This window comes from Varroa destructor, unplaced genomic scaffold (genome assembly GCF_002443255.2).
Source record: "Varroa destructor unplaced genomic scaffold, Vdes_3.0 BEIS01000005.1, whole genome shotgun sequence".
NCBI lineage: Eukaryota > Metazoa > Arthropoda > Arachnida > Mesostigmata > Varroidae > Varroa > Varroa destructor.
The window spans coordinates 30,465,319-30,535,705 of NW_019211458.1; the positions used below are offsets into that span (position 1 = coordinate 30,465,319).

A 70,387-nucleotide genomic window follows, 5' to 3' on the forward strand; every position below is an offset into this window, starting at 1 on the left:
ATATATACATGTAATTCATGACTTAACAAACATCTTTTGCTATGTTTTAGATTATACACAGTAGAAGGTAGGATTTTCGTGATGATGTTTAATATACGAAACGACCCTGATAGTTATGCTAATGGTGACGATAATCGTGATGGTAAACGAAACGAATGTGCAATCTCATATCTTAAGAGTTCATACGTGTCTTCTCTCTTAAGTCACCCTATTTTTGGCACTGTCATTCAACAAAGAAGCGAGACGATTGTGCAGACGACGGCTTCCTGAACCGTCTACGTTTGGCCTGTTTCGAGTACTTTCTAATCTTTATTTCATACCTCTAATCCTCGTTATCGGATTGACCATACATGTGCCAGAGGGTGAAATGGTAGTCAGAGAGCCAAAAACTCTTCCTTTATCTGTTCTCGTTTTTTGCTGTCGTACGATGCGACGCTCTATGCGACACACGAATATTATTAGAGTGATATGATGATCTAGACTGCAATTTGTTAACAAAATATGCTACTGAATAGCAAATTAACTTATCCTTTATTTTTATCATTCGAGTATCTAATTTACGTGAATGTCAACCTTAGTGATATCAGCATCAAACCAAAGTAAAAGTCACAAGCCAGAGTAATATAAAAACGATAATAAACACTTTAATTGTATACAATAAACACACTATGTTCATGTATGTATATATACATAGTATGCAAGTGTATGTAAAATGATGAAATAAAAGTCGTATAAAAACTATGGACCATATGTTTTAAGTGAAGTGCATAAATATTATAGATTTTCGAAGCAGCGCTTCGTCCTATTTTAAATCAAAGCAGCGTACGCTCAATAAATTGACAAATAGAACCGAAGTGACAGAATCCATTTTCGCTACCTAACTAACCAAAGTTGTCTTCTTTCAGAAGCAGTTTCTTTCTACAGCTGTGTTCTAGTAAAACGATGTCAACGTAGAAGGATCCTGTATCGCATGGACAATTAGATTGAATCTGTGGTTTCACTTGGATCGCTGGCTTGGGTCCCCCAGCTCCACATATATCCGATACATTTTGATTATATTCCGTCTCCAGTTATTTGCTAATAAATGCTTGCCATTTTTTCATCCGCTGTATTCTATTCGGTTCGCCGCTTTTTTCATTTCTCATTATTTTTTTCATTTAGCAATTGTCATTTTGTGTATTCCCTCTCCTATATATATACTGTATATAAAATTTTTCTTATTTTTATTTTTGGTTTATTACCGGGTCTATTTTAGATTTTGTTAATGCGTTATTCATGTATGTGTTAAGTTACTGTGTATTTTATTTTTGTCTCGTTTGTTCAACTTGCGACTTCCGTGTTCAATTCCAGTGTCCTCGTCCTCGTCGAATCTTGGTTTTTTCCGCCTTGGTGACGAGAGTCCGCCTGAACGGTCGCGAAAATCATCCAATCGAAAATATGAACTTTCACCACATTTCCGCGTTGTCGACGAAGAGTCAGTCGATTCGATTCTCCCGTCGTTTGAGGACGCCGACCACTACTCGTACGACCCTGTTAATAGGATGCACTCGTGCAAATACTGTCCGTACACGAGTCCCCAACGAGGACATATGACTTGCCACGTACGGACACATACTGGGGAAAAGCCCTTTAAGTGTACCCTTTGCGGCAAATCCTTTTCGCAGAAAAGCATTCTCACACGCCATTTGAAGCTCACTCACAAGATGCCTGTGAGCGCCGATACGCCGGCGCTTCTTTGGTATAATTAAATAGCTTCGATGAGATGCGTCCGTCCTTTTCTCACTGTACCTTCCGTAGGGAGAACTAGCCAGACCTACACGGCCAAAAAAAGGTTTAGCAATTTGCAACTACACATACTGTGATGTCGTCATAGCAACAGCCACGGGCCTATAGACCGACTATTACTATTATTGTTGTTATTACTATTATTATTATTATTGATTTCCTATCCTGGTAAATTTTCTGATCTTGAATAGAACAACGGTGACAAAGGGACGCCTTGTTTTTTATGCTCGTTTTCATATTGTCACTACGATTTTCATTGGTACATAAGGAAGGAAGGAAGTCTTTTAATTCGCAAAGCGTAAATGTATAAATTTGAAAATTTTCTTCATACTGCTTCTTTTGCTTTTTAGATATTTGTTGGTGCAAAAGGGCCTTTGAACATTCGTGGACAGGGTTTTCGGATAGGGCGGGGGTTATGATTTTTTAATATGTTTGCACGCTGAACATCTACCGAAATGAGATGTCATCAACGAATTGCAACGGAAGGATTTCGACAATACACGAACAAGACAAAATTCGTGAAAGGTGGCTCGTAGCGTACATTATTAACTGTATGATTACAAATATTCATTTATTAACAGGAACAATAGACTACACTGTATTTACAACGCGCCGAGCTAACGCTGGCCAATATCTGCAATGGTACGAGTAGGTAAATTAAGACAACGATTAAGATAAGCTTATCTTACCAAAAGTGAAAATAACGTTATTGATAGTGTTATTATGGCGGGTTCGATAGAACTGAATGTATGAAATCGATTAGCCGACTGCTGGCCTAGGTTGTGTTGTAATAGGTGTCACAGGTTCGGTCCAAGCAGTGGAGGACCGCGACACCTTACTTACGCAAAAATGATATAGCAATATTCTTTAGGTAATCTAGAAAATGATTGATCACTTAACCAATGACGACGCAATGGTGAACGAGATAAGGTAGAGTGACTTATCAATGAGCAATCAACGATGGTGAATCAGGGTGCGGGTGCGAGAGCTATTTTCGCGGCTTTGCTAAGAGTACTATTTTGCAATACACAAGATATTTGCTTTGATCGTATTGGCGCGAAGCAAAACAACGAATAATTTGACTAGCAGAAGAAATCGAGAGAAACATGTAGGATATGGACGGGAAGCACCAGTCAGATGGGTTTAATTATCTACCTGTACCAGATGAAATTATGCGACAACGAGAATTCAGACAGGAAAATGTCCTCTGGTACGGGCGTAGTAACACGAGAGACAAATTACCTAGACTGCAGTACAAGGAATAAATGAAGAGACATACCCAGACGATGGGTTACGATGCGGAGGAGACGAGACGCAATCCAGATAAACGACTTGGTGAACATATGTACATATAAATATTATACATACATATATATATATATATATGTACATATATATATATATGTATATATATATATATATATATATATTGACAAAGTTGAATACACAACAATGTTACTAAAGATGGAGATGGTCTCAAACAAACTTGTGTGCATTAATATCTCTTTGAGTATAGTATTATGACTGCAGTGCTATTGATTGTATTATTTTACGCTGACCAATGACTATTATTAATTATAGATAGGCGGTTTGTCGTCAGTGAATGTTTGTGAAAGTCGTTGCTTTCAAGGAAGGGCTCACTCGGTAAAGAAGGGAGAACGAATCACGACGGCTTTCGCGTAGAGTGTCTCTTTCTTTTTCGAGTGTATTCGTTGTTATCGGGTGGATGGATCAGCAGAGGTCGTAAGTGCATGTCGGTGTGGAGTTAATGGTTGTCGAGGAAAGGAATAGTAGGAACTTGCCAGGACAATGCTTATCTAAGGTTATATTCATGGTGTGTATGTTTATCCTTTCTGCTTTTTAAAGTCTTTTAGGGGTTGTATGCGTTCGTTATTTCTTCTATATCTAGTATTTTTTGCATTCCGTTCATTGGGAGTTGCTCTAAGTTTTGATATGGGTCGGAACTTGTTGGCGAGATGGAAGAGGAACGCGGCAAAGGTTTGCGAATCGATGCTTGATTATGTATCGCGCCTAGTAATAGGCTAGACATGTCGACGCACGCTATTCTACAAATTGGCTAACAGATTTACCGTTAGCTACTAGCTTCTGCTAAACTTCGAACCAGTCTGACAGTCAGTCTATATGGGACGCGAGTAAGTGACAACGGAGGACGTGACTTGAAGGGGATAACCGTAGAGTAGATTCAATGCGGCTTCTTGTTCGATGACGTTATAGAGCATCATACTGATGAGCGCACTTCGTATTTAAGAGATTTTATCTATTTTCGTTTCAGAAGGTCGTCATAAACAAAATTACCGCAACTACTATTTTTGATTCTTCCGAACGTTACGGCGCAAGCAGTCCAATTTTCGGGGGGCGCGACTCAGCAGAGTACTTCATCGGGAAGTCACTTGTCTGCCTTTATGACACTATTGCTATGACAGATTTCTTGAGTGAAGCCCTTCCGTTGGTGATTTATGAAACTATTAAAAAATGACAACAACTAGAAAGTATTAATTTAAATAGTATTACCATTATAGCTCTTGTGCAATAATAGCGAAGGCGAAATGATATTGTATTATCACGACGATATATTAATCACTGAATGGTATATAATGAAAGTGTTGCAATAATAACGTAGAGCAACGGCTAGGTGAATCATGTCACTGAGTGAAATATTCAATTCATGTTGATTCTACATGCTGCTTACAAGAACGTTCTTGTAGTGATGGTGCATTGGGTTAGAACGATTTGACAACAGCTGTCGTGGTGGTGGTGGTGGGACGATATTAAAAAATGAATGAATCGAAAAATTTCTTATAAAAAAAAAAAAAGAAAAACACTACAGTATGCCAGAAAGGTTTGGCAGCCGAAAACGGTGTACCGAGCTAGTAATGTCTAAACGAACGGTTGACAAATACGAATCGAAAACTATAGTCGATCATACGCCATCAGATCAGCCGGTCGCTTACAACATGTTGATTCTATGACGATTCCTCTTTGCTGATCGCAGCATAGCTGCGCGTGGCGGAGGCTTTGGACGACAGGATCGCAAGGGGCGAGCCCACCACGTCAAGGGGGCACATCTGCGTGCCCGGGGGCAAATAGTCTTTCATCGCTCGAGTCCTGTACCAATGAAGTCGAAGTGCAGTCCCATATGTAGTGTTGGCATGGTCGGTGAACCATGCGTGGCTACGTGTAGCAGGACATGTTCGATGGAAAAGATTGCTTTTAAAAAAAGTTAACTGACGTTAAACAGAGTGAGAGAAAGAGGGCTGCGTAGGGGTGTTTGCTGAAGTTCGAGTTTGCCTTTGCTGAAGTCGATCGTACACGTAGGCGTCCCTACCGCTTTGGTGCCTATGAATCGCGGACGGGGACTGTTCGTTCGCTAAACGAGCCCGGTCGATTTCCGATTGTCTGTAGCTCGCTATTTCCTATTGTACGAAAGATGAGACTCACAGCGAGTGTTTGGGAAACTGCTTGATCTTAGATAGACGGTAATTAGAACGGAACACCTTGAGCCGGCTGTCTCCAAGTGTATGTTATTCATGGAAATTAGATAGAGGAAGTGGAATAAGTAAAGTAATGCTGTTACTAGATACCATTACGAACTGAAAGGAAGAATCGTCATAATGGCGTATGGACTATTTTGCTGAATCAAAAAAATCTTCCCATATTATAGATAATAGATTTGTAAGATTAGATCCATATATAAATATTGGCATATGATAGAACTGATATTATCGACAAACCGATGGTAGTGTTTTCACTTGAGTATTAGATATATGAGCTGTGACATTGTAAATCACAGTGGATTATGGAACTTGCTTATTTCTGTACGTACTATGACGAAAAAAATGACACACAGCCACGCACGCCCACACTCACACACACACACACACGACACACACACACACACACACACGACAGACACACACACACACGCATATATGAAAGCGAGACAAAAAGTATGTCGCCCATTTACGTAGCGAGATATAGCTGACACCGCCATCTATGTCGGGGATGGGCCAGGATTTTTTGTAATGATTTTCTCATATGATGATCGTTGTTATTCTTACGATTCTTAATTTTAATGATGCTACCATTACTCGCGATCAAACTCGTGCAGATTCGCCTGACTCAATCTAGAAACACAGATATGAACTGATAGAACGATGTGCTCTACAATACGAAGGGTATGAATGACAGCAGACAAAAAGGAAAATTTCTGTGCATCCCAATTATCTAGGCTAGCGATTACAAAATACTATTATTATTATTACAGATAATATACTGACACTATTCAAATAAAACAAGTATTTTACACAAATATAGTATTGTCATATTTTTAATCCTTTGCTTGGTAATGATTTATGGTCTTAAATCATCGTCATGAAAGAATCGCTAATAGATCCGAGGCCGTCGTTGGTCTTCAGGAAGTTGTACGTCAATAAATATCGACAAACAAGAAACCGTTCCTGAGTATTTGTTATTGAAGCTTATCTGTGTTCGTGTGCCACATAAAAATGGCTTGCGTGTAATTATTATTCTGAACCCATCAAAAAAATTCTGTTTAAAAATGTTTTAATGATGAAACTAGTTATTTTAAGGATCACAGAGTGTTCGCAGTTTGGAAACGTGTCGCCGACTGAAACTGAGCAGGATATGATAAATCCCCCCGTTTATATTTATGAACAGCGCAATTAATAGCGTATTTGAGCTTAATTTCATTAAAAATCATCCTTTTATTTCTGGCCGTTGTTTATTGTTTCCTACCACTAAGAACAACAGCTAGTCAGCTAGCTAGATTTGCTCGTTGTCAGACTCCTTCGGGATTACGGAGGTGAAGACCATAGGTGAAAATCTTCGGTAGTGTGTGGGACCGTATAGATCCTTTTGCTTCAGGCCGTCTTGTGTCGAGATTGTGGCTAGACCGCTAAAGCTTGATGCTTCACAATCGCCTATTAACCTGTCGGCTCGATTCTTTAACCTTTAACTTTGACCGAGTTTCTAAGTTTAGAATTGGTGATCATACTTCACGTCGATCATTGTTGGTCGGTCGAATAGACTGCTTGCTGCTGTTACAGCATAGATTATCAGTATATAACACTGTCCGGTGACGATCATTTTCCATAGACATTGTAGAAACCCCTGCGATAATATTTATGATATGCGTCAAACGAACTCGAACTAATTGTTGTGTGACCGTTACAGATTCGGCAGTCTCGGTCACCGGGAACGACGGCGACAACTTAGCATGTTGATATTAGGGTATCCGTTCAGAAGATGTGCTCCAAGCGATTATTGAATAACATATTTGGTGATAGTATCAATCAAATGAATAGTACCTGTTCAACTAGACGCTGTGCTTCGAATTACGCCGATCGACGAATAAAATTTAAGACACCGTAAGCTTCGATGCTACCCAGCCTGTCGACCTTCAAATAGGAGTCAAGTCGAGCATCGATTTTAGAAACTTGTTTCCAACATTATATGTATCGCTAGATCTATAGATGTATACAAATCTGCCGAGATTTTCAAACGTATAAAAAGTAAATATACGTATAGAAGGGAAAGGACGGATATATACCGCTACTCTGTAAGATAATTCTATCTGTTATGGTCTTGACAAAGTTGTTCCGGGAGCGATTCTCTTACAGCTTCCTTGTACATGTCACACTGTTGCATGTAACTTCAAAGAATATATTGCTTCAGCTGTTATTTTTATCTAAAGTGTTTTCCGTGTACAGAATAAATAGCGCCGTAAATTGATGAGTCTTGCTAATTGTTCATAGAGATCAGCAGCTTCTCAATTAATGTTTACGTCCATCGTGTCTTTGCTCTCTACTACGCAGAGCGCTAAAAGCGGACCCAAGAATGGTTATTGCAGGAAGATCCAATAGAACTTAAGTGGGAACCCAAGTTTCACCCGTTTGCAGATAGATAGTTTCAATAAAAACAGAATACGCTCAGCTTTTCCGTATGCGTAAGTGGAGCGCGTATGAACGTCGTGTTTGGTGGCATGGACGGGAAAAATCCGCTAGTTTACGTCGCCGACTATGAATGCATGCATTGGGGGTAACGGTATGCATTAACGACTGCTATGGCGTATATCTGTGCGAAACGTTGACGCGCTCGTAACGATCTGAAAAAGGCTGAAACGACATAGTTCTGTGTATATGTCGCATTGATTCTGACTAACCTTTGTCTGCTCTCATTAAATATGGTACGCACTACAGTTGTTCAACACGAGCCAAAAAGCACCACCAGATAAAGAGCTTCTGCATTTGTTGACCGTCAGGATAGGGAACACCTTCGTGAACTATACCTAGTGCAAGCTACTTGTCTTTTATGTTTTCATTTATTAAATTGTACCTTGATACTTGAATCGGTCTTATCGGCACCAACGGTAAACGATATATCCTAACTATCAATCATAAACATTTGATGCTTCGTTTTTTTTTTTGCTTAATAAAAAAAAATCGAAAAAAGTTACTAAAATCGAAATTCTAATTTATATCGTCAGCTACTTTTTAGGACATGACGGCTCGAAGCGCTCCTACGCTGAGCCTTGATTTAATTGTTTGATCTCATTGTTGATTTATTTCTTCCAACAGTGGAAACGACCGCCGTGACATCGACATTTCTCGAATCTGTAGCATCTCTTGAATCTGTGGTCAGCAACGTTCCCCCGGAAGCCTCTTCGTGCAGCTGGTCGGCTTCGCCCGAAGAGGAACTATTCTATCGAGTTGGCGCCCAGTTTCGTTGTTTTCTCTGCATGTACGTGTCAAAGAAGCGGCTGCACATGACTGACCACGTACGCACCCATACTGGAGCTAAACCCTTTGGCTGTGTGATGTGTGGTAAGAATTTCCGCACGAAAAGCATGTTGACCTGGCACATCCGTAATGTTCACCGACTACACTGCCTAAAGTTGCAGCCCGAAACGCGAAGTTCGAGAAAATGAAGCCTCAAGTAAATGTCAACTGACACAAGCTGAGATGGTAGGAGAGTCCGATCAGCTTCCAGAGTGAGCGTCAGAAAGCAATAAGCCTACATTTTGAATTCGACCTGCTGCGACGTCGATTTCTTCAAGTAGCGCAATGACAGGCGCAAATCTTGTTGTACCTAGATAGGACCGTTTGTAAAATGCCCTTCATAGCCGTCCTCGTCTTCAACGCGAAGATCTGCCGAGGCTTCGGAGGTTAAACAAACATATTTGTGTTTTGAGACCAAGTAACAGTGGCTTATCAAACTGCTGGCATTAATCTGTAGCCGAAACTAATTCCCATATCGGTAAAACCAGATTATAAAAGAAAATACACTTGGAAAAGACTAAAATTAAAATCTTTTTTTTTTTTTTGAAAAGTTAAAAGGTTCGCCCGATGCGGACGTTCAGCAACAGTACATTTCACTTTATTAAAGGCAAAATATAATCTATCTCAGAAGATGGTTTCTATGTAGGGGCAATGCGTTTATTGGACCCGTTTTAGTCTCTAATTGGAAACAGCCGCAAGGAGAACTTCAACAATTACCGATGCCATACATCAAAAAGCTGGGCGTATTCTTGAGAATAGTCCAGCGACGAGCGGTATCCTTCTTACTAGAACACCTTTTGCCATGGTCTCTTATTGTTTTGGATTGTTTGTGTATAGAGTTGTACATGCATGCGTGCACTAATTGTTGTATTCCAGCCACAGGACAGCTGCAAACGAGTCCGGCAGACCGATTTTCGGCATGTCGTCGTTGTCGTACTCGAGCATCTATTGCCGATGTATAAAGTCCTCAGTATTGGGGTACTATTAGTAGCAAAGAACAGTGCAATGAAAATCATAGGTCAGACCCACAACACATCTTTCATTCGATACTACATACTAACCTATTGTAGCCATGCCTTAGAATCAAACCTGTGTGGCAACTGGGGTTCGCAAATAGAAAAACAAAAAAAAGCAAGCAATTTGTCGATTATATTGCATCTTTGTACAAACGTTTTTCGTTGTATACAATAGAATTACAACTATATGAAATTTACCGTATGCACTAATGTATACAGATAAGCATGTACGATATTAAATGAACATAATAAATCCGGCCCGTTACAGGGCGCATTGTAATATAGAAGAGAGCGAAATATATATCTATATTGGACCTGGTTGATTTTGAAAGTTTGGCGTATTCACTTTTGAGCTATTCCAATTTGAATTTACTTCCAATCAACACTCCATATGATAGATAAGCTTTTCTTATCAATCAACTAATAATAAACTATGCTTTCAGGCAGACGAATTTCGCAGATGGTGCACGGCAACCCATCGTTCATCGCGACGTACATAAATAAGATCATGCATTGGCACGAAGGTTTTCTAAGTTTCATACAAGTTTATTTTAAACATTCTATTGTGTGTATGGGTTCTCTAAGATGAAATACATTCAATTTTAGTTAAGCTTCGTTAAGTTACTACCGCTGCGTGTGTAGCTTAGGTATCACGCAGTCCGCCAAATGATTTGTCGTTACCCCGCCAATGAATTGCTAATCACTCATCTATCTTACTAATTTCTGCATTTTATCTAATTATAGCTTTATTTTCATTAACAATCATAATTCTATTCTAAATTCAGCTAGGGTGATTAGTATTCTTCTATATATATTATATGCTTCTCGCTTCTTTTTTGTGAACTACATTTGTTTGTGATCAAATATTTGTTATAAAATATAGTCAAAATTGAAGCTATTACAATTTTCAGACCCCTATTTATTCTACGCTGTCACCGGCAGCGGTCTACACCCAACGTTAAACGGTTTTATCGATTACGTGGCTGGCAATCGTTCTGAAGCCGAGGAACCGCTGTTCTTTCGAGGAGAGTCCGAATACCGTTGTGGTATACCCCCGTGCACTTACGGAAGTCGGAACCGACAACATATGGTTGACCACGTACGAATCCACACTGGAGCTCGACCATTTCCTTGTCCCCACTGTGGCTATTCATTTCGGCAAATGAGTAAACTTCAGAGACACGTCCGCACCGTACATAAGACTAGTCTGGTTCGCATCACTTGACCGCGCCGCGTCAATGTCTTATGAATCTACGAACAGTTCGCATAGGTGTTCAGGTGCAATAACCACAAAGCTACAGGCTACGGAATATGGCAAAATCAGTAATGCATTGTAGGCTATTATTCAGTGTTATTACATTACCCGTTTTCCTAATATGTAGCTAACCTAGGCCAAGCGGAACTTTAAATTAGCTAGCGAGCGAACGAGCGTATGAAAGATGCCAAAGTCCCACACATGTTAAAACAACCTGTGCCATTGATTTTGCTTGTCAGCTAAACACCAAAAATAAAGCTATTTGTATAAGTATTTGTCTACGTAACATGATTTGCTCTAGCCGGACAGATTTTACGGTCCCTTTCAGTGTTCTGAAACGTACGCATCTCCGGCTCTTATCTAATGAGCTCTGTATAAGGAGCTGTTTAAAAAGCGAACAATTTAAAAATGTCTGAAACTACTGGTGAGGCTAGAGCTTCACCATTTTCAGGGTCAGAGATTGGGTGTCCCGGTTCGGTGAAACAGGTCTTTGACTAGCCAAAGTATATATATATATATATATGAAATCAATACGATACCCATTTTTGGACTGAAAAAGAAACTGGTTAATTTCTATTCAAGGAAATGAAATGTTTAGAATGTTTGCAATGATACGCAGGCTAGCAAGGATGTATACGTAACCTTGGAACAAATAAAATCGGCAAAAAGTAAAGAACCTTTATTTTAAAAGAACGTTCTCGTGTCCTTTTACAGTGCAATACCCATTTCATCACAGTTTAACATGAAAGTGTTACGTTGCCAAATTAAACACAAGATATATGGCAACTATCGCTTTATCTGTGCGTTCTTTTAGAGCAAGGTTTCTTAACTTTTATTTTTTTAACAGTAGGTTTTTACAGTAGATCTAATGTAGTGCGAACATTGCAGAATAACTATAGCTATAAGCTTCCACAAAGATTTCAAACTTTCGTATCTAGTCGAGATATCAAGGGCAATCCTGTAAATATCGGTAGCGTCATCTATGAAAAATTATGCGCCATTGTATGTTTTGATATGTAGAATGGTTGCATCTATCTGCTCGCAGTGGCGATATCCTGAAGCTGCAGGAAAACGGATTTGCTCAACGTCATCCAAAATACAGGAGTAGCCAGTTACCGTTTTACATATTACATATAGCCATACGAAGCCAAGATTGATTTGCTTTCGGAGAGCCGCTCGGGGGCCTTCACGTTACTTGTGTTACAGCATCTGGTATTACCCGCCGGGCCTCATTCTGGTATAATTAAACACTTGCCTTGAAACTATTATACACAGTTTAAAATTTTTCTGTTTCAAAAAACCTATGGTCATGCGTCGTACTGACTTGAGGCGACTGAAAAATAGTCGCGGAGTTCAAAGGCTTACATATCCTGTAAATGTGTATTCGAGTTAATTCCTATGATACATTATATTACTATCTATCTGCACAGTACAGGAAGGATTTATAAAATCAAAATATTTAATTGTTTACATATAATAACCACTAAAACATGTCTTTATTGCTAACCCAATAGTTTTAGCTAACGCGTTTTGACAAGAAAATAGCCTTGTAATTAGTGTATACCCAATGTAGTTAAGTTTTGCTAAACCAAATAAAATCTCTTTTTTTTTTTCGTATAAAAACATTGCTGTTTCTTTACAACATGGTCATGTCATTATCATTACAGCACTATGCCCTTTATTAATGAAAACAAAGACGATATACATTAAATTTATTTGTATTTGATCTATGATGCAAACTAAATTCGTATCTTATCAAAAGCATCGTTCGTGTGACAAGCTCGACTGATTTCAGCGAGTCCTCGCTTGCACATTTCGTTCACGGCCTCCAAGAGCAAAAAGCGATCTCCAGTACCTAAATATTTAACCCGTGCTGATATAGTACTTTTGGCAAACATTTGCAGAATCAGATAGATCCGGTTTACTTATCGACTTAACTTTGTCATGAACTATCTACTGAAGATTTGATCCGCGTAGTATTACCTTTCATCACCGGCCCTCACTTATTGGCTATGGCGATGCGCGTTTATTTCCTAGATTCGAATCTCTCGGCTTAATCGTCATTTCAGATGACGCTGTGGAGAATTTAATGAGAGGCAGTATTACGCCATTCAGGATTCTTTCACAATAAACAGGGGGGACCACCTAGAGCAAGGGATTAGCTGGTAGCCAAGAGTTCCAAGGACACCGATGCGATGCCTGCTTTCTTCGTACGTGACGTCACGTCAGATAAGCGCTATGGTGATGAACTTCATTTGAGTGGGAGATCAAATTGCGCGACAATGCCAAACATTGGCAAATACCGATAACATGTATCCGCAAAGAAACGTTTTCGTCTTGGAAAGCACGGGGACTTCTGGTGGTAAATTAAATTGCCATCATATTTCTTCTTATAGAGAATGAATTAAAGCTTGCTTCCTATTGTCTTCACTAATTCAGGCCAGTTCCTCGATGTAGGTGAGCCTATAGCACGGCACATCTGTGTTCACACTGGAAAACGGCCTTTTGCCTGCAGCTTCTGCGGGCGGCGATTCGCAGAGAAATGACCCGTGACTCGCGTCACACGGGTGAAAAACCATTTAGATGCATACTGTGCCGCTATCGATCAGCTACCCACTCCAGCCTGCATCGGCATGGGAAGGTACACCATCCTGGAGCGGCGAGTTTTCCCCCAAATCGGACCATTCGATTAATGCTGGACGACAAGGGATGCCTGTTGACACCGGCAGGCAGGTTAACAGTGATACAACCGAAAGAGAACTGTTTCATGGTTTTCATTCATTTCAAAGGGAGGGAACTTCCATCTATAGAATGTGAGATATAAGCAAGGGAAGTATCTGCTGTTGAATGGCCTGAACGTGTTTAAAATATAAGGTTTTTTTTTGAGGTAAAAATAAGAGTAGTCAGCCATTGTTCAAGTACATGATAGTGCTCTAGGCTGCACAGTATCGCTATAATACTATGTAAAATCTAAATTTATGCTACAAGTATCGAACTAGTAAGAGCATTTCATGCTAATTATGGCGGAACTTACGTATGAAGAAATCATCCCGTCTATACGTTATTATAAGCACCACCACGGCAGACCTACCCGTGCACTACATACATAACAATCGCACACAGGTGTTCCAATGTGTTATTTAGGAAATAGCTGAACTGTACCCGTTAAGAGAGAACAAACGATATATAGAAATATACACAGTTTGGGGTAAAGTTTCTTGATAATTCTAGAGCCTCTGCTTTACATCTCTTAAAGTAGTAGCAGATGCTACTACTACTATTATTATTATTGAAATAAAATTGAATTTGGCTGCGCAACATACTTGTAATAGGGTTATGCTACAAGCATGTTGTAGCGTATTGCAGTGGTATTTGTCGGGGAAGAGTTAACCAGCGTTCAGCTCTGTTATCTAACTAACCTACGACTTTTTATTGAAGCGTGTTATTCCCTTATTAGTCAGTAAAATCGTTCGAACAATCATGTAGTTATTATGTTCGAAATATATACAAATGCTATGGTATTATAATATGGAATTGTAAAAATTTTCAAAACGGTATCGGATTGTCTCTATTGCACAGCTAAATACGCTTGTAATTAGCGTATTACTTGTTCTTTTAACAGGTATACAATAAAAAACCTGTTTACATTAAATGCAAGATTTAATAGGGGACCATTTTCTTAACTTAGTACGCAGCCTATAAGACAGGTATTTGTTAAAAAGCCGTAAATTCTGTGGGTAGAGCATTCTAGCGTGGCATCACTGAACAGTGACTAATTCTGACCTGCTTCGTTAGAGTCAACAGTGTTTTACGCCTGAACTATATGACTAGCTTCCCTTTTCCTCTGTGAGATTTTGGCCACGGTGTCTTCTTCGCCTGAGTGTGCAAGATGTCGATTTGGGGATACGTAAATGCTGTTAGTATCGTAAACGGCAAATTTGCATAAACGTTGAAGCTATCTTGCCAAAGCATTTGATTTTTATCTGTACATACAACGAACGGATAGATATTATATAGCTATGTAAATAATCACACGTGTACAACATAAAAGAAAATAAACTATTTTCTTATTTAAAATGTTTTCGCGCGTCACCCACTACTATGTACACAGTAATTCTAGGCAAGATGTCAACAGATCTACGTTCATCGTAACTTGCTATGTTCGTTCAACGGTGTTGCGCGCTGTTACGAGGACGTCTAGTGCCACGAATCAATACACAGACCTTATAAAGACCTTAAAATCTCAGATGTTGTATCCTTTTAGAAACCTATTAGAAGCTACGACGAGCTTCATTACAACTGCAAAAAGGAATTCACTTAAAAACACTGTTTTGTAGATTGATCATTCCTGTACATATAACATTTTAACAAAATCAAAAACCCGAAGTAAATCTAGCAACGATTTTGACATGTGTATTTCATTACAGGTGGATTTGGCTACAGAGGCCTATACGAAATGGAAGGAAAATTCCGATTGTCCCAGTAGTAGCTGAAGCATAATTATATTTACTGTTCAGGTTACCCAGAATAGGAACAGGCTTAACTTAATTTATTGCTTGAACTTTTAGTACATCGTGTGTGAGCATCTTTTGTTGGTCATAGTCGACCATATAACGCAATCATGTATTGCTGATGACGGATAGAAACATTGAGTGTATTCTATACCTTCAGCTTTGAATAAAGTAGGATACCTAAATATTAACCATTGTTTCTTGATTAGTTCTAATAGGTAGAACGCATGCTTCTCTTTTGGAAGAGCTCACCGTAGAGCTAGCCACCCGGGGTGATTCTAATTTTAACTTCAAACGTTATGTCAAAGTTGATGCCAGTATCACTACGACTGCTATTAGATAGAGTGGTGTTCCAGATATGCTCACTCAACTAACCTCATAAACTCGTTAGTAAAGTATTTCTCATAGTTTTACAATACAAACAATAAGGAGAATAGAATCTGCTAATAAAGTATAATTAAAACCTATTCATTTCAACATATACTGACATGCTGTCTTGCTTTCAGACTGGATTCGTAGCGACGCGGCTGGAAGAGCTGTTAGCCCTTTCCAGATGCCCCATCCAGCGAATGGCAAGGGGCCAAACGTTTCGATTACCAGGACTACGGTTGCCTTATCGGGTATAACAACGAGTGCGGGAACCACAGACGACAACATAGGCAGCAATAGAATATCAACATCGCCACATCCATCGGGCCTTGCGAGTAGTATTCGACCGATGAAATCAATCATCGATCATCACCGGTTTGACCATGAATGTCTGGGGGTAGCAGCGAACGGACAATCGCTTAGTGAATTAACACACAAATGTTTTATTGCGCAAAGAATGGACCTCGACGTTGTAGAGTACAATGTCGCTTCGAATGCAGCGGCCCTTGAAGCAATCGAGTGGGACCTCAGTGGAACGGGCAGGTCTGAAGTGTGGCGCTATTTCGTGCGCTCCGTTTGCCGATCCCATGCGAAGTGCGCAATGTGTGGCCATGTGCTAAAAACACCCCACGCGATGACTACCTCCCTTAAATATCACCTAAGACGGACGCACGCTGTCGTCATCTAAGTCAACCGATCTCATTAGTGATTTAGCTCGTTCGCGAACACATATGCCAGTAAATATGTGTACATTTATTAAATTAATTTTTCAACTTCCACGCTCGGTACTGCCATCACATAATCGATCAGCATCTAACGTTGTTCGTGTAATAATAACTGTACCTCTAATGCTTACCAGTGAAGTTTTATGTGAATGTTTACCGGGCCTTTTTCGTGTATCTGGACTAAAGGACAGTATAGAAAAGCCGGGAAATATTCTACCTGAGATATACGCTGGATGCGCAATGAGAGCGATCCATGCTGTTATCACAGGATGCTGAAGTAGCCGAAACTAGAGTGATCTTATTGCATGCGTCACTCACGAACCTATCTCAATCCGATGAGTTATACGGAAAATAAATCTGTATGTAAAAGAATTCAGTATATTTAAGATGTGGTTATACATACTGTAAGTTCGTATAGGGTCTTAGACAGATCTTTAATTTTACAAATTTTTAATGATCAGACCGACTTCAAGATTATTGTACACAGCGGCATCTTGCCGCGTCCTTAAATCGAACGAATTGATTGAATGTATATACAAGGATAAGGATGCATCATATGCAGCTATAAAGTCATTGCGAATATAGCCCAGAATTTACACGCTGACGTTATCCGCAGCATTGTATATGTACATAGGAAAAGCAATTAATCACGTGAAACGCTAGTTACATATAGATTTTGTTACGTGAATAAAGGCGGCGTACCCTAAAAAGAACACGACGTGTCCTACTGTGTTTTGTGAGAATGTAGTGCGACCTAATATCTCAAAAATGAGCTATTTTGCTAGTAGCACTGTTATGTGTCTGCTGCGACGAGCTGAAGTAATAGGTCTTCAGATAACCCATAAAAAGGCCGAAACCACGATATGCCATATTAAATACGAGACATTGATATTCAGCTAGTTTCTACTGGGCATGTCTATAGTGCGCGGCGTTCTAAAATACAGCGCCAACGTATCGAAAGCCTTCGTGCGCATGTAGACATTACGAGGCCTATTTTAGCCCCAACCTATATACTGTACTACATGGCGAGGTTTACCTCTTTTTTTAATAAGCACTAAGTTTACATTTTGAACATGTTCGTCACTGGCCATGTGTATGTTCTTACAGATCACCGAGACTCGGCTGCCGTCCCGCCAAAGCACGAACCAGTGGATTCACCGGCAGAATTTGTCGTTGAGCATCCCATCTTGACTTGTTCTTCGTCGCACAATGCTTATCGCCACAATGGCTCGACTACAGCCCAGGAAGATTCCTTGAATATTCATGACAGAAACTACTCTTCTTTGACCAAACCACCGAGTGGAGTGTGGAAGGTCTTTACCAAATCGGCTTGTCGAACGAAGGCCCAGTGCACGATCTGTGGTCATGTGTACCACACCTGTATCACGTCGCCGCTTATCTATCACGTGAAGTCCAAGCATCCTGAATACTTTTAGTTCCTTTTCGATGTTGCCTTCGGATAATAGCGTATGTGGTGTGGGCTCTATCCTTCGAAGTGCAGACACCTGCATTCTGTTTCAATATCAACAAAAGGGAATAAAGAAACAAACCATTTAAGTAACAGAACTATGGCAATCTAGATAACTACCTAGTTCTACGTAGATGTCGTAGATTTACATCGTAACTCTTACAGCCAAAGATAACCAAGAACGTAATGGGTAAACGCATTGTGACAAGTTATATCAAGAAAGGCAGGATGACAGGATTAAAAAAAACTATGACGTTACTTTCTTGATGACAATCGCAGATGGATGTTCGCTTATTTAAGAGAAAGGAGTACCGTGTATGTACATATGAAGTAACGAATTTTAGAAACGGAACTGGGAAAACCAAACGTCCACGAGTCTGGTGGGCCCTTAATTATGCGGGGTGACAATCTCTAATGGCCAAAGAGCCAACGGCTAATTTGTTTCATCATAAAATATCTCAACTGAAAGCGCACAAAACGTGCATTTGACCGTAACAACACATTACGTTATTGTACCAGTATTGATCTAAATAAAAATAACTTTAATCAAACTCTGATAGGATCGTAATTTACGCTTACATATATTTTACAAATGTTGAACATTTACTGGATCGTTTTTGGCGTAATTTGACTGCGTATATTATAATTTCAGGTCCCGTCACGACTTTCAGCCGGGTAATGACTAGAGGCAGTAAACGTTCTACGTCGTACCTTTCAATAACTAAAGAAACCTCTCCTTCAATTAACATAAAAGTTATGCAAAGCCGATCAGATTCGGCTGAGCACGAGCAAAATTTGTACTGCGATCAGTTCCTTACCCCAGACCACATGTTGCTGAATAATGACATTGTAAACGATTCGATATCTCCGATTGAACTCCTCTCGGAATCTCAGGATGGCCAAGGACATCCGGCGTCCGGAGTCGCCATCCCTGGATTGCGTAGTTTTTCGTCGGAATTTGAAGGAAACAGCTCTTCAGATTTTGAAGATGTGACCTACCGCTCTCGTGTGTGGAAGTTTTTCCAGCGATCGATGGACAAAAAGCACGTGCGTTGTCGAATATGCGGCCGCTTGCTGATATTCACAGGGGGGAGTACGTCCGGTATGCAGCGTCATGCCTTTGCAGCGCATCGCGGCCTTTGGCTAGCTAATAAACATTCGTTAAATTTTTCCGCGTGAACGAGGAAGAAGTGGGAAATCTGTGATAAACTCTTAGAGACAAACGATGGCGAAGCTCTAGGCTGTTCAAGTGTTCAAAACGACCCTTGTTATATGCGAACGAAGCTTTCGTTTCCTGCAATTAAGAATTAGCATCACCACTAGCATCGTCTTCACCTTAGACTTCAGTGCCGTTTTCAATATTATTACATGTACATTATAACTGATGTTTTGTTACTGTTGTTTTACGCTGTCGGCCAAAGCTACTACGCAATACGTTTCATTATACAGTTGCCTTCGAGTTGCAGTACCTAGTCATGTATAATGGGAATGGTTTTTGAAAATGCTTTTTTGCTCATTTGGATTACGCCGGCACATTGCGCACGTATCTGTATCACATTCATCTGTAATCATACTGCACGTTTGACTATTAAAAGCAAGTTTCGATAAGCTGGAAGACAGAGAAGGGAAGCTAAGCTGCTGGAGTGTGGAAAAAATAAATAGCTGAATACGGTATGAATCGTGTTCAAAGGGACAGTTGGGAATGCAGAATGAGATTTGAGATACAGCTCCTTTTAAATGCTGGCCGGTGTAACATGTGTTTATCGTGTGTGAAGCACAGAACGCAACATGGGACTATTATGGGTTATTGAATACCTTGATTGAAAAAAAGGGAGATGGTTAACTATGTGGGACGCGAATTTGCTAGAAGATACGCTGTCCTCTCTTAAGACGAAACCGATTTTATAGAACGCTACACAATGAGACTAAAGAAAAACAATGGAGATAATTCGTTCTTATCTATTTAATGGAAATGCACAATTTAGCTGGATTGAAATTAATAAAATTAGTTTAGTAAAAAAAAAGTTAGAAAGGATTTTTGACGGCTCAGTGTTAGATGTTCGAGTTGGGGAATCAATAAAAGGAGTAATTTAACTTTTGCGACTTTCTTTGTTGCTTCTTCTTCTTCCTCTTCTTCTTCTTCTTATTATAATACTGAATTCATTATTTAATTAATCAATTAACCGACAAGGGCAAACAGCTCCGGTAGCAACAAACTGTGATAAGTTTAATAAAGTTTTACTCAAAGCTATAAATGTGCCAAGAAATGATCTGTGTGTCATTTAGATGGCGGTTTTGTTAAGATCCAGCTTCTTCTTATTTTACCAATATAGTAAATGTTTCCTATTCAATTGCAGATTAGCAGTGCTAAGCGATGAGAACGGATCTAACTCGAGAACTTTCTTCCAGGCTATGGCGACCACGATTTCGGCAACTTTCAAGTTAATCAGTGGCAAAATCGAATTAACCGAACTTTCATTCCATCGTGCGCACAGACCCGACACAGAAAATAGTGCTTAGAGAACTGCAGCGCAATACACTGCCATGTTGCATTTGTTTGAGACATAGTTCAGTCACTTCTCTTAGCGTTTCTACGAAAAGTTTCAGTGTAATGATCCACGAAAATAAAGTCCTTAGAAATGCCTGCACTTCCCAATATATTGTTTCGCAGAGCGTACGTATTATCGTACCTGGTCATCAGTGCACATTTACTAAAAACGATCGGATAAACTGTAGTTACTAAAGTTTCACTATGGCCAGAAGAGTTCCGATTGATGGGGTTAAATAAAACATTAAGCAAAGCTTGTGTTTGACAAAAGAGTGCTTCTTCTTCCTCGTGCTACCATTACCTGCATCAGCATCAGAATCCGTTTGGCAGAACGGCAATGTTTATAGAAGGTGTACGATATATTTCCATCATATGCCTTGTCCGTGCTGCGTTTTCAGGCTGCGTAAAATAAGCATTTAGCCATCATAGAAGAATTCACAGCCAATTTGTTATATTTAAATCTATGTAAAACATAGCAATCTGCTAAATTGCCACATGTTATCAACCACTGGATTGGGCTATATGTTCTACAAGATGGAGATTCTTTTATTATTTTCTCGAACCTTTATTGCATACTTTGTTACAATCGGATGCGCAACGCATAGTCCTAATTCAGGTTTGGTAAATCGGACACCGGCGGTCTTTTCTACCTAAATATTGTTTTACATTGCGCGTATTCGCTATCTATGTATGATGAATAATTGAGGTAACCTAATGGTGGCCTCCGCAGATCCTCTACGCTGTGAGCCAGAACACACAGAACAGTAACTTTTATATTATCATCACGCTAATCGGCAGATATCCTTGCAGTTTCTAGTGTACCCGTACCCATATCTAGCTTTGCTAGTTCGGACAACAACTTCCCGCTGCTCGACTTTCCTGCGGAGGCCCGCTTCGTTACGCACGAAGGTCAAACGTTCGTCGATGTTAGTGACTCATTCCGATCACCATCATGGAGATTCTTTCTGCTAACCATCGATAAAACGCACGCTATCTGCCGTCTCTGCCAACGAATCTATAAATGTCAAATGGGTATAAGTACTAATCTCCGAAAACACATCCACAATTACCATCCGGAGTTCGCCAATGTTGAATAGATTATGGCCAAGAACGGTTTTACCGGACAGAGTTCTTAGCAGCAAACATTTGCCTGCTAGGCAAAGATTTTGCCTATAACAGCAAAGAGAGAACCTTTGCTGTTATAGGCAAAATCTTCAACGTTAATGTGGGCAAGAGTACAACGATAAGAACGATCGAAACGAAATGTCGTTGTTGTCAACCAGAAAGGCCAAGATGAATTTTGGCATGGAGGATATTCGTAGTCACAGCCGAAAACGCAATTAACGAACTAATTAAACGAATGGTCGTTTGTGGACAGCTGGCAGGCACAAACATGTGATCAAACGCAATAAGAACTGCTGAAAAATGTGTATATACTTACAATGTATAAAGTTCTTCGAGGAGGTTTTTTCTTCCTCTTTAGATCTAAACCCAGCATATCCATTATATACGTTGGCATCAACAACCAGAATAGCATAAGTCTTTAATTCAAAGATGTACAGCGTTCCATCAGTTTGCTCCCGTCAGAAACCAACGGAACTATCTAGCGGAATGGACAAGCGGAGCTCAAGATATCCACCTACAAGCCTAGCATATTAAACATCTTATCAAAACAAATGTTCCACGCAACTTAGGCAGATATTTTTCAAAAAGTCTGATTGCGTAATTTGTGAAAAGCTGTATCAAGTCAAATTAGGATCAATACGGAATGTTGAAAATGAACGTGGCTTACATTAATATATTACATGCTTTCTTATTCTGCCTTTTAGCAAATAGTAAATTAATTTATATTTGCCGGAATAAATTTCTTATTCATAATTCGGCTACCAGTCATGAAATGATTGAACACGCCTACAAGCAAGGGAAAGCGGGAGTTGTTGCTCCTGCCGCCGCCGCGGCGAACGAGCTTTAAAAATTAGCGCCAGTCACTAGTGCGCCACCTTTGTGCCGCCATGATGTAAATTGGGAAAAAGTTGCTATTTACAGCCAAACCCTCAAAACGTGTACTGGCGTAAAGCGTGATTTTAACTATGAAGCTCAATTCTGGCTCAATTTCTTGAAGTTTTTTCCTAATATATTCGACGGGGTGGTAGCAATAACTTACAAAAAAAAACAACTGCATTATTCGATGAATGTTAAACACGCAGAGTGGTCGTAAAAATGTAATTGCATCAGTGTATTATATGATATAGAGAAACGTGATAAATATCGATATAAAAATATCATTATATATGCGAGCCGTATCAAAATGTTAGTAGATGCCGGTGACACTGTATGTCATGTACATACGTTTGTAGACATCAAATGTGAGATAAGCCGACAAAACCTCGATTGCATCACTTGGCCGGACCATCTGTAGATCGGTGAACATATTGTTACGCAAAATTGTGTTCACTTTTAGGCCTAACAGAATCCTTTGAAGGTTGTTGGAAGGTTTAGGTGCGGCTTGCAAGCAGTTAGCTGATTAAACTGATAGCTGATGATGAATTAAAATGGTACGCAGTTTGATTTCTTGTAGCATCATATGCAGATCGTTTATACGTGGTATAGCAGAAAGAATTTAGAAATTTCTTTATTAAATATATACTGCCATCTATGCGTAATCATTGAAAAACAGGATTTCTACATGATGTAAATTTAGCATATGGGGCTAAAGTCTACCAGTCTGAATAGCCATCGATAATAATTGAGCTCGTTTTGCTGAAATATAATATTGTTATAAAAGGTGATGGGAATTATATTAGTGTGTTAGATTTTTTTCTAGGATAGTCAAATAATATTCAAATATATGGGCTATGCCGTACTCCGTATGTAGCACACTGCTCAATAATCTATTTATTAATAAATTCAGTATTCTGTATAATAAACGCTTGTGATTTTTCAATTCAAGTAAGTGCCCATGTTAATATATGTTAGAAGGTTTTCATTTAGACAATTGATCAGCCTAACACCTAAATGTTCGTACGAGTATGAACAAGTGAAACTGACGCAGGCTTTTTGCGCTGTTTGGGGTACAATTCAAAGCTAATTGTAGTTTTACTAACTTCCCTGTCTATCAATGAAATACCCAGTTATTTTAGTCTCCAGAAACTCAATCCGCCAATAAAACTAGTTCAGCTTAATGAGGCCAACACTGATTTTTAACCGAAGTTTACCGTCTACTGGTTTTTCAATGCCTCCAACTGTCTCTACAGCGTAAACGACTGTTCGGAATAACCTCTTCAGTATAGCATGAAGAACTTCTCCTCACTGGAAGATCCAGCCGGAGCAGGTCTTACTGGACTTTTTTTTATCGGAAACTCCAACAGACCTATAGAACAGCGTGGTAATCACGCGCTCCTATGCTGCACGTGATCAGCTGCTTCTCGTGCACTTCGTACTTGAAAAAAGATCGCTCATAAACTTTGGCTAAACTTTATTGTTATTTCTAGTCTAATCACATTGATACATTTCCCCAGGGACATTTCCGCATCCTAAACCCAGCCATTCATAACTGAGCTCTCAATCGCTAAAGGAGATTTTTGTCCAAGTAGAAAGCACGGCCCATAACACGAGTCCCGTACAGATGTATGTGCGCTTTTCGTTTTTTCTCCTATTGCTTCGGCTGTAGCCATAAGTTGCTACTAAAATCAGGGCTTAATTTAAAAGGATAATTTAACATTTTGCCTAACCAAGGGTTCCCGTTGCAGATCTGTGAATATCCACTGCGAATTTCGGAATGCTAGGACGAAGTGGTAGGGCATTCTACTAGCTGAGACCCTAAGAAAAAAGTGAGTTGACAACAGGGCTTTTGTTGATGTCAGCGCCTTGCCTCGAGCTCCAGCGTGGAAGGTAAGCATGTTTTAATTTGAGTCAATTGAGACTGTCATAGCTATTCTATAGCGTGGTATTCCTATATTGGCTACTCTATAAATGACATTACCAATAGTCCAATTTCAAACAGAGTGAATTCGGCGGTTTTACGTGCCGCGATTTCATCCGCCTCTTCTACTTCCTAACGTGCTTCCAGCGACGACGAACAAAAAAAGCTGTACAGCCTTTGTGGAAAGACTTCGCACTATAGAAGTGACATCGTACTTGAAGCGATACGTTATGCGTGTATATCGTGCCCAAGCCGGGACGGATAATGAACTTACGTGACAGACGGAACTTTTAAAAAAAGCTTGTCGGCAAGAAGTGCTTTCACTGCTTTTTTACTGTTATATATATATACGTGCAATTCAAATGCAACCACAAGTATTATTTACTTACGGAACGCTTAAACAATAACCCAACCGAAGTATTTTTTGGGGCTTCGAATACTTCGAATACGAAGTGACGGGAATACTTCTTCAGCCACGAACAAAGCCAGCGCTTTTTCGACGCTGTTTTCTGTATTTCTAACGTCAACATGATTTGCATGAAATATAAATTGTGTATTTGAAAATACAAATAAAAGACATGAAGCGATCTCATTATTGAATCGCTAGAACTTCCGGCTACTCAAGAGGATTCTTATTTTTAAATGAACACATTGTCATCAGCCAGGCTATTAAATAGAAATTCGTTCTGTTTGTAAATGTATGTATATATCCATTTACGACTAAAACAGGCATTTGGTATGCATATTTATATGTGTAAATATATGGTAGGATATGCTGTGAGCAGATTTATGATTTCGAAATACTGCAAGCTTAGCCAACACGGAAAAATTGTTAAGGCAAACTATAACGATCGAGAACGGTAGATATGCTCGCTAACAGTGACCATTCTTGTGTGTGAGTGATCGTTCTCAATAACTGCAAACCATTTTTCGCTACGTACAAATAACCGCTCCTTTTAATTAACGTTTCAGATTAGACGAGATCGGCAGGAATAACTAAAATCGAATGGTCGCAACAGAAGCAGTAACCGGCTAAAAAGAAATCGGCAATGTCGACTATTGCCACAGCGTTAACGACGACCCTTTGCCCTTAACTGACCAAACCTACGTAGAGCAATTCCTTCTGAATCCAGGCGATTGCCCAGATTTCTACGATATTGCCGCGTAAACCCATTTACCGATGTGGTGACGGTTTTTACGTCCGTTTGATCGAATACTTGCGAGTATGTGTATTTGCTGTGAAAATTTCGAACGGAGCGGCTACAAAGCTTAACATGTACATCCTCGCGAAACATGTAATTTTGCTTCAGCGAGGACGCCAAGGAAGAAACATTGGGAAGAGAACGTCAACGTGAGATGGTGAAAAGGGTTGTTGAGTGCCTTAAGGATCAAGTCGTCGTAGAAAGATGCATAAACTGATAGGTGGATAAATTCTGTTGAAGATGCTACCAAAAGCACTCAATCCGTGTTATAAATCTGTGTTGATTTTCTTTAAGCTGATGAAGCCACTAGATGTGGCGGTCAAGACCAACGTGCAATATATATGAACTAATTTATATATATGTATGTATATGCGTTGCTTCATTTCGATCACCAAAGTCGGATCTATTCCATACCAGAAATGCGTAAAGTTTTAGCTATGTTGAGGACTATAATATTTGTCCTAGATTCCAACCAGATGAAATACCCTACTTATAATTATCTTAATAAACAAACACGAACCATAACAGAAGGAATAAGTCAATGCGAACTAAATAATTTGCAATTATAATGTAAAGTATTTATGTGCGACACAACATTGTATAATGCCGTAAAGTTAGGGTCTCTACTTACTTAACGTTTTTTGTCGACACTTACGCAAAAAAGCTATGTACGAGTTTATGCCTACAGGTGAAGTCAACGAAATACAATATTTTAGGGTTTTGTATGGCACGATGAAAGCCCAGTAAGTACAAAATGAAGTGGATTTCTAAATAACCCCGGGGAGGTGTCCCCAGGATGCTGCGGTGGTAACGTGTATACGTACTAATCGAATACGACACAGATATTTTAGCTTTAAATCTGGGCGTAAACAAACTGAGATGCTACATTTCATAGACGATGTATTCCTTCGCCGGTCGGTCTTTTCAAACTCTTCGTGTTGAGTCCCCTACTATTGACGCAATACTAAGGATTGGGAACGAGGCCTGTCGTAGAAGGGTAAGCAGAGAATTAGCTATAAAAAAAGGATACTAGGGGCCAATGCAATAAATCATATTACTAGGAAAAATAAATATCCATCATGTATTCTTTTAAAAAATCAATTTAGCTGTCAACAACGGCAAGCAGTTGATAATATTTTGTATTACGGATATTGCCTTAACATACTTCGTTTCATCTTTGACGAACAAAGCATTTTTTTTTGTTATAAATAAATCCGTTGACCTAATTCATCACCAGCTATAATAATAGTATATTCAGGTGGAGGTAAATATATGCATAAATTAGATATCATGATGAGTAAGGTAATTTTCTGTCATACAATGCGATTTTTAACAGTAGCAAATCAGCCCTCATGCTGTTATAATAAATGATCGTTGACCGACTGACGACTACATGCTAAAATACCAGTCAATGATTCAATCAAGTAAAACTACATTGACTTGGTCTTCTTACTTTTAATATGTGCTGCTATACTATAATAAAGAACAGTAAAAAGGGACACATCTAGTCTGAACTAAGCAAGGAGTTTGTTTTAAAAAAAAAGACAATAAAAGGTCACATTTGGCCGATAAACATTGAGTCCTTTGTCACGACTGGCGTTTCAAGTGTGAGCGTGTCATAGGTCCATAGTCGTTCTAGGTCCAGTGGTTTAGATATCAGTAATAACGCTGAAATTTCCTTACAGATACAGCACGCTGTGACAACGTTACCACTTGAAGAAAAGTCAAGCTTCATCAAATCAAGATTGAGCGTCAATGACAAAATAATAAATTGCGTTTTTCAAATCTTCCAAAGAACTCAATTGTGTTTTTCCTTTCCAAAGTACATATCACCTGGAACTGCATTTACCAGGCATCAAATGGCGTTTATAGATCTCACGCATGTGGGATTTGAAGTCAGTTCAAGATCAAGCAAGACTTTTCCTGTCCTCCATAGAGCAAGCTTGCCAACAGATGCTAAGGCCGAATTCGACCATTTATTCCGACGTCTCCTATTGCAGGATCAGCGGGTATGTCCACCACTGACCATCTTTCCGACATCCCAACTCTCTGCTACGCTGAATCAACAGATTTCCTCTCGAGTGGTGACACGGTTCTGACTTGTGGGAGCGGCTCAGCCATGACATCGCTAGCTGATGGCAGCACCGATGACTATTCAGATATCTCTGCCCAGACGCGCTCCTCGGTTTGGCGCTGGTTTCTTCGGTCAGGGGATCGTACGCATGCGAAATGCCGAGTATGTGGCGTTGCCTTACGGATTCCAAATGGCGCGACGACAGGCCTCAGCAAACATATCCTCACGAAACACAAACGAGACCCCAATACGGCGGTACCGCCCCCTTCATTTGGCACTACTGGGCCATCACATTTCTACGGAGGTTCATTACGGGGAATACCAAGAACACCAACGGCCAGTGCTATATCAGCGGCCGTCTCAGATCTCGTTGTTAATATTGACGATTTATACCCATAGTTTGTATCAAACGAAGTCAGTTGACTGGCAGACGAACGATGATTTGTTGAATCTATTGATCCCCATGTCGAGTTCTATCTAATATATGCGAGAATGGGGCTAAAGTGAACATTTCGTCCTAAGTTCTTTCCTTTACAACCAGTTTAAAGAATCTCGCGAGTGTTAAGCCGTAATATAGCTATTGATTTTATCTATTTATTCAGCATCTACTTGTGTTCGTTGGCGTATTAATCGGCTTTGTGCAACAAAATGTGCAAATGGGTCTAAAAATCACTCTGTGTATATACAACTGTCCACTTTGACCCCACTTTCTTCTACATAATAGGTTAACGGGAGGCAGATTGCGTTTGATCAGGAAGGTAGGAGGCAAAGTAAGAACGTTTGCAGATACATATGTGCATTTTGATTAATTTGGTAAAGGGAGATATGTATGACATACCATGTATAGAATGTATGCATGTTTTGTGTACATAGGTTGCAGTGCGTTTGTCCTAAAAAACCTGTCATACTACCTATGGGAGTGTAAGGGACACATGTGCTTCTACTAAAATCGCAAAAGATTAGGAGCTATCGGGCCGCACTCTTTGTATGAGCAGCCTCATTGCACACTGTCCATAGGATCACGGAAGTATTCGTGGTAGCCTCATGCATGTATGCAGTAATAGGCACCTTTGACACGGTTATAAATTTAACAGATGAAGAATAAGGGACGGTAAGGAGCGAAAAATTGACAACTAACAAGAAAATGGCTAACGGAAATATAGGTTGATATTTATGATCAGCACCAAAATCCGAGGCTACTTGAGTGAAGTAAAAGCTGAACACTGAGCCATGGATGAATTGAGAAATGCGCGGTATATCCATTTTACTCATGAACGCTATTGACGCTGGTGCCTTTAACATTGGTAGCCTTACACGTAGGTGATCTGTGTCTACGCCAATCAGATCGTCACATGCTAAGTTCCATTCCAAGATCGCTCAAATTTTGCGGTTTCGTAACGTTTATTTTACAGCCAGACATCATCGTTATTGGTGACAGTGTAGAAAACGCATAGAAACCTCGTACACTTCATATCATTGCAAAAAGAAACATTTGTAAAATAAAATAGTTCAATATTAGTGGAGTGTCTGGGATAAATTAGGAGACATGATGTTTGTTTATAAATTGCATTCACACGAAAATGTATCCATGAATCTTTCCCTAGCGCTAGGCATGTTATGTTGAATTCGTTTCGAAACTCCTACAAACGATGATCTCTTTTAATTTCTGCCTAAAAACTTAGCTATCAGAGAGACTGTTTGCTCAAACAACTCCGACACTGACAGTTTAATTATAATTGTGGCATGCGAGTCTCGTTCTTGAATTTTTCCAAATACATAAAACAACCGGAGACAGCAGCTCCTATCTCTTATAAATAATCGGCATTTCCTTCTACTAAAGGCGGAAGAACGCATGCGTGTTTCGATAAACACCTCACTAATATATACCGAAATTTATCCCATACACTTTGTACTTTACCTGGGAAGTTGTAACACCCTAAATATGTATCAGGTTAGAAGGTTGGTTAACCTTTTCAATGCTTCTAAACGAGCCGACACTGGAAAAAGCTAAAAAAAAAAGACACTAAGCACGATTTTTGTTAAACAATGTTAAAATAAATCTTCAAGATTACGTTGAAGAGTCTAACCCGATATAGAGTCACGTTCACGGGTTGTGAAACATGGATGCTTTTTCAGTAAAATTAGGATACTTGGAAAGAGTATCCTTGTACTAAATATTTCAAATTTCGAGCTAGCCATTATTATGTGCAATTACTTCTGGCACCGGCAGTTTTGCCACGTTGAACAAGCTGTTTTGAAAAATGTATACCGTAATTTAACGGAACCGTCTTTGACGGCACAGTGGCTACTGCCAATTACTGATTTACCCAACAATGAAAGCCGGATCAGCAAGGCGGGCTGGCTAGCTATACATCGTAAAATAGTAGCACAACGATCTGTTTAGAAAACAGCTGCGAAAATACCTTGTTCGTTTTTCAGACCTGGCGTCGGTTCTCTTATAGAGACCGAGAGACCAGAAGGCCGACGACATCGAAAGATTTAGAAGCCACAATAAAATTACTGAAACAATAGGCTATCGCTATCCATATTTCGACCCGAACGATAGTAAGTTTAAACATTTGCAGTGGGAGGAAAAATTCCACACCTTATGTAAGTTTTTTACTTATCATATGAACTGTGTATACATTTTTTGGGACACCTTGCGTATTTGAGTTGACCACTTGCTAACTAATTCTTTGGAGATACCTGATAAATGAACCGAAAGTGAATGTAAATAAATGCGCGCTATTTAATATTACTTGATAAGAAGTGTATTAATCAGAGAACATTTTCTTAAAAAAAGCAATGGGGTTTAATAACAGTTACGACTTATATTTCGTTAAACTATAACCCTAGTCTGTAGGGTTCGTCAACGCAGTAACAAGTTGGCCTAGGCCGGCATATTTGGCCGAACGCAGCTTTGGCTAGAAGTGGACATCAGAGGTGATCAAAGAAGAAGACACATCAAAGCTGATATCATGACAGTGTGTGACCTTCCGTATCATGCAGTCCTTCAGAAGGTGCGTCTTTTCCTGGCTACGCAGTTTTGTGAAGGCAACGCGTCTGCTATAGAAATATTTAGTGATTTTCGCGGTAAGAATGAGTGTCTTTGACATTGACAACGCTTGAAAAACGCAGGAGACATCGCAGGTTAGAAGACGTTGAGTCGTTGCTGTTTTTGTAGCTACGCCGATTAGACCTGTACAATAATGTAAATAGCTCTATTATAAACGTGTAAATAGAAAAATAATTATAATAAAACCTCATTGAACGATAATAACGGCTGCAATGGAAAACATCTTTGTAACCTTTTTGTACTTATGTCTATATGGATTTTTTTTCACTACGTTGATAACATCTGAGAAACTAATGATTTTATGTAAAAAACAAATGATCTGTCGGTCATGGCTAGCATATTTAGATAGCATAGAAACTGGTGTTTCAATGAAAATATTATAACGTACAGAGCTAACAATGACCTTTGCTTACAGCAGGCAGTAATGATTTCGGTAGATTGAAACTATTCGGTGCGGCGTGCTCTGACCGCAGGACGATCCAGTGCCGAACAATGAGAAACATCGTGTGCTTTCTACGTCGCCGATAGAGAAAGACAAACAAACAGCCTGCTATCTCGATCAGCGCCTGTACAACACAATGTCCAATATCCAAATAAAAATGTGGAAGCTTTTACTTGTCCCGTAATGACGGTTTCCATTGTCCTCTCACTTGCCATTTTACAATATGGGCGTCACCGCCTGGCAGCCTACAGCAAGGAGGTCAATTTTGAACTTCTCGTTCGTACAGAACGTAATAGGTTTGAAAAGGCTCATTGGTTGAAGTTACGTACGTAATAAGATAATTGTTTACGAAATTCATTTGGGCGAAAGTAAGCTATTTACAGTTAACAGAATTTTTACGTCTCACGCTGGTTCAACGTAAGAACGCCCTTGAATTATATATCACCACTTATACGAAGTATTATTGCATTAATACAATTATTAGACAATACTGCAAAAAATAGTCAGACGTTCTTTATCGCTGATAGACTTTTTCTATCGAGAACAACTAAAATGCTATTTACGAATCTACTCGTTGGTATTTACGTCGGTAGTCTGCGGGACGTTAGCCAGCGTGTTTTTACTACACGTAAACTGATTTACAATGCGCTTGAAAACGATAACAGGTCACTATTGACGCTTCCAGTGAAAACTTTTCCGACGGTTGTATCAACCTTGGTCGTATCAGTTCCCCCCCGAACGACGCCGCCCACCCATTGGACTCATGCGAACTGGGCTGAATGGCCAGCAGCTGAGTATGTCATGTCACGTCGTGCGAATCCTCTACTAGTTGTAGACGATTTCCTTTACCGAAAAAACGGTCAACCAGGAAAAAGCGGTCAACAGTACTGGGTTTGCATCACCCGCGGATGCAACGCCAGAATTACGACAGTGTACGATCACGTTGCGGTAAGACCATACAGACAAGTGTATACACACACACAGTTTCAGTGTTTTTTTTTTTGCGTTACTATTGTCTCGAAATAGATTTAAAGGGAAAAGCCGTTGTCAGATGGTGGCGACACCCTTTTACCATCGGCGATATCCAGATAGCCATTTGATGATACCGAATCGCGCAATTCTCTGTATTTTGTTCGATTCCAGATGGTTCCACCACTGCATAGTCACGAGCCTTGCCCAGACCACGTTGAGAAACTAAAAATTGCTGGTGCTGCGAAATTGGCCGCATTAAGTAGTAACATTGACTTTCCAGACGATGACGATGAAAACCAATATCGTCGATGATCTTCTTCTGCGTCGCTCACCGTGTTTTCATTCATGGTGCAGTCATTTACCTAAACTTATTGCCTAAACCTATATCCAACCGTCGTGTATCGTACGGGGCAATCACTAATCCAGTCCAAATAGTTAATTTTGTATAAAATCATTCTTAACATATCCAATATACCTTCTCAGTACATATTCTCGATTATATGAAGGAAACGAGAAACGCCTTTTAATCCTAATTTTAAATAGCATTTCAAATAATATACGCTATTTTAGTGACCGCAGCAATAAAACACGGAATCATCGGCAAGAGTACGATATGCCGTTATATATATATTGACTATTGAAAAAACGTTAGAAGTGCTCATTGGGATGTTATTAAAGCTATTTGTTCGCTATTCAGGTAAAACTTGTTTTACCCCGTTCGTTCCATTCCGATCGCGTGCAACAATTCATGACGGATCCCGGAAGCAATTGGATTAAATATACAACTTGGCCCTAGGCCTTGAATACTTCTATCGACTATATAAACCTTCTCTCGTGGCTGACTTAGAGTTACGTATCAGGCCGAGCTAACGAATAATAATTTATGGCACCATATAGTATTATATTAGAAACAAGTATGTTTCCTTGCTACTAAATTCCACTCAGGACAAATGGCAATTATAATAATTTACTACTGTGTGAAAAACAAGTTGATTTCCTGCAGAAGTTTCCATAACACAGTTCATGTTCATTCTTCGCATCTGACCTGGACACACGTTATTACCTATGCATTGCTAAATGTATCGTTGGCCACAGACGATACGGACCATCGTTAACTTACAGAATCGACCTAGCAAACTGAATAGCAAATAAGCAGATATACTCTGTAAAATGTTTACGAAGAAACGTTGTGTTTCTTTCTGTGAAGCCGGCTGAAAGCTTTAAATAGACCGTTCATTCAGGGCTTGAAGTTCCGGCTCTCTAACCGGGACGAGATAGAGCGGAAAGAACAAGTGGTCTCGCATTGCTCACCGAGTCTAAGCTTAGGCCGACGCGCGCATGGCTGGCTATAGCACAACGGATGCTTCTCTATCGACCCTGTTACACATTGATAGGAACTGGCTAGTTCACTCGTTTTCCATAAATATAAACCACTGAAAATAAGATAACGTATCGAATACCTACGACGATTATTTGAAACAAATGTGTAATAAACGTACTATAAATAATATATATATAAAAGGAAACATGTACGGCTATGAACCTCGTGTAACGGCAACTGAGTTTATTGTTAGACAATCACAGCTGCAAGAAGAACATCGAATAAATTATGAAACAATATTTGGGCTATTATTATTATTATCATTATTTGTATTTTTTTCAACCATTTTGTGGTTGCACTGCGTTTATTATCTAGACAAATGAGCATGCGTAGAGACCTTTTTCATCGCAAAACTTTGGCGGGCGTGAATAATAAGCCTACGATTAAGATTACAATTAGGTTTGTCAATGTGTGGCGTCTTCTTGTCCATGTTAAATAGGCGTTGTGAGAAAGCTGGCGCATACCAGTAAAATGTCCCGTTTTTTTCAGGTAACAATGGATGGAATGGATAAAGCTCAAGTAGCAAACATCCAGCCTATGGTGTAGTGGTCCCATCTGTAGCGTCTGGATTGAAATTGAACGTCGAAATCAATAAACAATAAAAACATCAGTTTTTATTGTTACACTGGATCTTGCTATTAGAGACAAAAATTAGATCACTTAGATCAGGCTTAAGTGAACGTATTAGGCTCTTCTATTGATAACTAATCGCCATTAGTATATCATAAAATATCAGTACTTCACAGCCGAACTACATGCCGAGCACAAATGGTATATTGAAAAGGAAGAGACCTGACAAATGAATTACTTCGCAAACAAACATCTCGTCTCGAATGAAAAACAAATTGACAACACCGACAAATCATGTCAATAGATAAGGGAGATCCAGTAGTGATGTCAACTAACTAGCATAATTTATTTTCAGCGATACTCGCGGCAAACCTCGTTAAGCACGAGGTCCTATCAAAAGAAGTAGAGATGGCCGAGCTCATGGCGCGCTCACCTGTCTGGGCATGGTTTCTGCCGACGGAGGGTTTCGCACAGTGCCGTGTTTGTGCCGTCCCGTATACGATGTCGCCCGGAGTCGAAGCGATTTTGTCAAAACACGTTGAACGAGCGCATCGAACACGCGCGGATGATCTTATCACACTCAAGATACTCATGTTCAAAGCCGCAGCTACTGCCGGAGAAGTAAGACGCTCCACCAAGAAGTGACCTAACGCCTGAAGATTTGATCGGCTTCAAGCGAAGCGTTGGAAGCAATGGCCATTGTTATGAATAGACGACCCCATTATTTGTGCATTTGATAACTACATCGCAATAGAGCACGTAGAATGCTTCATTAAAGCCAGAAGGAGCCAGAATGGAAATCGTGATAGCCACCGGACACGTATTTATATTTGCGTTAAGGCAATAGGCAGTAGAGTAGAGTACTCCAGCATCCAGGTTAGAAGCGATCGTTTTATCAATGCTGGCCCGCTTTGTGTAAATGTATTCTTACTATCAAACCAGGAAGATTAATCATTTATTGCAAAATGCTATTAAAATTATCAGTTATCGAACAAGTGGTCCTCTGATGCCAAGTTTGTTAGTGACCTGCTCAAACGCTTGACTCGTTTATTGCTCTCACATTGATTTCTATGAAAAGTGATATTCTGATGAGTCATATACCCTAAAAGTAGACCCATAACATCGAGGTAGAATTAGTAGACGGGGCTCGTTCCATTTACGGTACTTGAACACCCATCATCGCCGGATAGTGATGAGAACGCAGTGAACTGGTGCTAGGGGGCAGGCGAATTGAAAATATAAGGTCATAGAAGCAAAAAAATTCTATCCGGCTGAGCGGGCAAGCTTCGCCTGCTTAGCATAGGATCGCAACTGGAAAAAACACAGAGATCAAATAAAACCACATTTTCCTTTCGGTAAGATGAATTGTACGATGAAATCTGGAAGGCTCTACGGAACACTAGTATGGGTCTTTTAGAAGAACGGATTTCAAATAAATGTAAAAAACTGCGCTATTTCTTCTGTGCGCCTTTTCTCCTGTTATAATCTTATCAGCAAATCATCATAAATAAAAGTGAATGAAGAGGAAAGTCCTATGCGGTTCTTAACAAAGGATCAAACCAAAGAGAAAAAACCATATAAATCACAAGTGCATATGATACACATCGCACTGTGTGCGGCTGGTTTAAGAATACCGCTATGATACTGTTATTGATAGATATCTATTACATAGGTCTTCATGCATGAATTCTATGTGTATTTACCTATTGAAAGCGAGGCCAGGACCACGTTTCTACGACCAACGACGTAGACATTCATTTAGAGTGAACCAGAATAGGCAACCATTAGGAACGAACGGCAACCCCGCACTTCGTGCTTGAAGATTGCGCTTTTCAGCTTTTGCTAGAAAAGCGTAATTACGCTTGTGAATACGTCCCTACATTTCTATATAAGCATGAAACATTACGTGCGCGTGTTGACGCCCAGCAGTGCATGGGTAATGTTAATTTCTATATGTGAGTAAATGGCTGGACAGTATAAAAGAAAAATCTTTAATATATACATAGATACCAAAATCTCTACATATATATATATATATATACACTGAATGGTTTTCTTGGTATTTTCCCTTGTCATTGCATTATCGGTTGAAATTTTCTGATTTGAAACAAAGACTGAATAAGGCTGAGAGGAAGAATAAGGTAAACGACATTTCTTACTGCATTTACACATACAAATATGTATTACTATTAAATGATAATGGTGACAAGGTTGTGTTGCCTGAAAATGGTCCGGCAATATCGAATATACCAACGACATGTTAATCTCAAGGTGCAGTTTGTACATAGAGAAACAAAAGATACTGAAATGATCTGTTGCTATTAACATTATTATAAAATAAAAACGATAATAAAAATGAGTCGAGGCAACCTTACTCGCATAGCGCATTTAATATATGCATTACCAAGAATGTACTGCTTTTTTGCTTAGTTTAAAATTTACAATTTAAAGCGAACGTCTCCGTATATTTTCTTCTAGTAGGCAAAATCACATCTATCTTTTATTACGAAAACAAACTCACATAGAAATATGGTCACTTCTTTTTTACCACCACTTTAAACCCTAAATGTTGAGCAACAATATTCAGTTTACAAAGCTGTTCGTCTCTTTTTTCAAACTTCAATGGCTGAAGTAGGACAAATTGTTTCTGGACACTTCCTGTCAGCTCGCAGCCCGCCGTAACCATGACACACGTCGTTTTTCTTCCACATTCCTCGATACCAAGCCGTCAGAGGCCAAGTCGGTCTATAAGATACTTCGCCAATACTGGATTTGCAGGCAATACCAAGACATTTCTAACCGGTGATCAGCCATACGGACATTTCGATAAGTTCAAAGTACGCGGCATGGCGCTACTGTCCATGCAGACGAAATTTGCGATCCAAGTGGTTACACGAAGTGCCGCTTTTGCGGCGTCGGTCAATAGAAAACATCTCGAAACAGACACGGCAATACAATATCGCCTTTATTTTATCGCACTTTTCATTCTCAGCACAGTCGATATGAGCTGTCACTGGTCTAAAGAACTGGTTGAACCATACGGATTCATTTGTAAATCAGTACAATTTATAGGACCATATCAAACTGGTATTCAACGACAACAATAGTTTTACGAATTGATCCAAAATCTCATACCATAAGATCATATGTTACTATCACTGGTTGAAGATAATTGTGATGGAAACAAATTATTTTAAACGGGCAAATTAATTAAACTCGTATAGGTCCTCATGTAGGAAGATGGAATATCGCTGTGTTCGTCCATTTCCAATAAATCGGGCCAGAACATACGATCGACGAAATGATGACCCAATGTCGAAATTAGCAGCTGTGCAGACATAACAGACGTTTTGGACGTACTAGAATGCCTGCATATCAACAATATTATAATTAAGTCATTTTTAGAGCTCGTCATGCTAACGTCCAGTTGTTCTTACAGGTTCCTCGAGCGATGGATACGGACAGAAATTAGAAAATCACAGCAGCACCACCTGACGAGATCTTAGCGTCAGAAGCAAGATCTTTCAGCGCCGTCTACAAGATCCACGCAATGGCCGGAGTAACCAAACAATTCAACCTGCGGCTGACTCTCAGCAGTTACTCCCTGTATACTGTATATCTATAGTCTGAGTTGTGAGGTATTACTACGGGGGAAGGGGGATTACGGTATGAATGGGCTTACTGAGATCCCAGCCGAAAGCTGCGATTGGCAGGTTCGCATTGCGAAGTGTCAGCTCCGATACGAAGTACGTTTTATAAGGTACGCTTCTTTAGATTGATGATTGGATTAGCGGCCTATTCAACTGCATACCTGCCTCCTGGTTCTGGGTTAAAGACCCCAATCATTTAAAACATCACTGACAGACCTGAAACGGTGTGGTGGCTAGTCCAGCACCCAGGTCCAGTTCTTTCCTTGAAAAAAACAGGCATTTCACACACACGAGAGTCAATCACAAGAAATTTTCGTACGAAGCAGTCTGTGCAATGCGCAAGTTCCGTGTCGAATAAAAGAGCTATGTTCTTATGTTGACGCAACTAGCGTTACGTTACAGTTAGTTACAGTTCTCATTATGTAAAAAGAGTATGATTTTAATCCTCGTAATAATAGCACAATATCAGCACATGGGCCAGGGCCTACCTGGGCTCCCCAGGCAGCTCAATGGGATAATGAATGCATTTACGTAATCCGTATTCTTACCTTAGAGGTTCACCCCACAGATAAAAATAGCTAAATTCATAAGTAGACGCAATCCAATAACCAAGTGCCGCTAACCAATAACACCGATTTCCGATGTTTACTTACAGAAACAACGCTAGCTATAGTGGAGTTTGACTTAGACGCCGACGATTACACTTGCGTCACGTGTAGCATCACTTTTGCGACAAGACTGCAGTTTCTAACCCATCGACTCGAGGATCATCAGGCCCAAAAAGGTAACGAACTCTCAGAATCACAACGGCCTGCTGCACAACAATGTGATATGCATTATGATGAGCTCGTCGAAGCTCACTAAACACTCCATAGCTGATTAAATGGATGGCATAATTGAATTCAGCAGATTAGAGAATCCATAATGATCTCAGATTGTGAGTAGCATAATATGCTCTTTCATGAGTCAACAGGTAAGCATTTCGTATTAGGAATGGAACACTCACCTAAGAAGCCGCAGAGTAATGATTTGTTCGTACAGAGATCAGTGGACCGACGTCGAGCTTCACTTTCTTTTACTTCAAATTTTCATACATAAAGATCTGCCATCTTCCTTGACATCAGGCTTTATCGTGTGCAAAGCGAACTCAAGTTCTTATTTACGTCGAGGTTTGAGGTGAAAAAACATGAAACAAGGAGACGAATTAGTAAAACATTTGTCCGGTAGAGCTCATTCATGAGTCGACTGTCTGCAAACAAAAGTTCCGAAATTAGCTACACAGCATCATTTGCAGGAACTCATAGACAAGAGAGACTAAACGTCATCCATGAAAATCTGCTTAGAAAATTTCGTTCATGTTAATAGAACCATTTGTTTAAAAGTTTTTCTGACTGCGGCAGAAAACAAATTCTTTTGGCTGCTGGCTTCGCCCAAAAGATGTGCACGTTGTTTGATCAGATCGCAGACCGGTCGCCATCTTGGATCGCAGATCTGGCGTTAACGCTGCGAGCTACTTACGAATAGCTGACAGCAGATCAGGTGCAATGTGGCGCAACAATTGCATCTTTGAAGTTGAGTACGTTATTATTATATCGGTCATTTTGAAGTACGAGTCCATCCCCTTTTGTCATTTAAAAACTAGTTGACCCGTATGATTTTTTTTTCCTGTTCAATACATTTGCATCATAGCTCGATTCACAACTACCAAACGAAAGAACGGCTCCGGTGATAACGACTGAGGAATTTAGAGAAATTACCTCGACGCATACGAAGTCCTCGTAAGATTCCAATGAAATAGAACATTTTACGCATTGATAAAGTCTTTTATAGAAAAGTACGTCCAGTGCTTTACAGTTATCTGTTTACTCCAACCCAAACTAATCTAATTTCCTTGTGTATATATATATATAGCCGTCCGCCATTTTCCTTGCCGTAGCTGATCGTAATTGTCGCTGGTATAGCCTAATGTGTTTCACAGACAGGCGGGACCACTTTTAAACATTTCTACGAACCAACGCTTATTCGACTAATGATTATGGAGAGGTTTTTAAGAAACGAGAAATCAAAGGCCTCTATGGACGCTATATCTGTCACGTACGAGTCCTTCGTGGATATTTGTCTAGGCAAAAGGTTTCCCTATCCATTCGTGCCTCTCTGCTTACGAGTTTTTATCATGTTCTAAATTTGTTTTGGATTCGTATAGAGCAAAAGGCGAACCTTATATAAATTGTACAGTGCGGAATAATTGCCTAGGAGTGCAGATTAAGTAGTGGCGTTAAACATGCTCATTGGTCTGAATTGTAGCTGGCCGTCACTACGAATAGGGGATGTCCTTTACAGGTGTTTATGTTTGCCCAGAGTGCAAGTATAGTTCGGCGAGGAAACCCGACGTACGCAGACATCTGCAGGTTCATTTGAGCAGTCCGGGTCACGCCTTCAAATGCAGTGTCTGCGGTGGAGACTTCAAAAACTACCGAAGTTTGTCATCGCACATTAAATGTGTGCACGGTTACAATAACGTGCCCAACTTCGGTTAGTTGAAAATAATTTCCTGCTTTTTATGGTAAAGGTAAATGTAGCCTTTTGTTTACTTTGCGGCCCTTTACCGCCCTTTCAGTTTTACAACAATATCTGAAGTAATTCGTAACGAAGCGAGCTAGCCTCTGAACTGGGTACATACGAACAAGTAAATGATCGAGTGAGAAACAGCCCCTATTACGAGTTATAGGTTAGGATTATCGTACGAGTTGCCAACGCGGTATTAGTAGGTTCATGCGCCAAAATAGTCCCTAGTCACAGTCAGTGATGAAGCTTGAACAAGCAGCGCAAAATCTTTCTCTATCACTGTATGGAAATCACATAATGAACTCCTGTTCCATTACAGAGCTCCAATGTTGGCAGGCTAACGCAGTTACTTATTCAGGCTTGAATTAAGCACGTTCTGAACGTTTGTCTGTTTTTGCAGTTCCGCAACCGCCTTCAAGCTGGACGCGTCAACAAGACTAGTCAAACGGATATAGTCACTTTTTACTTTATTTAAGTTGTGCCGCACAGAAAGCTATTTATTTGTTATTTAGTCTGATAAAGATATATAGCCTTATATTTGACCATTATATATATATACATTATAAACCACATGACGGAGGCTGAAATGATCCCTTAATATAAAATATAAGAAAATATTATACATATTTAGAGAGAGGAAACGCAAAATGTAAATAAAAGGCTGTGTATTGTACGAAATACACATTGTGGTGTTTTAACGTAATTTAATAATCGTTCTTCTTTGTACCGTCAGATTTTTGGTGTTCATAAATAAAAAAATCGTAGTTTTCCCACTCGTACGTAACTCCGGCCCCCATAGTAACACGTCTGTGTTCTTCCAGATAATAAGACCGGATGGTCGATGGACGGACCGGGTCAACGTAAAATCATCCTGCCGCTTGTTGTTGAAGAATGTCCGTTTCGAAAAAGACTATGTTACAATTAAAATAAAGAGTTCATGGCCAAGAGCATGTACGTAATGACTTTGCATGCGATGAGCCGCCGCCATTATTTGTTTGGTATAATTTCCTAAATGTCGTGTGTGTTCAATCAAACACGCTGCATATTGATTTATCTAGTTTTAGGCCTAGTCGTTCTTATCAATTATCAACGCTAATCACAAATCTAACGAATTGGTTAGGTGGTATCGTTCCTGGTGAAGACGAGTTCCTGCGACGGCTTGTTCAAGCACGCTTTGAGTGCCCGTACTGCGATTATCGGTGCTTCCGCAAATACGACCTCGACCGTCACGTCCGAAAACATACGGGGGAGAAACCTTACGGATGCAACCAATGCGAGATGAAATATTCACGCCTCGAACATCTAAAAAGTCATATTAAAGCTAAGCACATGTGCCAAATATCACCCCTAGTGTAACTGAACGTATCCCGTTCAGCGCTACAGTACGACCCTTCACAACGGTCCACCTATTATGTAACTATTCTCGTTGCTCGAAATCGTGTTCCTTACCCTCCTGCTACACCGGCTCTGTATCATATTCCCTAGCTCTCCCGATATTAGTTCTGATGACTCTGAACCATAGCGAGCTTCAAATAGGGCAGTGATTGCATTAGCAAGTCGACTAAACTCACGGTGGAGATCTGCGACTACTACGAATTTTTTATACCCGAGTACGGAACCACGCTACGTGTATCAGACGGTTTTCTCCTTTGTTAGCATGATCAACCAGGATTTTTTAATCTTGATGGAATGCTTGTTCTATGGTGCTATATTGAAGGTATAATGAGAAGTCCTTTCTTTTGCATAGTTCATAATGCTATCACTTGGAAACTAGAATGCTACGGCTGCGGGAAAATGGGGTACCAATGAAACACTGATCACAGAAAGCAGGTAACAGGGGTCCATTTCGTTAATGTCGTACAACAGCAATGATGATAATGACAGCAACAGATCGCACGAATTCGTTTAAGGTACTACTAAAAGCGCAATCAGACTAGCTCCGATCTCTTCTGGCTTCCACTGATCGTGGATGTTCGTGGGCAAGAAGCCGGTCGCGCAAAGGCTCATTACTCTATTAGAAATGAAATAGAAAGAAAAAGCTCGCGTGGCGCCATTTCTTTCACTTATACAGTAACTGATTATCAGTTAGTTGGGCTTGACGCATCAATAACGAGTGAGTTAATTACACATGACGGATGTTCCATGAATAGATGGATGTGTACGCATGTTTATAAAGACGAACGAAAGTTTAACTTATAGACACAGCCAGTAGCGTTTGTGTGAGACGTCTATTTTATCGTGTAAAGTATCGAACTATCATACTAATGCGGATATAAACACTTGTGAAATGTGGTATTAGCACCATACGCGCAATACCGAAGAAAAATTATCAGGCCAATTGTAGGCGAAATCCTTAAGGAATCTGGAAGAGACTGGGACCTATCCGGATCACGTAAACCACGGGCTTCAGTATGTCTATTATCAGTTAAAACATCTAGTTGGCACAACTAGCCATATCATCAGACAATGATAAGTGATTCCGCTACCCATATGCATCGTTTTGACACGCACACAGACACACAATCGAATGTATCAAACTGAATTAAAAATATATTATCAGATTCGTTGCTTGTTTTCGTGAACAAGGCAATAAGCTGTTCTTATCGACGCTCAAACTCTACCGAATGTTTACGAGTGCTGAGTGAGGAGTCGATCTTTTCGTAAAAACGGAACGCTGAAAATGTGGATGACACGTCAGTGTCTGGTACTAGGTCAATACATAGTACTTCATGGCGCCCACAGAGGACACACAACGTCGTTGGTCTGCGGCTAGCTCAGCCCAACACGAACCGTGACGCCTGATACCATACCATTTTCTAGTATGGCTTGTTGGTGTTTACATGGAATTATATGATTATTGTATTACTACTACATGGATACGTTTCCTTAAAAGGACATCGGCCTAGTTTTATCTCATCATACTGCTATACTGCGTTATTGTGTTTTGTTTTCTTATGGGGAAGGATCTCTTTAGCATATCCAGCCATTGTCGGCAGGAAATTATTGGCCGTACAATATTCATGAATAAACAAGGGCTTGGACAACTACAAGTAGTAGGTCCTTTTTCTGTACTGAACCTCTGTTGATCTCAACAGCTTTAACACTTTGCATACGTTTTGCCATTTCTGCGCAAAACTAAAAAAAGTCGACCAATAGAAAAAATTTGTCGTTTTTTTCCCAAAAACTACTGTAATTTTTCCTGTTACCTTGGATTCAGGAAATAATACTCATTTTACGAAGTTCCTATAGAAGTATGATTGCCTTCCTATAAAATATATTAGCCATGGATGCGTGCCCTTTATTGCTTTAGTAATAGATATATAGATATTGATATATGTTGTTACACATGTGAGTGGCAGTTCAGTGTGTCTCTAGTATAGAAAGGAACTTACCCTTATTCTCTTACACATTAGAGAAAATTTTAATCTGAGTACACTAGTGATTCCTATCTTGTTTGTTTTAAAACTGGGTAGATCAGGCTAAGCTTTGAACCATGAAGGGTAATGGCAAAATCTCGTTGGGCATCATGTTTGTCAAGGTTCCATTAACAAACACGTTAGTCTTAAAGGTCAATCCGAAGGAGGTGACTGATTATGTGTAATGCATTCCGAGTCCTTGTAGCTTTGCAGGCCAAAATTAGACACTGGAAATATTTGAAGTCGATAGTGTTAAGGCGTCGGATTTAAACGGTTCTAGTAAGAAATAGATAGCCCGATCACATACAGCGGTAAAGACCTATTATCTTCCCTTGATTTTATCATTTTCTTTTATATTCGGATCTTCATAGACGAAGTGACTGAGCGAACAGCATTTGAAACGCTTGATTTTTTGAAGTACTACTTTACGTGACATTGTCGTACCAACAAAACGATACATGAGGTTCGTACTCTTGTTTAGCGCGGTTTCCGAGTCGCTTCGAGATAACTTGTTTAACCCTAATTAGGCTCACCCAATACGATCACGATGACAAGCAACAAGCAAACTGTGAGCTTGCTGCAGGCGATTCGGGCAGATGAAGTATAAACGGCTCATATTTACGCTGACGAAGGTCGTCCCTAAAAGCTGTCCTACAAACGTGGCTCGACGTGCCGCCACCCATTAACGTACTTAATTTTAACTCAATAGTATATAGATAATAACGACATACGTTCATCATAACCAATAATAACGACCTTATGTACTACTAGTTTCACGCAAAAAGCGTATGACCTAATACTCTCAACTTCAGTCTCTAACAGCGGTGATTGGAGATTATTACCATATATATATATATATATATATATATACATACACACACATATTATAAAATGTTGAAATCAAAACATAAACGATAAAGTGGATAATATGAATGACGACGAAAAACAAAGCGAAGAAGAAAATAATAGAAACGTACCGAGATGTGTGTATCACATATCTTTGGCTATACTTCTTCTAACGGGAGTTGATCCTGTGTGACGCAACTATACAAGCTTACGATACATGGAGATGTGCGACAGCGTACTAGCTAAAAGAACTACATTATAATGAAATAAGAAGATTATATCCAGAAGTGCCATTTGGTCTATCTGACCACCTGTTCTGCCGCCCGACCGACGCTGAAGGCTCCAATGATAAAACGGCGAGCCGATGGCTGGGCGAACGATTCGCACCTTCGTGCCTTATATGGACATATTTTTAATTATAAAATATTATCAACATCAATATATAATTTACAAAAATAGATAGCACAGCCATTCATTACCGTATGTATACGCAAAGATATTGCTTTAGGTACGATACGAACGTAAAAGTTTGTGGCCATGGATGTTACGGCTTAGATCCAGTAGGAACACTGTGCTGTTTTTAAACAGTACCACTACTAGCCGATAAACAGACAAGCATCAACATGCATGCGTTGTTAGCCTTGCAGGTAACATTACCCAAATACTGTGTATATAGCAATATTAACAAAAATCCGTTTTACTGCCTTACATTTGATTGCACTGTGAGAGACAATGAACAAATTTGTCTGCCTTTTGTTTTCCATTCATATTTGAGGTATCCGTGAAATACAATGTTAAGCAAATAACTTCAGAAATGAGTATCAAAAACATGAATAATAATCATAGGTTAAAGCATTCCGTAATCGATTCAGCCAGTGTTTGAATATTGGTTTCTAGTTTATAGATACGTTCTACTTTATTCGTGTAAATTTTATTGTCAGCATAACTTCAAGCGAGAAACAAACAGCAGGGCCCTACTTCGCAAGAACACGGTGAGCGTGAGAAGAAATCTACTTTTTTTTCGGAAGTTCTCGGGCCAGTGATGCGAGCAATGGCTTGGCGATCCGCCCTGTCGTTCTGAACATTCAATGGCAGATTACACGAAGCTTGTACCACGTTCTGGATAAAGACGTCCTTCAATGAGCTGACCGTAGACAGGAAGTTCTGTTTCCGTAGAACGCTTTTGCAACTACCGTTCCCTTTGCGACAGCAAATACTCCGTTGCCAAAGCAAACTACACTGTTGATCCTTTGTTACCACCAAAAAGGGCGATTTTTCCCTACTATCGAAAGCTCGCGCTTAAAATTGATCAGCTGTTGACAGTTGATAGTGATGAGACATTCTGGACGTTTTACCAGAGCTGCGGCAAGCCAGCAACAGACCGGCTTTTTGAGGGTTTTTTTCCTTTTTATTATTATTATATACTAGTATACGGGTAAGCGACCATAGTGCTCTCGGTTTTAGTAAAATATTGCGGATAATCGTAAGAATAAATAAACAATAATGAGCTTTGGTCAGTGCTATGCTGTGCTGGAGGCATTGTGTGAACGCGGGAAAATCTGTCGAATCGTTATATGAATCTTCTTCAACATCTCCATAATTAATGAGCCCGCTAAACAGAAGATTAGTCGAATTTGGACAATCAAGCACGTCATCTTCACTAGGGCGTTTAGGAATATTCGGCGTCGGGTAGTCCATGGGCAATCTTAACTATTTATACGCTTCCTAATCAGATCCGTTTGCGTTCCTCGTCAGCCACCGTATGATCAGAGTAGATCTGTATTTCATTAATAGGCTAATTAACAACAACGGTTGATGACTGTAACAAACACATACAATTACATTCGAAACATCTCTGAAGAATCAAGTGAAAGCAGTCTAGGTAGAAACCGAGACGATTGGGATACATGAAGATATGGACTTTCCTACTACGTATGCTAAGTTATGGTAATAGTATATTATACCTATGAACTTATACTACTGAATGTCAATAGCAACAGAAGTCGGAACATATAAATCATATAGTGCATATAGAAGTAAGTGGCTAAATAAAGCATTCACCGTAAAGCTGCAACTAGATTGTTTTTTCCTGACAAGTTAGTCCTGATCCGCAGATCTAACTCGCATTGATTTCAATGAAGCGTATATATTAATACACTTGATTTCGATACTTGCAGAGTCAATCTAACGTGATTTCTATCCTTTCAGAGAACAGTATGGTATCGGAACGATCGATCAGTGCAGAATGTCCTTAGTGTCTGCCTGACGTTATGAAATACACAATCGCATCTGTACAGTAAATAGATGTCAGCGAGCTTTATCTTTATTTTATTAATAAAGTGAAAACATTCACATCCTGGCCATTTGTTTCTAACCGCCACTGACACAGGCTGTATTCAGCATTTCTCTATAGATTCTCTTCAAACAATGAGAAGTCACAGAAAACACTTAATAATTGGCTTTTTTCTTTTTACACAAAGCCAGAAACGATCGCGATATAAAAGCTGCTCTCTTGCGGTTTCGACTGCGTTGTATTGCGCGAATAGGCTGAAGCGCGTCGCCTCATTCGTCACTATCAATAAATATCGATTCATGTGATTTTCAGCTTTGGCTGAAATTTCGCGTCTGCTGGAGTCTAATCCGTTTGGCTTAACCCTGCTGCCAGTCCAGCCAAAAAAAACCACAGCCAATGCAAGTGGCCCAACCAGTAATGGAAGTAGCGGAAACAATAATATTATTACAACAAACAGTTCTAGCTCTGAGCGAACGTCCTCGACCCCAGCGCGACGTGGGCCCCTCGCCGGTCAAGGCCCAGACGCACCAGAAAAACCGTACGGATGCACCCACTGCGCGAAGACCTTCAGCAATCGAAACAACCTTAAATATCACATGAGCACGCATATTGGCGGCAAACCGTACAAGTGTAAAGGCTGCGACTACCGTACCGCCTATCCAAGCGGAATCTACCAGCACAATAAAGTGTGTCCTGGCAAGAGGCAGGACACGCAATCTACAGGCCTACAACAGCCAACACAGCAGCCACAGCAACAACAGTCTCAGCAAGCACAGCAACAGCCACAACAAGCACAGCAGGTTGTTGCAGCTGCGGCAGCCCAACAACAGACACAACAAACACAGCAGCAGCAGCAGCAGCAGCAGCAGCAGCAGCAGCAGCAACAAATACACTCGACAACTGCTCAGCAACAGGTACAGCAACTGCATGTGCTTCAACAGCAGCAGCAGGCGCTTCTGCAGCAACAACAGCATCTTCATCATCACGCAGCGGCCGCAGTGGCTCAGCAACAGCATCTTCAGCATCAGCTGCAGATTCCGCTGCATACGCCTCCTCCGCATCTCGCCCATTATTATCAGCAACCACATCATTAAACAACGGCACATTAGGACGTAGAGTACAATAAGCGGAGTTATAACAAAAATGACGATAGCCGTGACAATAAAGACAAACTGACATCATTTAGGAAACAAATCTCTATTTTTATTGTAGTGTTGTCATGTAAACAGGGAAATGAAGGTAATTAATGAAATCTGACAAAGGAATTAAATAAAAAATTGTTCATCTTCGTTAGCACGTATCACACAGCTGGTGCAAAAAGGAAGAAAAATTACATTCCTAACGTGTGACGAGCTAGCTCTGGCGAAAGAAAGACGTAAAGCATGAAGAATATATTATATCTATTATTAATCAGTTTAGCATGTACTAAAGTTCAGTAAAACGTTTATGAGCTTTGGGCATGGGAGACATTTTTTCAGATCTAGCCTAAACAAATTAATGTGATTTGCGTAATTAGATCTGGGACGTAAAGTGGTCAGACTGTATCTACTACTCGTTTTTGTCAATGTACACGCAATCAGACAGAGTGCCTATTCTTTGAGGATCCTGGAATTTGGAAATCAGCAATATCGTTAGTATGTATTCTATACTGTTTCCATGGGTCAAGTCCGTGTAATTTTCTAAGTACAATAACAACTGATTTCATTTGGGGGGAGCAACAATTAGCGTTTTTCCTGCTACAGTAGGCCGAATTTTCGTGTCGTGTGGTCATTTTTTCAATTTGTCATGCGTACGTAATCGCGTGCAGTACGAATCATTACATTTGATAACGTGTGAGACTCCATAGTGGATATGTGAAACGAATGGGGATAGAGCGTTGACGGAGATACAGTTGACTCTGAAGAGGCATTAATTAATTAATACGCTAATTTCTAATGAGTGATCGGAAGTACGAAACAACGATCACTAACAAGCAGCACTTATACGAGATCGCTCATTCTCGTTTAGCTGTAGCACCGTTGGAAATCTTTATTTTTATTAATTATCCCGTTTAGGTGATTATGCGCATAATTAAATATAATCAATAGAAGTAAGTGATGAGAGCAATCTGCTAGTCGAAAACAGCCCGATAGCCTACTTTAGGTGAGCAATTAGCATCATTGTTCACAGTGTTTAGGTCTAGTCTGTGTTCGCCTTTGCTTCTGTCCTAAAGGTCCCTTTTCGTCTTATGATCAAATGTGTTTAAGGCAAAGCCAGCGGATGTATTCCCAGTTGAATAACCCGTATGGACAAGACGATTATTGGTTACAATTATATAGAAGCAGTACCATTTACACGTTATATTGTTCCATTATAATCATCTTGTTGAAGAGTTCCTTTGACGATTTTTGTCAGACACAGATAATTGGCTACCTAAAATCTCTGTCCCAATCTGTGTATACATTGAGAAATTTAACTTATAGTTTCATTTTACTTTACCTTAATATCCGTACATGTTCGAAAGCTACCGGAACGAATTGTATCGTCATCACACGGGGCTGTTCCTTTAACGCGTTCGCCTTCTTAAACCGCGTGGACAGGTTCTCGAAATCACCCTTTCGATATAGCATCCAGGATTTGCTTCCACTAGATGGCCACTCACCGTATTGCTGACGCAAAACAGCTCCCTAAAAGGCCTAACATTTCTCTGAGAAAAAAAAAACAGCATTCAGGACACACGTAGGCCTTCAGCTGAAAATTGCAGACATTATGCTTCGGGCGCCGCAGCCTCTTGTGGCCATAGTTTCGCCAACAGACCCAGGCGATTTTGAGGCTTAGGTTATTTTTCTAAGCCCCAATACCCTGATACCAAATACTTAGTTAACTTCAATTAAAGTGCATAGCTGAATCGAAAAGCACGAATATTTGTTTCCTAAAGAAATAGTAGTATGCAGAGATAGGTAACATACCTGTACAAAGCGCTTTGTCGAAATTGCAAAAGTCGTATTTAGTATTATTATATATCTATTCATCGGCCACATTTAGCAGTAAAAGGAGCTAACTCTAAGCAGACTAAAACAAGGAGAGTTGCTGCCGCCGCCGCCGCTTTTAGGTGTGGCGCAGCGGTAGCTTATTGTCGTAGGGAGCGAAATTCGAAAAAACCCTACATGAGTGCATTGTCCATATACAATTAATTAAATTCCTTAGAGCTAGCGGCAAATGCCAATCTTTTATTTAGCTTTAATTAAGTAGGTCTGATTGAGGAACCTTTTTTTTTCTTTGTTATTGTACAACATGTTTTGTCTATACACCAGCCTTCATTTGAGTACAACCCGCTACCGAATGACATTAAAACATAACGGCCTTTTCGTACTCTATTCGTCATTGTACCAGGACGTGACTATGTCTACACGTTTTCGCAACCTATACATGTATGACCTATGAGCGTACCTCGGGTTTAGTCAACAACGAAATATAGACAAACAACAAGGATCTACATTCATTATCAGATGTAAGTGAGTGTTTCGTACTTAAACGACCAAGGTGCTTATTGCTGCCGACGTAATTACTGCGACGCACTAAGTTGAAAGATAAAAAGAAAGTTAAATCATTAGACCGTCGAATGAACGCAACATCTACGGTGACTTATATATAACCCCTAAACGACGCTACAACGCAACGAACATCCGTTTATTGGATTACTCAGCCTCAATTCCGGTTGCAAAAGCATTCGGAAGATCGTCATTTTTATCACTGCATAGCCATGACAATATATAATGTACATGGATAGAACATTAGTTGCACAGTGAGCTTATCAATATTGGACTACTATTACCAAAATTATTGCTAATTACCACAAGCGACGTTTAAGGCCATATAATAATGTAATTACAGCAGAATATGAATATGATCACTGTATGAGCTCATGCTCGCCGTGCATCGCGTGCTGAGAACTGAACCGTTCGTGAGTCTTAGGTAAAATGCAAATGTCGTTTTTTCCAATGCCGAATTCCCAACTACACCGAAAGAGGCCCTAGTAATAAATCGTACAGCAGTGAACACAAGCTACAGTCACGGATGCAAAATTTATTCCTTAAACTACCTAGCTTGAGAGAACTACTTGAATCTCATATGAAGTAGAAAAAATCCTTAGCGCCGTTATCAATGATTCCGCCGGGTCAGACCCTACGTGAATGAAAAACGAGCCTCTTTCAACACAAAACACAAAGACAGAACGTCGAGCGAACGACTGTAAAAAAGGAAAATAATTGAGACAGAACATTCGATATCTCTCTCTTCTCAGGAGAATCTATTTAATTTTACCCTATAATAATCAAAAGTGGGTTACACTGTATCCGTATTGTGCCATTTCAGTCTGAAGCCGGTAGCATGGCAACGACTTCCGTTAGTCACTTGGTCTTATGTATATGATTGATATTGTCGATCAACTAGGTGCCATCGCCTCGTACGCATGCACGTACGAGGCGATGGCACCTAGCTGACATATATGTAACATAATGCATTATATGAGGCGGCTATTGCGACGAATCAGTCGGACGCTGACTTGTATGTATACAGACTTGGGCATGTATACAAGACGAACGACGGTAGGCACGGAATCCTACACACAAACAAAAACACGGACGGACACACATACAAGCACGTCGTACTCTACGAAAATATCGTATATAATGAGACGTACAATAAAACACGAGATAATTATATCATACCGATTGTAGGTGGATGACGATGACTATGGAAATAATGTAATATTATTTTGTAAACAAGTATATACAATTGCTCGGCTATCCAACGGTGATATGGTTACCATAAGGGCATGTTTACGTGCGGGCAAAATGGTGAAAATATTATTGTGACTATGAAGCCCTTCTATTGAAACTAGAACGACGCGTGTGGAGAGTTGCCAGACGAAAATAGCCAGAGGGAACAAAAGAAAGCAGTAGTATCACGAAAGAGCGTTCAAATAAAATCTATGAATACCACCCACATTATCATTGCACTTAAGCGGGCCATATAGCGAAAATGCTAGCCAAAGTCAAATAATGTCACCCATTGGTTTCAAGATCAAGGGATGAACACATCTCTAGAACCCTCGTAATTACGAAACGCATTTCTAGATTCGTTCGAAACGCGAAATAAAGTACGACCCGTACAATGCACAGTCGTCCTTACGAACTTCGTGACCGTCATATATCTATAGGTTTTGCTGTCGTTTTTTCAAATAACATATACGCATACAATTATACATCGGGAACCTTACTAACGGATTTACGCTCCTTCCAGATCCGGCGATCAGACGCATTGGTAACATGAAGGGATCGCTTCGAAAAACGATTCTAATCAACCGACGTTTCAACCAGATTGCCTCATACAACAATGGTCAACAATAATAAAGGGAAACGGATGTAATATCTGTGCAATAAGAATATAATAATACTGTCTTAGATTGTTGTTACTGTGTGAGAACTAACAAAGTAGGTGTGACTCCACTTCCCACTAGTGATTTGCGAATGTCCCGACGATGGGATCACAAAACCAACCTGAGACCAGCCCGTCCACCATAACGAGCGACCAGGTAATTAACAGATGTTTATTTATGGTATTGCTTGAATTATTATTGCTTTTATTAATAGTACATAGATTAGGGTAGGCGGCAGATTTTATTTTGCTGTGACTCAGCTAATGCGCTAGCTGAGACTGATTGATATTCGTTGTGGGTATTGCCTTCTTTTATTGAAGTAATGGAATCAGTTTATGACCCGATCAGCTTTGTTCCTTATGTTGATCAGTATGAAATCACGCCTATGCGTGGTAACCTTCAATACTGGAACTCCACATCTGTGTGTTGCAGAAGCGGCGTTCCTCGAGGAACTTGAGAAGAACCTCGAAGCGTTCAGCGATATAAACATTGACGATCTATCACCAGGGTTCGTTCCTATAAGTCCCGTAGAGGGCCAGCGATCCTGTTCGCTTGATCCTACCTTAGCTGGCAGTTCAAGGCGCAGAGATCTACCCGTTCTTCATGCTCCTTGCTTAGTTTCAATGGAGACGGAAAATCCCTCACTTGTTTCTACACAGCAACAGGAAGTACCACAGATAGCTACAGAGACCACGATGCCATCTGCTCAATTTTCTCTATCGATAACTCCTGTTCCAAAAGCTTCATCCCCCCAAACGGTGGCAGAGATGGCAGGTGAGCTTCGATTGTTCAAACCGTCGTCTCTTACTATGTTGACACCATCAGCCTTCGGTAGTGCACAGATCGAGGTCGCATCCTGTACTTCAAATGCAGCCAGTGTACCGCCGCCGCCAGCATCCCAAGCTTCATCAACAACGTTACGGCGTTTCGAGACGTTACCTTTTAAGCCGTCCGACGTTGGCCGCACCGTATGCGAGTATTGTAATCGGGACTTTGTCTACCCGGCCAGACTGCTTCGGCATCGTCGAGTTCATACTGGCGAGCGACCATTTAAATGTGAGTTTTGCTCGAAATCATTTACGCAGAAGGTGCACCTCAAGCTTCACACAAGGGTTCATACGGGGGAAAGACCATTTAAATGTGATCGCTGCGTGTATGCTGCTTGTGACGTGTCAGCCTTGCGTAAGCATATGGTAAAACATAGCTCCCAGGAGCGTACCCAACAGGCCCCCAAGCACTCGCAGGATCAAGCAGGACTATCGAACGAAGTACTTGAATTCTCAGAACAACAACAACAACAGCAGCAGCGGCAGCAAAGTCAGTCGGTTCAGCCACAACAGGAACAGCAATTACATCTGAAATCCTCATCGCGTCCCGTGTTGCCCTCGTCCGCACAAGCGGCATCGCTGGAAGGCGCCACGCTTGATTAGTTGGGAACGATCTGAAACGATGTATGAAATGAAAGAAGGAAGCGACGGTGTTAAATATAAAATTGAATATAATACTCGTTTAATGTACTCGTATATGTAGAAAAAGCAGTAACTTTACACACACGATTACAAGAACGTATCGGTGGTGCCGTCACATCAGTGTTCGCAGTTGGGAAATTTGATGACCTATTTAGCTATATACGCTTTCATTTCAAATTTACAATTAACTGGACATATTGCCACTGTTTATCATCTGAAAACTGACGGATTCAATAGCGCACCCAGTTGAGATAGATATAGAAATACATGCATTCGGTTTGTTGTATAAAGTAACGGGAACCTTATCCTGCGGAAAAACTATGAGTAGTCATGTCTGCCCGAATCTGCTTTGAACTTATTTTGTTTTCAGCGCGGCCAGACAGCTCTTATGCCATATCAGTATAAAAAAGAAGCCAGATCAAATGTTCTGAGTCTGTAGATTAATGTTCAATATATTTTGTATGTGCTAGTATGGCAAATACTACACACTGAAATCTAGTTTGAGTTAGATCGAATGAAACCATAGAAAACCAAGTCTAAATGTTTGAAGAGACAATACTCGTTCACCATTTAAGGACGATTAATGAAGATTTGCCTAGCTGTTTACAAACAGTGTTGTTATGTTATTAGCTATGAAAAGAAAGCACGTTTTAATAGGCATTACCTGTATATCTTTACTTTTCTATATGTATTTTGTTCAGAAGGAAGGGTAGCAATGTTGATCTAGTTAGCTTCCAGCTCAGTCTTAACTTTGAGCTGGCTTTTTTCCAAATGTAAATCTTTTTTTACCCTGCATAGTATCACACCACATGTCTTTCAGGAAGAACGTTACGCATCGCTTTGACATGTCTTAACCTGTGATTGTCCGGTAGAAAGTAGAGAAAACTGTCATCGAAGATACACTTTTGCGCGCATTTGTAGATAAGTCAAAAAACCGGAACTGGAACTTTCACATGTATCAATCAACGTGAAGCCCCAATTGAATACGACTATACTTTGTTAAATCTGTCACTGCAGCAACTTGGGTACTGTTGTCCAGAGTTTAATAAATCATATAATTGTTATCGACATATTTTATTATGTGTGCTTTCGCTGAAGTGCTCATTAAACATTTACATTAATCAGCGTTAGCTGAATACTAAAATACTGATACATTGTTGTCTACTCAATAAAAGTGGCCGAATAGATAGAATCGTACTCTCGCACCCGGTAATGCTGGTACTTTTCTCTAGGTGCCATCAAAGCGTCTGACCTGTGCTAGACTGGCCCATTTTTAATTTCACCCCTCGTGTTTATTATGGTAACGCTGTGTAAGACCTGAAACAACTGTTTTTGATCTATTATTTTGCTTGAGCACTGCTCGGAGCAGCTACAAATCTTCGTAATATAATTGGTTGATCCCACGCGAGTTTTCCAGTTGAGGCAAAATGGGCCTTTAATAAATATCGTATGTAGCATGTATTATGGTTATCCCTTTCTGATGCCAAAGAAAATATTCTATTTTCTTTGGCATCAGTGGTCGATCACCTGTTTAGAAACTAGCTATTTTTCTAATTTAGACAAAATATTCAGTAATATCAAAAATACGTAATTGTAGGGCAAATTGGTCAGCTAATACACGGCCCTAACAATGCTCATAGCATGATAAATGATAACAAACTTTTCAGTTCTGAGTTAGCTCCAGTATGGCCCAAGCTAGGTGACCAGGTGGCCAGTAACTTGAGCCGGGCAAGAAATCAGGTGTGTGGCTTACGTAGAAAACATTTTGTCTCCGTATAGTATGCACCTTCCAACAAAAGTTGAGGTACTGAGATTCGGAAAAAAAAAAAAAAAAGCTATTTTATACGACAACATTGTTTGTAGGTGGACGCTAGTTACACGATGATTGAAGCTAGACGGCTACGGCTGAACAGTGCCTAAATCGCTTTTCGGGTTCACTTTGGAAACGTAATTTATTATGGTGTTCTAAGAAGATGGTTCGCTGCATGGATCTATTAACTAGCGCGATATCTGATATTAACGTAGTGAAAATGAAGCTACTGAAAAAGACTTTCCAATATATTACTGATTTCCTATGTTCTTTTAAGGATAAGGTAAATTACTAGACGTATTCCCTTGCGGAAGTATTGCGCGACACCAACGGTGAAGCAGTTTATAATATCATTCTTATAGGTCCTTTCGTCTTACTCAGTTGCCGGTAGAGCTGAAGTATTACTAATATAGCTTTTGGCTGTGTTACTTTCTGCAAAAAGTACACGCCTGTACGGTGTACGGTGGTTTCTAGACGTTCTCGCCAGAAACCGTACTTCAGGTAAACACGTCAAGACAAATGTTGTTCCGTAATAGATACCTACCTAATCAGCGTTCTGCAAACAGTTTCAGAAGACTCAGCTCCCATTATGTTGTTCCGCAATGCCAGTGTTCGTTGAAACTGTGTGCCTCACTGAATTCAAGTAGTTCGCGGGCGTAACTTATAGAAATGTGAAGCGTACCGGTATTAGACATTTAATAATGCTAGTCAATTGTAATAACGGGTTATTTATTATTGTCGGCTGAATGAGATAGAGTGTTATAACTATAACTGAGACTATTATGCACGGCTTTATGTGTTTCTCAGTAATGTAGTAAATGGGTTAGAAAAAATGACGTTCTTTTGGTTTTTTCCCTGATTTTCGGGATATATAATCCATGCGCACCTATATATACATATATATCAAGCATTATAGAGCTTTACTGTCTGATTTCTGTGTTACAATGATAAAGCTTTGCGACGACAGAGCGAATTGATACCGAACATGAAGCCATTTTATAGGCTGGCACAAAGTTAATAATATCTCCGTTTATTTTGGGACTGAGAATGCGTTTCGGAATTGACGTATTGAACTATGCCTGATAATCCAGCAACTGCGAATCACATGTCTTTGCCTTAGGCAATTTTCACGAGGGCTAATAATGAAATCAGCGAGTTGGCAAAATTATATTTTGCCCTTTTCTACGTTGCGTATGATCTGGGGACTAAGACCTCTCAGCGGCGATACCTTCGCAATAGGCAATAATGCTCGTAACATTATTCTGAGCGGACAAAGTCTGGGCGGAAAATTACAGCGAACAGATTACCTTTTATGAAATAAAGCCAAAGGTGTTTGAACGGGACGCGTTGCACATGTGCCATATATTTAATGAAGTTCTAAATCGATGGCTGGTAAAGAAAACTTCTTGGAAGACTAACATTTATCATAGCGTAGAGTTGAAGCTATTTTTCCAGTGTTTCTTTGTTGCTCTCAGTGTATTCGTACATGATCTTGCCATTGGTACAGCTAAATCGAGGACTATATCTTGAAGCTCGTTGGCATACTGCTTAAAGCTGCGACTGCTCCGAGAATTACTGACCGTCAAAACGTATCGTTGGGGCGCGTTACGTTGTGTCTAAATAATACAAACTATGACTCGTGTGGAACAAGCTTACTTATGAACTATTTCTTTTAAAGATACCGAATATACCAGTGGGGTTGAGTTTCGAGCACGAAACATACTCAATAATGCAGAGTTTCTCTTTCGGGGGAGTCGGTACTTGAACTTATTATGATTTATTTCTACGTAAACGTATTAGAAAGTGATGGAGCTTTTCTATTAATTTTTTATCGTATGTTGTTTAGGTATAGACGAATATATTCGCCTGTAGAGTATACGAGCCTGAAGCTCCGTATCGGCGAAAGTCGTTTAAACGTTTTAGTCCTTAAAACGGTTATACATCTGTATAGTGTATAATTAGTACCGTCTTGGAATAAGGCCCTCTGTATAGACAAGAATATCACACTGCTCTAAGGGTCACTTCGAAAGATCTACGAATGGACGCTAACATATTTATGATAAAATAAGCAAAATTTTTGGTACAAACACGTAGCATTTTTAGTTTGTCTCTACGAAATGACACTTCTTGAAGGAAAAGTAGAACTGATTTTCCAAATGAAAATTTTATGATCATTTCTAACTTTTGCTATTCTTCTAGGGCCACTCCTATTTCCGTCACCGAAAGCCATCGACGACGCGTAGGACAGATCACGTCTTGCTACGGGCGTGTAATATAACTACCGCTAAAAACGCGCTAAGTTAACAAATCAATGCGTAACAGTGGCGTCGTGTCACCGACCTCCCAGTAACAGTTTCTACAATTGTTGATATTATGTTTTACTCAGGGGAAATACAATGAAGACTCGACTTGAAACAACAAATGAAGTCCTGCAAAACAATCCGATTTTTGTTTCTATAAATTCAACTATACCTGCGTGTGCTTTATTCATTGATCTTGCATGTTGAAACGTCATGGGTTCCTTCATTTGTCGCCTATTATGGCATCACACTGTTATGAGTAAAAATATCATTTCGAAGACGGCAAAGTGCACAGGGTTAAATGGAATCTAACACTCGTCCTTTTTTTGATATTTAAAATTAATAGGTGTGAGAAAGTCGTTAATCTTACACAAAAACCTAATGATTGAGTTATATAGGTAAAGCAGAGTATAAGGATTGTCGATCCGTACTGTGTACAACAATCGTTATTGGTGGCATACCCTGCCAACCAAATACATGTGATCATTAACATGTATTTCTCGTACCCTTTGGACAGAGTTAAAATGCGAATTCTGCACGTATACGGCGATCTCTACAGCTGATCTGAAAGCTCACGTCGAAATTCACGGACCAGCTCCAGGATCGGCGGATGAATCCTCACAGGACGAAAGCATTCCACCGTCTTCCCCAATAGCCGTAAGGCAGCAGGAGACTGTGAAAGAAAGGCAGGATGTATTTTCCCTAACAAGCAATAGGACATCACCGCTGGTGGCAGATTCAAGTTCACCGCCAACGAAAAACGTTATTGATCGGTTTGAGTTCGTTTTATCATCACGCAACATTCCAGCGAACTATTCGTCGCCCAAACGCAACCAATTTCAATTACTAAATGTTCGACAAGGAGATACGGCCAGCTCGGCCTACTCGGCACAATCTAGTTCTTCAGACCAGGTCAAATGTTCCACAGGGTTGCAGCTTCAGCACACAGCGTCAGGAATAACGTTACCCGAAGACCGTATCAGCAATCTCGTTAGTACCGCTCGGTCGCAGGAACGCCAGGATCCAATAACGAGCGCAACAGTATTCGACAATGATAGCATCAACATTGAGCCAGGTACGGCTAATAACGGTAGCTGCGTTCGCAGTGGGAGTTCTTCAACAGCGGCAGCAGCAGCTGGCCGCGACAGCTTTTCGCCCTCTGCAGGCTCTGCATATGTTACCTCGCAAAATCAAGTAGCAAAAGCATCCCCATTCGCGTGCATGACGCCTTCACGTGAGCCGTTTGCCGACGACGAAGATAACGAAGAGTGGATGGTTCGCTGGAGTAAACCGGCACCTGCTTCAGTGAAAAAAGCGCGTCTGCTCTTTAATCGATATCGCAATATGCGTTCGCCGATCAAAACGCGACGTTCGACGCTACCCACGAAGGCGCCAGTGTATCAGAAACTCGTTCTGCATTTACCATCAGTACTTGAGGATGGCCAGCCGGTTTCAAGTAACTCTGCGGCTGATTTGGCAAACGTTCCTTCTCCATCGACAGCAAGCCAGCTGGCGTCGACTAATATACAGTTAGCGTCACCGATGCATGCGGCGAGCACAACGACCTCGACCGTTATGTCCGAGGAATCAGCCAACAGCAGCAGTAGCAGCGGCAGCACTACCTTGACAGCTACTTCGTATCGAACGAGGTCTGGAAGCGTACCGAAAGCTGACGGAAGCGAGGTCACTTCGCCCAAACTTGTTATTAGAACGACATTCGGCAACAATTCGATCGCGTCTACTACGACGATGTCGGCGGCGGCGGCGGCAGCGGCGGCGGCGGCGGCGGCGGCAGCAGCAGCAGCAGCAGGTAAGATAAGTTTATCCCGTTTATCTATCTTGCAAGCCTTCTAATAGACGTAGTACTGTTAAATATTTTCTTGGCTGGCTTTCGGTGTGAAGTGCCCTACAGTTTTCGTCTCCTGCATACGATGGAAGTCGTGAGGTGCGCGCTCGCCTTCATCGCTGCGCAACTCTCGCATGCATTTTCTGTACTCTGTCTATCTACCGTTAACCATATCAGAAACATAATAATAGTGACCGTGCGGTCACCAGCGAACAGTAACGAGTTAGCGAATCTCAGGGCTGCATGGACGTAACATTGATGGAAAGTGACACCTAGTAATGAAATTTCTCGATTTCCTACCTCTCTTCTTTTGCATTTACCCCTTCGCCTCGTCATTTTAGAGCCGGACTCATCGGTCGCCGCTGCGCCAAAAGTGAAGTTTAAGATTCGACCTCAACGTTTTAAAGAAGTGAAGGAAACTTCTGTTGACGCTGGGACGTCAGACAACATCAGTAGTGTCAGTCATAATAAAAAAGACAATACTAAGAGTGATACGGGTGAGCCTGTTGTCAAAATGCATCTATACCATTGCACGCACTGCAAAATGTTCTTTTCACAATCGGAAAGTCTTAAGGATCATTTACGGGTGCATCATAAGAAGCGCAAGAGCGCTGGCAGCTCGGGCGGCGGCGGAGGCGGCGGCGGAGGCGGCAGCGGCGCCGGTAGTAGTAGCAGCAGCAGCAGCAACAACGGACATCAGGGCAAATGATTATACTAAGAACTAACACGGATAATAATAATAATAATAGTCATAGGAGTGTATTTATTATTAACTTATATTTTATACACTACATTAAAGCTATTTTACCTTGTCCTTACTTCTTTATTCTGAGTGGGCACCTATCCGTAAGCGCAGAAAGATATGAGGGTAGAACCTATATCGTATCTACGTGCTTGCGTGTGTATATGAGAAATGTGCGTGGTAATAATGGCCACCCGTCATTGAGTATCTTTGTGCGCGGGTGTCTATATACGCTTTCTCCGGATGCTGGTTCCTGCTGGATATATATAGGCAATATCTTCGATCAAGTTCAGTATTTGGCATTGTATCGTGGCTCTGCGGACGTGTATTACAGGTCGAAACTCTCAAGATATACATATATACAATATAAATATGACCATAAAACATAATGTTACTACATACTTAGCCGGTTTTGAGTGCAGCTAGGTGTACTCGAAGGTTCTTTGTACCTGCGTTGTATTGAATTCGAGGGAATTTCAAGAATAAGCAATATTACGTAATGGGGTAGGCGAGACAGCCAAAGAGAGCCGTACCAAACTCGATATTCATGTTAGGTTATTATAACTTACTTCGTCGTTGGAAGAGAGTCGACGAAACCTCCTCGATTCTCAATAACTAAACATAAAAGTAACGAAACTCACCGTAGCAATGTGACTAGTAGACGAATATGTAAAATATGACAGTAGCAATTATAGAAATAAAACTACTACAATTGTAAAGAATGATAGCGAGTATTTTCTACAGATCTTCGATTTCTCTTCCTTATTGGTCTTCGACAATCACATACCTGGCAGCTGGTTTACGTACGCGTTACTTTTTTTACTAATGCTGTTTTTCTTACAGATACGAAAGGTGTTCCTATTAACATGACGGGTTCAACAAGGGCGGCAAAGCAGCAATTTCGAGCAGATGACGTAGTCATTCTCTGACAATGGAATCGCATATTGAAATAAAACACTTGTCGTCGTCGTACGGTCTGTACGCCAACGTATTACTATTCCATGACGAAGCAGATCAACAGCTGCGACATCATATATATTACTAATCATTTCACATGTCGAATTTCGATAACATTTTGGTGGTGGCATTGATGGCCTCTTTCTAACTACGAATGGCGGCCTGGAATTCTGAATGTTTTTGTCTACGAAAATCCCCTAGTGAAAACGCTTCATACTGCGTATGGCTAGCGCCTCAAAGTGACATTGAAAAGATCTGATCATCAGAGTGCAGGCGAGTCCTGAATTGAGGCTTTGACTGCAAATAATTTCTTTGGTACAATGAGATGACAAGTCGAAAAAAAAACAACTAATTTATGAGACCTCATTCCCCTTCGTCCTGGTGACGGTCGCGAATTTCAGCAGGACAGCCTATCGATCTGGATACCTCGACAGACGAAGATGAAAGGGAAAAGGATCCCCAAGCTACGATTCGAAGTTCAAGAGACTTCTCGACGACAAGTGCGTCAGTCACGCCGATCACGACAAGAAAACGCATCTCCTCATCGAAAGGCACCTCTGCATTAGCAGACTCGGCCGTTTCAGATTATGCCAACTTGCGGCCAAGACGTTCTGCCCGACCAAGGACAAAAATTTCGTTTTCAACCTCCGAAGACGAAGACCAGCCTATGGAATTGGAAATTGGCGAATTCGAGTGTGATAAATGCTGTTTCCGTACGAAGAAACGCAATGAAATACTCGTGCACAAGCTGGAACACGAAAAGCCATATCAGTGCCAGGTCTGTGGGGTGCGATTAAAGAAACGTACCTTCCTCACGCAACACCTCACGATTCACACGGGCGAGCGGAACTTTAAGTGTGACGTGTGTGGTTTAGCGTTCCGTACATCCAGCAATCTTAAAGGCCATATGGAGGTACATAACGAGACGAAAAGATACAAATGTGATTTGTGCGACGCTAGCTTTGCTCAGGACCGCTATCTCAAGAAACACCTAAAGATTCACTCATCGTCAAAACCCTACCCTTGTGAGGTATGTGATTACCGAGGTCGGACTAGCTATGACCTCAAAGAACATCTATGGGTCCACTCGCCGATTAAACCATACAAATGTTTCGAGCCCGGTTGTGACGCAAGCTTTAGCCGCAAGAACTATCTTGAAAATCACATGGCCCGCAACCATTAGCTTGCCCGAACCCTAATCTTAAAACCTCTGCCTTAAGAGTCGACAATGAATCTTCGGTAAATGGCTATAGAGTACAGAGAAACTTTATGGACGATGAATGACGTCTCGGTCAAATGATGCATAGCCTCTATTGTAAGTGTGTATCTGTATACAGAAAAAATAAAAATAATATCTTGTTGAGTCGGCCGTGTGAGAATGTAGGAAAACTGCAATTATTTGCCCTAAGCGTTCTGTGTGGGCCTGGCTTTTTTTCACGTTTCTGTATCGTCAATTAGAGACTAGCAAGCCTGTAAACAAATTTGTTTTGATATACCATGTGCCAAATTCAAGTATCTGTGTGTTCCATCACCCGAATTTCTAGAGTAGCTATTAAAATCGTCGAAACAACACGTTTCTTTACATATATCATGTCAAATATAACATTTTCTATATGAGAGGCTACGCCCTCGTAAATAATGCGCCTAATCACATTAAGTACTTTGTGTTTGATGGAAATTAACACTATAGAAGGGAGTGTTATTAAATACTTTGTTTCCAATTTCCGGGTGGCATTCAATAGATCCATCATACTCAACCTTGTGAACCTGTATACAAGGGTGTGGGCGACGTCTATCTGATCTGTGGATTCTTTTACTTTTATGCAAAAATGCTTAGACTAACCATTGCAATAGATCTTTTCAGCGGAATTTTACTTCGCATATTTCCTGTTATAAATAGAATCTAAATGAATCTTAGTTACTGACGCAAATCGGTGCCATCAAAAGCTTGATCCATGCGTGCTTTTTGAATAATTAAAAAACAGGTATGCATAGGGCATAGGAGTACGCCAATTTCTTTTTATTTATCGACACTACGTAATCCTATTTTAGTTGTGTTTTTTTTTGAAATGATAGGGTTTCCCGTATTCTATATAAAGGGCGTCGTTACTGAAGGAGAGGTAACGTTCCCAATCTCGCTAGCTCCCTATATCCGTTTGAAACACTGCCGTTGATTTTAGCGAGACATATTTATGACAAATAATTTATTTTGTATTCAGTAGCGTATTTATTAAGCTCGGGGGCATTCCATTAACCAGAGGCCAGTTTACTATATCTAATAAAAAAGCAATAAGACTTTTACAGCATTTATCAGTTTCACGGCTGAGAAAAGCGCGATAATATTAAAGTGAATGATTTACTTAAGTGACGTATCGTCCTTGTAGAAGCGTTAGGGGGCTCATCGGAGGACAACTTTTCCCATGATGTATTGTGGTTGATTTGCCATTTTTTTTTACTTTGATTAACAGATCCATACCGCCAATGTAATCTAGCCAATATTTTTTTCCCTTTAAATTTATGGAAACTTGCGAGGTTGGCGTAATTTTAGAGTTTAAGAGACGAGTAAAGCCGTTTGCCGGGGATCGTAAGAGCTTGGCTATTTTTTTCGAGTGTCAAACCTTCAACCTTTGCCTCAAAGTGCCTTCACGGGTTACGTACACATATAGATATGTATGGATTTTTGTTTTAGAACATCATATAATATTTATAATTTGTCCGTGCCAAATGTTTGTGTGGGTGGCGGATATGAATGCGAAGGTGCGGATAATAACACATGTTATTGAAATATGGCGTACATACAGATCATGTAAAATGGTCTGCTAACAACTGGTAGTGTGTTGACGTGCCGTTGTTTGTATATAATGTCCCAAGAAGTTTGTAATACAATTGCTAAAATATTATTTTTATTAGTTATTCGTAATTTTCTGTATCAGCTGTCAAACCAGGGTTTTACATACTACACATTTTATATAGTGAAACTATTTCAGCTGGCAAAACTATATCAGTCACATCGAAATTTTACAATCAGTGCTCGAACGATGGCTGATAACATTATTTTTGTGCAAAAGCATCTGCTTCAAATGAGTACGTACGTACGTACGTACGTACGTACATCTTGTTTTTATCTGTGCCTTAATATTTACGGGCGAGTGCGTGTTTTTCGCGGTCTGTGTTATAACATTCAAACAGCAATATATGTCAATGTGTATTTTGCTCCGTGTGTCATTATTAAAAAAGTATCATCGTTTATAAATATAGCAGCCTTCATAATCCTTGCAACTCCTCATTACCCCACACGCCTATCATTTGCTAATTCTTCTTGCGCGTTAGGTTCATACTCTAGATTTTTCCTTGAAGTATATCCCAAGGGAGCGTAGATAAGCATAATGTAGATCTTATTACTAATCTTTTTGTCGTGATTATAATGGTTCGTAAGTTTTATCTGCATATGAACTTTGGTTAACTTTTAACTTGACACAAACATGTCCGAATTAACAAGCGAATATTTGAATCGTAAATCTATCAAAATATGGTGGACGTGGTCAAACGTAGCTGGCTTATACCCATAGCAGTCTTAGTCGTATCGAAGCTATGCACAAGAACGACGCGACTTCAACGTTTTAATTATGGATACTAGCAGCTAGTAGGCTGCATTTAGTGAGCTAAGAGGATGTGAAGGATAATGTTTTCTATGTAAAAACGCAGAAAAAGAAGAAGATAACTAAAGAGAGAGAATGTGCGAGAAAGAGCACCGGACTGATATAATTGGTTGCAGCCGATACCTGGAAAAGAATCCTGGCCGCCCAAGAAGGCGAGGACGCGGGCGACGACTATGAAGAAGACGACGATCAGGACGAAGACGACTCATCGTCGTTCATTTGTGCGTTCTGCGAACAGAAGATCTACTCGAACCAGGAAACGCTAATGGAACATGAAGCCAAACATTACTACTTGGCCGGTAAGTGAATAATAATGCTTCGTTACTGCAAACGCTTCCAGAGTCAAAGATTATCTTACTATTTATAGAGACTATTATAATGTGCAGCTCCACCATGTGCTGCCCGACTCTACACAGGGATTTTTGGCCGAGCAATAGGCGTATAGATTACTGGATCTGCCCAGAAGACGCATGTGATACCGTCAAGTGGCTGCTTCTTCTTGCAGGCAAATCACTAGCATGCATGGTTTGCCGCTCGGAGTTCACTACCCGCCGGGACATCATTGTGCATGTACGAAGTCACTACTCGGACAAAGCATTCAAATGCCGCTTCTGCGACTATCAGACAAATCGCAACTTTAACATGAAAGTTCATGTTCGTACGCACACCGATGAGCGGCCTTTTTCATGCACCAACTGCAAGCAGTCGTTCAGACGGAAATACTCGCTGAATCACCATATTAGTCGGCACCACCCCGGTTCCCAATTGTTCTAGGACTTGCTGCTGCAGCAGGGTCAGAGAACGCGGCTTCGACGAACCCGACGGACAACACCGGCTGAAACGACAGTCTCATGCAATGGCAACCCGATTGGGTGGGATGGTCTTGGCAGTTCCGTCGACCGCCTACACAGCCCGTCGGCCACCGTAACGTCCTCGATTTCATCACTATCGTGGCTTTTGGCGTTCTGGACTAATCTGTTTGGACATACCCTGCTGCAGTCACCCGTCTGCGATAACAGAAACGATTAATGAACATATGCTGAACTCGTAACACTATCAATAGGATTAATAAGAGGAAATGCTTTTGTGTGAATACTCTCATTATCAAAGAATAACTACGGAACAAGCTGGAATTCTTTGTAGATTGAAGGTTCGAGTTTACAGAAAACGACGGTCGCTTGCGTAGATCAGTTCGAAAAACATGACGAAAACATTATGCGAGCCATTCGTAGGGAGAGTAATGGATCTTACTTAAACAAAGACAGTATGCCGTTACAACGGTCTTCATCGATAGAGGGAAAGTGACAACTATTGATGTAACGTAAAATAGTCTGATATATAGGGTACTTGGAACAAACTCACATGGATAGCAATGGCTGAGAGGTACGTAATTGCACATTATACGTATTTTGTATATATATATATATATATATATATACATATATATATATACAGGAGACTTACTTAGAATATAATCTATTCCATTGTAAGCGATACGCTCTTTAGAAACAAAACAAATCCTATCGCAATAGTGTACGCTTCCAATCTTTTTTCTCCACTGCTTGTACTGATTCGTAATAGGAACCAATAAAAGGATTACGTATTTGGTAAAGTCGCTTAGATAATATCTGAGCTATAATTTGCCCGCATCTATAGTAATTAGGAGTGCTATAGCTCAATTCAAGGAGAACGATTGTTCGTCAGTAGCAGATTGATTATGACGAAGAGGCAGGATTTGACCTTGTTAGAGCTTTTCCATAAGCTACAACATGTTTCAGTATAGCAAATGCAGAGGTGTCTACGACCAATAGTGAACACACTGTGCGTGACGGTTCCATTAAGCGGGGCATTTAATCCGTACTCGTATATGCACTACGGCGTATCAGAGCGGGGTAGACAGCGTTCACGTAAGACGCAGGAAAAGTTTATATTGCAGTCATGGGCCGACTTCCGTTGTTAGAATATGAACCGAGCGGAACTATCAGTTGTTTGCCCCACGACCAACAAGTAGAACATACCTATGGCGAACGCGATGAAATGCGCAACTAATCTTGAAGAGTTTATCGACGGTAAGTCAGGTTGTCCTTCTACAATCAGGCAGAATTTACCTCCGCGAAACCTAGTTTGGTGGTAGTTGGTAACTTGACATGACCGCACCACCACTGCATCGACATATTGGAAAAGGAAACGATTATTATTGCCACTGCACTTACTCTCTCAAATTCTTATTATGCTACCGCGAGACGACCGAAGAAAGAAGTTAACAGAATGCTGAACTGGACAAATATATAACTTGTTAATATTTATTCCATATGTTTATCTTATGTAAGTTGAGCGTTAATCGGGATCTGTTTAGGATTTTTATGCATCTCGGCACATTATCTAGCGCGTGTAGACAAAGAACAAATGTTAGCGAGCTTCTTCATTCGCAAACTTTACCTCGTTTCAATATGAATCAAATGGACAATGGGAACGAATGATCTCTATTTAAATCGTGTCTTCACCTAAGCAAATACCTATTTATCATAAGTCGTCCATTATGGCAGTACGTATATACGTGAACAGTAACGTTCACACCAAGATCACAGTGGGGGATTGACGAACTAGATACAATTTTGCCAAATTGCGCCAGAACAAATACTGGAACTCAGTGTTCCGTCTGGGGCGAAGCTTAGTCAGCCTTGATATACCTCGTAGACGATTGGCCTATGCGGTACTGATCAGAGCAAAATTTCTATCAGGACGGAAGATTATCGCAGTTCAGGAAGCTAGAATCAGATCACCAAAGTGAACTGCAACAGAAAGTATGTTTTATTAGCCTCAAAGCTTTATTGATTGGCTTAATATTTAGAATGGACATAGCGATAGTGTACCGAAGGTGTTGAATACGTTCCGTGATAAATCCGGTTAAATCTCTACGTCTAGGTGATCTATAAGTGAAACTATGCGTAGAAGAAGACGGTGCAAGGTTTAAGGCTATCCGGTGTAATTGGGAAAGGAGTAAACTGATGAGCCGAAAACATATCTGGAACTGCTTGTTAGTTAGTGACTTCTTTTACTTGACGCGACGACGTTCCATCCAACAATCCTACATCAGTCAAGCGCAGCAGCAGCAGCAGCAGCTATCGGTAGCTCCAAAACAAGTCATCCCGAGTGTGACTAATAACACTCGCTTTGCACCTGAGTCGATGCCGATATTGAAAACAATTCTTTAATCGAGACTTATCGAAATCAAAATGCTCAGACAGGCGCAATCTGAGTTATATGCGCACTCTGTCACGCAACGATCGGACTGTACGTTGGTCGCAGATAATATATTTTTCAAGGTTAAATAAAGTACTGTCTCTACTATTATACACCGATAAACGTTGTATTCATTTTTCCGTTGATCCGATCATGCGTCAGACGTCCCACTCAAGACTCTCGCTAATAATCAAATGTCGTACTCGAACTGCTACCTAAGCAAACTGTAATCAGTAGCAAAAGAAGAAAAAAAAAAACGAGAATAGACAAAGTCTAACATACCGCGTTATCTTCCAGGCGATTCACTCATGGGACCATGGTCATCCCAGACCCAGTGCGAAGCAATCTTCTTACAGGAATCGTGAATGGGTGTACTTTCGTTGTTCTTCTTCTATTTAGTACACATCAAAATATATTGCTGTGCACACAACTTGAAAAACCAACGAAATAAAAAATAAAGCTCAACCGTAACAGTACCTTCAAACTGCTACTAACCACCTTAAATCCTTGAGAGGGGTCATTCATCTGTTGAGTTTAGCCGTCGTTATCGTCGTATTGTTGCCAACACAGACAGATAGATATGCACCTCGAAGTTCACACCTTAAGCAACTATTTGATTGACTTTCAGAAGAACGCTCGGATGGGGTGGAGACAACGCTTTTCTCCACTGAGTTCCTAGAAGGGTCACTAATTTCGAAAATGTTAGAAAATAGTTTCGAGGATTTTAAATGTCGCCTCTGCAACTACCGCTCGAACTTTAAGCATAACCTTAAAAGACATATCCTCTCACATACAGGTAATGATTACAAATACGTATTATAATTATGATTCATTATCATTGTTTACACGTTCTGTAGATCATTACGAAAATCAATGACACTTGCTACTATTATTGCATCTATTATAGGATACTGGAAAAAAAAAACTAAATTTAAATTTTATCAGTTTTAAAAGTGCTAACCAATTTCATATATTTTTTTTTTTTTTTCAATACAGCTAAGTTGTTCAAGTCCGTCTCTAATACTTCGATGTGATTGATTGTTTTGCCCTTCGATACGGCTGTTGATTGATTTAGATGTGCGTCCCTTTGCGTGTAAATTCTGTGGTAAGATGTTACGTACAATGTGTCACCTGCGGCGTCATGAAAGCATTCACACCCGGGCGTTCAATTGTCGCCTATGCACACTCAGCTTCGAACAGCGTAATCGGCTTGTCGCCCACGTCGCGTCACAACACGTCGGGGCGGACCGTGCAAGAGACCTCATTGACGCGTGGCTGAAAATCGGCCGCGAAAATCGAACCGATGAAGACCAACTGCTTGTCGTATGAATTGATTGGTCGGTCGGTCGGTCGGAACTAGTCTGAATATTCGCGGCGATCTCGTTTCACTGAATACAATAAGTCGAGGTTTAACTCTGATTTATTGTTATATTAGATGAAATTCATATGAAAAGCATAGAGTTTGTAAAAAAAAAAAAACAACAGTTTGTTCTAGTTGTAAAAGTTGTAAAAAAAATCGAGACCGTCAGCTGAATAATTTAGGCCACATGAATGGCATGGATAAATTTAGGTCTTGGCCTTGGTAGAGGATTAGCGGTTTTGTGATTTGTCCATGGAGATAGATATACACGCGTCCATTTTTTGAAGCTCATTTGCGAGCCAAGCTTATCCTATAGTCAAAGATATATAATATTTTTTCTACGATAGGTGTCATCACATTTAGGATAGGTGAGTTAGATATAATGGTTTTTTTTTGTTAAGCATAAAAGATAAGAAGGAAGTGTTCTTGGTCAAGTGAGTAACTATATATGGATTTGGGAAAATCTTTGAATTAAACAACGGCGTCAGTAACGGTAAGGACAAGCTACGTATCTGGGTTGGCAAAAGTCAGCTCTAACGTATGCCGCCGCCGTTTCAAAAGCTTTTTTTTTACTGTACTTTTTTTGTTCAATTTAGAATCTCTCTATTAGTCCAAATTTCTAATATATTTATCGCCTAATATGCACTGGGATATACCTCTGCAGCGATCTATATATAT

At 40.3% G+C, this 70,387-nt stretch overlaps 5 protein-coding genes and 1 long non-coding RNA gene across 12 annotated transcripts; 5 read left to right on the plus strand and 1 right to left on the minus strand.

Moving 5' to 3' along the window:
* The first annotated feature begins 15 nt into the window (after positions 1–15).
* On the plus strand, positions 16–9,950 carry LOC147755541 (vascular endothelial zinc finger 1-like). The gene is made up of 2 exons (XM_086990505.1): positions 16–1,745; positions 8,369–9,950. Exons 1-2 carry the CDS (start codon positions 1,542–1,544, stop codon positions 8,750–8,752), a joined length of 588 nt encoding a protein of 195 aa, XP_086846631.1. The 5' UTR covers positions 16–1,541; the 3' UTR covers positions 8,753–9,950.
* A 21,177-nt stretch (positions 9,951–31,127) lies between these two features.
* LOC147755542 (uncharacterized) lies at positions 31,128–41,052 on the plus strand. Of its 6 annotated transcripts, XR_015328264.1 has the most exons (7): positions 31,128–32,159; positions 32,355–32,531; positions 34,054–34,104; positions 34,490–37,894; positions 38,440–38,568; positions 40,125–40,316; positions 40,750–41,052. XR_015328264.1 is itself a non-coding variant. In XM_086990030.1 (3 exons), the coding sequence occupies exons 1-2, from the start codon at positions 31,764–31,766 to the stop codon at positions 32,493–32,495; spliced, it is 537 nt and encodes a 178-aa protein (XP_086846156.1). In that variant the 5' UTR covers positions 31,129–31,763; the 3' UTR covers positions 32,496–32,531; positions 32,881–33,824. The 6 variants fall into 6 exon arrangements, 1 of the variants encoding a protein (XP_086846156.1); XR_015328265.1 differs by having other exon boundaries at positions 34,054–37,894; positions 40,125–40,353; XR_015328263.1 differs by having other exon boundaries at positions 34,054–37,894.
* LOC111250888 (uncharacterized) lies at positions 35,316–39,274 on the minus strand. Of its 2 annotated transcripts, none has more exons than XR_015328271.1 (5): positions 39,153–39,274; positions 38,791–38,938; positions 38,438–38,595; positions 35,838–35,976; positions 35,316–35,445 (listed from the first exon to the last, which is right to left on the minus strand). It is a non-coding gene; the product is annotated as an uncharacterized LOC111250888 (long non-coding RNA). The 2 variants fall into 2 exon arrangements; XR_015328272.1 differs by having other exon boundaries at positions 38,438–38,598.
* Positions 41,053–41,183: 131 nt separating the features above from the next.
* On the plus strand, positions 41,184–54,867 carry LOC111251271 (uncharacterized). Its single transcript, XM_086990506.1, has 4 exons — positions 41,184–41,209; positions 41,282–41,701; positions 47,212–47,995; positions 52,647–54,867. The coding sequence occupies exons 1-4, from the start codon at positions 41,184–41,186 to the stop codon at positions 53,751–53,753; spliced, it is 2,337 nt and encodes a 778-aa protein (XP_086846632.1). The 3' UTR covers positions 53,754–54,867.
* A 3,525-nt stretch (positions 54,868–58,392) lies between these two features.
* LOC147755543 (uncharacterized) lies at positions 58,393–61,212 on the plus strand. Its single transcript, XM_086990017.1, has 2 exons — positions 58,393–59,712; positions 60,090–61,212. The coding sequence occupies exons 1-2, from the start codon at positions 59,124–59,126 to the stop codon at positions 60,455–60,457; spliced, it is 957 nt and encodes a 318-aa protein (XP_086846143.1). The 5' UTR covers positions 58,393–59,123; the 3' UTR covers positions 60,458–61,212.
* Positions 61,213–61,337: 125 nt separating this feature from the next.
* On the plus strand, positions 61,338–68,620 carry LOC111251272 (uncharacterized). Its single transcript, XM_086990507.1, has 4 exons — positions 61,338–62,629; positions 62,961–62,965; positions 65,214–65,405; positions 65,612–68,620. Exons 1-4 carry the CDS (start codon positions 62,115–62,117, stop codon positions 65,878–65,880), a joined length of 981 nt encoding a protein of 326 aa, XP_086846633.1. The 5' UTR covers positions 61,338–62,114; the 3' UTR covers positions 65,881–68,620.
* Positions 68,621–70,387: the final 1,767 nt, after the last annotated feature.

Coding starts and splice junctions, on each gene's coding strand:
- LOC147755541 (XM_086990505.1), top strand. CDS start 1,542: ATGCACTCGTGCAAATACTGTCCGTACACGAGTCCCCAACGAGGACAT. Junction 1,746..8,368: donor CGGCGCTTCTTTGGTATAAT/TAAATAGCTTCG, acceptor TTGATTTAATTG/TTTGATCTCATTGTTGATTT.
- LOC147755542 (XM_086990030.1), top strand. CDS start 31,764: ATGCTATTTACGAATCTACTCGTTGGTATTTACGTCGGTAGTCTGCGG. Junction 32,160..32,354: donor CAGTGTACGATCACGTTGCG/GTAAGACCATAC, acceptor GTTCGATTCCAG/ATGGTTCCACCACTGCATAG.
- LOC111251271 (XM_086990506.1), top strand. CDS start 41,184: ATGGTCGATGGACGGACCGGGTCAAC. Junction 41,702..47,211: donor TGCCAAATATCACCCCTAGT/GTAACTGAACGT, acceptor ATTCATGTGATT/TTCAGCTTTGGCTGAAATTT. Junction 47,996..52,646: donor ATTATCAGCAACCACATCAT/TAAACAACGGCA, acceptor TTATTGAAGTAA/TGGAATCAGTTTATGACCCG.
- LOC147755543 (XM_086990017.1), top strand. CDS start 59,124: ATGACGCCTTCACGTGAGCCGTTTGCCGACGACGAAGATAACGAAGAG. Junction 59,713..60,089: donor GGCAGCAGCAGCAGCAGCAG/GTAAGATAAGTT, acceptor TCGTCATTTTAG/AGCCGGACTCATCGGTCGCC.
- LOC111251272 (XM_086990507.1), top strand. CDS start 62,115: ATGGAATTGGAAATTGGCGAATTCGAGTGTGATAAATGCTGTTTCCGT. Junction 65,406..65,611: donor CAAACATTACTACTTGGCCG/GTAAGTGAATAA, acceptor TTCTTCTTGCAG/GCAAATCACTAGCATGCATG.